The sequence below is a fragment of the Pistacia vera genome, unplaced genomic scaffold, assembly GCF_008641045.1.
Source record: "Pistacia vera cultivar Batoury unplaced genomic scaffold, PisVer_v2 Contig45, whole genome shotgun sequence".
Lineage (NCBI taxonomy): Eukaryota > Viridiplantae > Streptophyta > Magnoliopsida > Sapindales > Anacardiaceae > Pistacia > Pistacia vera.
In genome coordinates, this window is record NW_022196279.1 from 258915 (window position 1) to 331003 (window position 72089).

Sequence of the window (72089 nt, forward strand, 5' to 3'; positions counted from 1 at the left end):
AGAAAAAATTAAATTTTTAGAATAACCTAATTAAATAAATATATTAATACAATTATACTTATTACATATAAATTATACCATATTAAAAACTTTAATATATTAATATTAAAGTTTTCATTAATTATGTGAATAATTGGAATTATGGTTCAATTAAAAGTGTTTTAAATTTTTAATGTTATTAAAATAACTATTTTTGAATAAAATAGTATATTTGATTGAATAAAAATATATTTAGTTATTTACTTTAATTATCAAGTTCTAGGTATATTTATAGTAAATTAGCAATTAATTAATTATATTTGATAAATTGATAAATATTAATAAATTTAATTACTAGTTAAATATCATACTTAATCAATTATAAGTTTATAACATTACATTATAGTTAAATGATTATTTAATTAATTATAATTTTATAACATTACTTAATTGATTTATAGTATAATTAATTATAGTATTACATTAATTGATTACTACTTAATTAATTGACTTATAAGTTATAATATTTAGTATATTACTTAATTAAATAATTAGAAATTTAATTAATTATAGCATTACATTATAGATTTATAGTATAATTACTTAATCAATTATAACATTTTATTATAAACATTAATACAAACTTAATTAAATGATTAAAAATTTAATTAATTATAATATTACATTAAAAATTTATAGTATGATTACTTAATAGTTAATTCACTATAACATTACATTATAGTATGATCATATAATTAATTATAACATTACATAATTAAATGATTACTTAATTGATTATGACATTATATTATAAATATTAGTAATTACTAATTTACTACATAAACATTAGCACAATACTTAATTAAATGATTAGAAATTTAATTAATTACAACATTACATTATAAATTTATAGTACGATTATGTAATTAATTGTAACATTACATTATAATTAAATGATTACTTAATTAATTATAATATTCTATTATAAACAAATTAATTATAATATTATATTAAAGACTTATAGTATGATTACTTAATTCATTGTAACATTTCACTATTTCATTATAGTATGATTAGTTGATTACATAATTAATTATAACATTACATAATTAGATGATTATTTAATTGATTATGACATTATATTATAAACATTAATTATAACATTACATTATAAACAAATGATTACTTAATTAAATGATTAGAAATTTAATTAATTAAATATTACATTATAGTTAAATAATTACTTAATTAAATTATAACATTATTACATTACATTATATTATGATCACTTAATTAATTATAGTATTACATAGTTAAATGATTACTTAATTAGTTATAAATTTATAACATTACATTATAAACATTAGTAATTTACTACATTATTATTTATTACATTACTTAATTAAATGATTAAAAATTTAATTAATTATAATATTACATTAAAGATCTATAATCTTATTACTTAATTCACTATAACATTATATTATAATATGATCACATAATTAATTATAACATTATATAATTAAATAATTACTTAATTGATTATGAGTTATGATATTATATTATAAACATTAGTAATTACTAATTTACTATATAAACATTAGCACAATACTTAATTAAATGATTAGAAATTTAATTAATTATAACATTACCATATAAACATTACATTATAAACATTAATTAAGCATTACATTATAGTTAAATAATTACTCAATTAAATTATAACATTATTATATTACATTATATTATGACCATTTACTTAATTATAGCATTTCATAGTTAAATGATTACATAATTAGTTATGAATTTATAACATTATATTATAAACATTAGTAATTTACTATATTATTACATTACTTAATTAAACGATTAAAAATTTAATTAATTATAACATTTCATTATAAACATTAGTATATTAATTAAATGATTAGAAATTTAATTAATTATAATATTAAATTATAGATTTATAGTATGATTACTTAATTCATTATAACATATTAACATTACATTATACTATTATAGTATGATCATATAATTAATATAACATTACATAATTAAAATATTAAATGATTACTTAATTGATTATGACGATATATTATAAACATTAGTAATTTACTAATTTACACAATACTTAATTAAATAATTAGAATTTTATTAATTATAACATTACATTATAAATTTATAATATGATTACTTAATTAATTATAACATTCTATTATAAACAATATTACAATACTTAATTAAATGATAAACTCCCCCGTTATTTTTATAATGTATTAAACAACACCAAACAACCCCCCCCCCCCCCCCCCCCCTGGGCAAAACAAAAAAAATAAAAAAAAAAAACTTGCCGAGACCACGCCCTTTGCAAAAGGTCAACAAAATCAAATGAAAAAGGGTATTTAGGTCATTTGAGCGTGTTGGTCTAATTGCTCACAGTGTTTTTGGTAATTAATGAACTAATTAAGGGTTTTTAGGTTTTTAGGTAATTATGTAATAAAGTATATATATATTTTTTGTTCTTCTTCTGTCTCCCCTTCTACTTCATCTTCTCCTTCTTCGTCTCTCTCTCTCTCCCCTCTTGCTTTTGTTTTTTCTTCTCTTTCTTCACTTCCCTCTCTTTACCAATTAAAGAAAACACTGCAGCCATGACCGGATTTTAGCAAGGACGAGCATGGATCGCCACGGTGGAAGGTCGCCGACAAACGGTAGCCCGTCACGACTTGACCCAAGCTCAAGCCGTAACTATGCCTCTCTTCTAAGCCGCCACACTCGAGCCCTTGTGATTTTTATTTGAAAAAAATTAGGAGATTCTGAAAAAATATTGTTGACTTTGTTAGATTTTATTTTATTCCATGTGAAATTTAGTGTTGAGTGTTTTGTTGGCTTGTAGTGTTGGGTGTTTGGTGTTGCAGTGGTGAGTGTCTGTGGGCTAAACTGTTGTGTTTTTACCCATTAAAGGAATTAAAAATACAAAAGTTAAATCAAAATTGGATGTGAAAAGAAGTTGTTCATATGGGGTAGAATAGCAGAGGGTAATGTTAACTGCGTGATAATCCTGGTGATCTTATATTGCTTGGCAAGAGTAACAAGATATGTAACTCCCCAGATGATGAAGATCCCATTAATTGATCTCTCAGCTTCCTTAATTATGGATAGTAATAGCGGAGATTCAACAGACAATTTAATGAAATATTATCCCCATGGAAGTAATTAGCAACAAATTTTAGCTCTTACCTTTTTTTTCTCCTCCCTTTAAGACCTTTAATTTTAGCAATAAAATGCATATGGTTCTTCTTGCAGCAGTAACATATGTTGATGTTCACACATGGGTTTCCCCATCTAAGTAAAGTCTTATCTGATGGCTGTCTCTGAAATCAAGTTCAGTCCCCAGTAACTGATAAAAAAGATGAACATATAAAAGAATTAAGGAAAGATTAGATTATAACTGCATATACTACTACAATTCATGAATCACTTTTTGGTTCATATCAGGGGAGGAGAGGTTATCCTCATTTCTAAATTATAGAAAAGGAAAGTTCATTGTTCAAACGAGCTTTTCTCATGCCAATTGTAATAAAATAAAAAAACCTTCATATTTCTACGTAAGTACATGCCAATGGACTGATAGCCAACTATCAACTATTATTACATGTGACATATATTACATAAAATAAAGCTCAGAATACGTATTTTTATTGGCAACAAGTAAAATAAATTCAAACAATTTTCATCAATGGAAACAACTGATATTATTCTCTTTCTTTGTCACTCTTTCGAGATTAAAAGGTTGACATCATTTCTTCTCAACGAGGGTAATGCTTCAAGTAATAATACCATGACATAATTGCAAATTTGCAATAAAAAAAATTATCATTCCTACATTTTATTTTCTTTTAAAAGATAAAATCAAAAGTTCAAAGAAAGACAAGAACAATTCACTTTAAACTTCTTCATTTTAATAAGATATAGCATGGCCTAGTTACAATACAAGTAAGAATTTTTACTAACTTGCTTTTAGTATTTTTAAAAGATAAAATCAAAAGTCTAAAGAAGGAGCTTTAAGTTAAAATTTTAGTCAAATAATTATTACAATTTTATATTATGGAATTATCTGTTAAATAATTGAATAAATGGAGATGAAGTTTTAGCTTTCATTGTAGTTCACATGATAGTAATTTTTATGTTCAGTTAAATCTTATCAGATTATGTTTGTTTATAAATTGATCATATTCAGTCCCTTTGAAATTAAAAGAATAAAAAGTTTGGTTAGAAAGATTAAATTAGAAAGTTGTTAATGAAAGATTAAGTTTAAAGTCTAAATTAAGAAGGGGAATAAAGACAATAAAAGAACAATGCATCCCTATCCAACTAGAAAGAGAGAATTTATATAACATAAAATATGGATATTTTGGTAAGAATCGATTCGAACATGAAACTTTTGACTCTAATATCATGTTTATTTAACATTCGGCTTTATGTTATCAGGTAAGAATTCAATATTATATTCAAATCTAACGCTGATGTGAATGGAAGAGTTAAGATTCTAATTTACAACTCATAGTAAGCTTTAACACATGCTAACCCTCATGATTAGCCGCATTATCAAGAAAAATTCTAACAAATCTTAATGAGACTTTACATGCTTTAACACTTGAGCATAAAGTAACATCATTTATACAAAGGACAAGTTGATCTCCCTCCATTAGACAAAAGAAGAGTTTATTATAAGCCACACATATTGAACCCTGCAGAAAGGGATGTTTGTAGCTATGATCTAATTCCTTTTTTGTTATTCCATTCATCAGGTTTATTTGTTCTGTGTTACAACCAATGCTCTAGAATCCTAGCTATTATATCTCATTATGGCTATCACGAAAAGATGTTTGAATTTGTAAAAAAAAGAATTAAAGAGACCGAAAATTAAAGAGGTTAATCATGTCCGCCATGAAATTACTAGTCACTTTGAAAATTGGTTCATCATCCAAGGTTTTTTTTTTTTTTTTTGGTGTTTCTGTATTTCTATACAACGACCCTCTGAGATCAGGCATGTGGATTGAAAAATACGTACATATTTATAAGAATAATTATTCAAGCAAATTCATTATGGACTTTACACCCCAAATCTAATATGGTTAATGAGCCCAACCCTTTAATTTTTCATGGCTTTTAATTTAGGTTTGGCCTGGTGTCTAACTGAACCTAGATATTGGGGATTGAACAAGCCACTCAGGTTGAAGCCAACCTGATCCACTTTGAAACCTCTACAAAACTCATCTAACAACTTCACTTTTGTGACATAATGACCATCTTTCTTTGTCAATTTAATATTCAAAATGTCACCTTCAAATATTGCTTGTTTTGGAAGATATTTCTGTCAGGTTCTATGGAAAGGCTGCAACCTCTATGTATGATGATTATTAAGGCCACATGCACACTACACTTACAAATTAACGATGAATTGGTGTAACAAATTATTCGATATCAACAAGTAACTTATCATTTTTTTGATGGGATACAAGCTTTATGTCTCAATTTTGTACGTATAACATTATTTGTAGAGTAAAAATATTAATAAACACTAATAAAATCATAACTTGACTTCAGGAAAGAACAATGGAGAAAGTAGGACTAGAATTATGCTAGTAATTTCTCTAAGACAAACAACTAAAGTTGCTGCAGCTTGTTAAAGAATCAAAGTGTGAATTTATGGCCATTTTTTTTCAAGTTTGAATACATTGTCACTTCCGATGTACAACCATTTCACATTGTTGGATGTTAGTTCAATTGCTAAAGACCTGAAAGAAGAAGAAGAGGAGGAAGTTTCAAAAAACAGGTAACATCTGTTATTCTTATGATGTTAACCAAGTAACTAACAGCTGGGAACTTCGGATTTCTGTTTGAACTAAAGCTTTAGAGAGAACCTTAGAAGAGTTAACGTCATTAGTCATCATGTTAGTTACTGTTACAAGTGTTGGAGATTATTCAAACGGTTGCAAGATGAAAACCCAGGTGTTCGAGATGATCAAACAATACACAATGCGATGAGTAGACATAACAGATGACAAAATATCATGTATAGCAGCTCTATATAAACAGAATGTACACCATTTTGCCAATAATACAGTAGTTCATTGCTCTCAAGTTACAGATGTGCTTTTTCTCTCTGATTTTCTAAGCTTTCATGGATGAATTTTTCACCTTGTGGATATACACTAATGCACCAGGAAAAGAGTATGAAAGTGCTACTATAAACTTTTCTGGGAAGTTTTCTTCTAAAAACAGAGGAACAAAAAACGAACCCTGCAGATTCTTTTCAGCTTTGTTTGTGAATAACTTTTACTTCAAACTGTTTCCTACATTTCTTATCTTTACAAGTTAAAACACGAACTGCAGTAAATAATGATATTCAGTCAAATGATAGAATAAATTTTGAAAGGGTTGGCCACTATTGAAGAATTAAAATTATTCAAAGAATGATCCAGTAGCGAAAGACGAACTAATTTCAAATTACTTGAAATGGTCACTACAATCGAATCTATCGTGTTGCATAACTGAAGCCCATTCAATGCTTTTAATCCCACCTAATTCACTTGTTACTGCTTCATTATAGCCCTCTTTCACATTTAAGTTCAAACATCTTTGTCAGATTAGCAACTGCAATAATCTCTTCTTCCTCACCTTCTTTTAGAACTCGGTATGGAGAATTTCAAATAAACGATTCCCTTTCATTGCACACAGAAAATATGCTGCGACTCTTTCTTCATCTTCAGAGTCGATTCAACGCATAGGTTTTTGTCCAATTAAGAGCTCAGCAAGAAAAATCCAAGCTATAAACAACACTTTTATCAGTGAATTGACTTGATCGAAAGAGATCTGGATCTGACATACCCAAAGGTTCCAAGTACTTGCGGGTCAAGTGAGTTTGCTCAATTGTAATAGACGTTGAAGTCCCAGAAGCTCATTTCCCAAGTCATAGTGGAGGAGAAGCAGAGATAAAAATAATAGAATATGGGAATAGAGAAAATATCAAAATAACATCGTTGAATATCCTGGAAATGATACCTGTGTGGTTCCTTGCTTCAAAATGTTACAAAATCCAACTGAGGCAATTTTTCGAACACTTGGTGAGCACAGACCATAACCAAGGATCCCAACATACAAACAATTGACAATATAGAAGAAGAACAATGAAGAAGAAAGTTCACAAACCAAGTATACAAGTTCACCAATCTCAACCCAATTTCAATCCTAATTGTGATCCTTGAGAACAAATTCAACTTGGCAGTCTCATCTGTGAAATTAAAATCAGAGATTAAGCGAGGTATATGGCCGTTAGCCACCAAGGAGGAAACACTAATTCTGCGAGCACCTGATATCGACAACGCTACATTTCTTCATATAAATTTTTATGGTTGGATAATGTTCCTAAAGTCCCTCATATGATTAGATCATTTTCAATTTGTCCGACAGAATATTAATTGTCCCTTAAATTTTTAATTACTATCAATTTAACCTTATATTTTTTTAAAATATATACCCGGAATATAAATAGATTCCTACCCATGTGTTTATTATTTAGTTTGATGCAAGAATGACAATTAAGTAAATAATATTTTCTCAACCGACGTCTGCTACTAAGTCTAGCTTCTGTTCTCCTCAACAGGTGACATGGGAAGTTTTGGTTTAATGCTAATGAAGAAGGTACTTTGCTTGGCTGGGCTGAAAGCTTTTCTTAGCTCTTCTTGATGAGCGAGCTTCCTGGAAAGCTCCACCGGGCATATGGGATTCAGGAATTACAAAAGCTTTTCATTTGAACTTTAACAAACTCCGTTAACCTAATAACTGCTAAGTTAAACGCTAAGTTGTTGAGCTGAGTTAGAGTAAAAGTAATGCTACATGTACAAACAAATGTTACAAAATTTTTGTACAAAATGAATAGAAAAAGGAATCGATAAGTTGACTTTTTATATTAACTTTTCCGTTCATTTTGTGCATATTAGTTTGTATATAAATCTTTGTAAGATTGTTTGTACAACTAGTATTATTGTTTGAGTAATATGACAACCTTATCAACTATTGTATTGGCTATTACATTAGGAATGAAGTGAAGCTTATTATAATTTATTTGATAGTTTGTTGTGCTGCTGTTTCTCTCATTCATTCAGCTATGGCCTCGGCTCAATAATCAGATCATTATATACTTCAAAATTATGACCGCCCTTTCCTTCAAAATACTACATACTTATCGTCGTCTATAACCATCTTAAAAAAACAAACAGTCAAAACTCTAATTCTGATTAGATTAATATTAAGTGGGAAAAACAAACACCCTTTAAATGCCAATTATTTCATAAAAAAATTCAGTATAGACATTGTCAATGAAAGAAGATCTAAGTTGAAATGCAAGGAGTTGCTGTTCAGAGTTCTTAAAGTTAGAGACTTATATTGAAAAACAATTCAATTTTCTCATTCAACATAAAATAGGTTTATGTAACCATCCGATATTCAAGTTAAAAATCAAACCCCAACTCTCTCTATTTTTTTCTTTTTTAATTTCGTTTTTTCTTTGTTGGCTATCGTCAGCTCTCTCCACTTCCTTTTTGTTAGATATTTCATATATGGGTTTTGTTTTGAGGTTGGGTGTAAACCATGAGTCGGCCCAACACTTCAGTATGCAATTAAAGTGCATTTCTCTTTTATTTAGAGGGTTATGTTTTAATTTTAAATAAAAATAAAAATTATAAGTACATAGGTTGGGATAAAATATTTAAATAAAACTCATTTGATATCTTATTAAAAGATATATAAATATTTTTATGTAGGTATCAAATCATTCTAAGGATCATAACTTTTTACCATTTAGAGTGATCTAACAATCTACCTATAATAAAACTTCTTTATAGTAATATTTATATAAAAATAACTTTTTGTAATCATTAAACAATCTAATCCAAACTTGGGATAGTTAATAAGTTATAATTTTTCAAATTCTCATCTTAAGAAAGTTGTCTCCACACAATAATAATTATCTGTATATTATAAAAAATAAAATGGCAATATCAATTATACTAGACAGTACCTTTCTTATTATTGCTCCCCTTCTACTTCATCTCCTCCTTGTGCTGTTAAGTAATTATATTAGCACTTGCAAGAGCAATTGAATCTTCTATATATAAAGTACGAATTGTCAACTTTAAGGAAGCCCACTAGGAGGCTTCTATATTGCTCTTTCAAAATTTGGGCCAGGCCCATTAATCTGATACGATTTATCCGTAATATAATTGTAATGGAAGTATTTTTAGCCCATTCTATTGATTATATTTCCCATTGTTAAATACACATTATACCGGAGAACCTTCTAAGCTTTAATTATAGGTTTATTTTTCTGGATTTCAGACTTAATTTGGTTTTCTATTGTACATTTTTCCTAATTTCGTAATTTCAAATTTGAAACTTTTTTTTCTTCTTTATATTCAAATTTATCATGTTAGAGATTACTTTTTCATGGGTTTAATATTATTTTTATTAAACAAACAATATTTAAAATAAAAAAAAGATTTCAATGATTATAAAAAAAGGGTCAAAGATAAAAATATAAAATAAAAAAACAAATATATTAAAAAGAATAATACTATACTACAAAAATATTATATTCAAAGCCTCGTTACAAAATAACGTATCAAAATATGATTAGCTAAATTAATATAAAAATCATTATTACCATTTAATATACATTTATTAAGTTGATAATTCATATTAATTTATTCATCATATTTTGAATGTAATTTGTGTTTTTATAAGCGTAATTTCTTATGCTTTTGTTAATAATCTTCGAGAAATGTAGCTGCTTCATGGGCCGGCAAGACATGCATAAGCCCAATATCACTATATTTTAACTTTTATGGTGGGCATGGGAATTTTCTTCTACCCGTCTCCGCCCTTGGCCGGACATTTTCAAGGAATCCCGCTCCGTTCAGGCCAGACAAAATGCCCATCCCTGTTTACCTTTTAATATATGGGCGTTCACGCATTCACTTTTAGTATTCAGCCCTGCTATTTGATAATTGCGATCCAGGGAGATGAAGGCGCCTTTCCAAAATTCACCACCTTCTCACTGTTGCAACATCGTAGAATGTGAGATGGATCAGAACGAAAACGTCTTGCCAATGCCCTCTTCTGTAATATAAGAAAAGAGAACAAGTGAAAGTCTCTGTACCAAACATAAAATAATACCCTCCTGTTAGTGTTACCTGCTACCAATTACTTTTCTGGTAATTTGAGGAGAAAGTATATGGGGGCCGAAAACTGTGCCTATACTGTTTTTGGGTACTGCTTTGTGCTTAGTGCTTACTACTATGAGCCACAGTGATTGCACAACTTTTACATTAGGACGACTTTCTTTTTCCGGTGCTTCTTGCTTTTCATGGACTTTCCTCTTTTAGTACTGATTTTCATTTTCTAGACAGTAAATGTAGCAATGCTATCATTAAAAATCAAAAGGCAAATGCTTTTTGTAAATTCATGGACAAGCATATGATTGCATACTTGATCTTCTTTTCTGTCTCCCCTTCTACTTCATCTCCTCCTTCTTCTTTCTCTCTCTTTTTCCCCCTTTTGTTTTTTTCTTCTCTTTCTTCACTTCCCTCTCTCTTTACCAATTAAAGAAAAAACTGCAGCCATGACCGGATTTGAGCAAGGATGAGCATGGGTCGCCGTCGTAGAAGGTCGCCGGCGAACTGCAGCCCGTCACGCCTTGACCCAAGCTCAAGCCTTCAAGTCGTAACTATGCCTCTCTTCTAACTTCTAAGCCTCCACACTCGGGCATTGTGAATTTTATTTGAAAAAATTAAGAGATTTTGAAAAAGATTTGTTGACTTTTTTAGATTTATTTGTTGATTTTATTCCATGTGAAATTTAATTCAGTGTTGGGTGTTTTTTTGCGGGTAGTGTTGAGTGTTTTGTTGGCTGGTAGTTATTAAAGTAGAATCTAAGCATAATTAGTTCAATGCTTGAAAATTACCTAAAAATCTATTATTAGCTCAAATTTATGTGTTAGACAGTATAGAGAATCCAGGCTCAAGCCCAATAAAAAGGAGAAGAACCCAATGAACGAAGAAAGGAAGAAAAGAAACTGTGGAATAAAAGAAAGAGAAGAGAAGCCCAAAGAGAGGAGAGTGCTGAGCTAGGAAAAAGCTCGTGAAACAGTGAACTACAATGATACAATGAAGCTCAACAGAGTGAGTGATTGCAGGGCAGTTCACAACATATACAGTCAGCTGTAGTTCAGCAGTCCAATTCAACTGTCATGGTTATAGGCTCCAGTTCAGGAATCACTTAATTACATAAGCTCATAGTTATGTGCAACTTAAAAGGCTGGAGCTGCTGCGTAGATAAACAGAGCTCATAGTTATTTCTCAGCAGAACGATGTTTTGTACTTTGAAACACACTGTCAAGTGATATGAGATTATATATATAAAAATAAAACTCCACCCTGATGACCTAATTACCAATTTTATACTTTGAAAAAAAGGTTTTGTGATTGCAGTAATCTCTCATAAACCAAACCGTAAATTATATCGTTTAAAGAACACTGGAAGCCTTGCTATAGTCAGAGACAACTCTGGAATACAGTCATGGTTATTGTAATGATAGCAATCTGTAACAAGAAGTTCCTTTACACGTTTCAAATTGTTCAAGTCTTTGCACAAGTAATTTAAGAATATAACATATTGACAAAAAAAATTCACTGAACAGGAGAAAAAGAAAATAGAAAAGGAAAATTAATAGAATGTTTAGAAGAACCTGGGTTGTTTTGAACACATGGATAAAAGAACCTCTTCAAGAGAAGATATTCTCGCGACATGCAAGCTCTAAGTAGTTGCCAAGTAAAAACAGAATACATATTGAAGGAAAGAGCATCTTTGTGGCTTTGGGATTTATCATACGGCACTGAGAGATCCTCGTTAAGCTTCTTACTACGAGGAGATTCCTTGAATTTCTGACAGAACATATCAGCTGCTCCAGACAAGTAACAATGTGATATGCTGTTGAACTTTCTAAACCATTTGATATTTCATCCGTAAATAGGGATTTTGTGGGACCAACAACCATCTCCCCTGCATAATTTAATGAAAAATTGATCTTCTAAGGTTATCATCAAATGTATCTAATCAACTAAATCAGTTATCTCATAAACATTAGGACCAAGTGATGACATGCAGCAGATGCGTTGTACAAAATGCTAAAACTTTCAACCTTTCTACAAAAAATTACCTGCAGTCAATCTCGTTTTTTGACCTCTAGAGATGCCTCTTCTCATCTCATCTCCACCCATTGTGTCAACATAGATATCAAGTCCAAGGACCTGGGAAGCCACAAAGACAGTTAACATATGAACTTAAAGCATTTGCACAGTCATCATATCTGCACAGCCAGATCGGTGCACGACAGGCCAAATCCAGCCTAGGCTATGCAGATATGATTACGGTGGTGGCTGGTTGCCGATGTTTAATGGGTAGGTGGGACTGTTTTTTTTTTTTTTTTAATTTTCAATGTTTTATTGCAGATGGTGTTTAGTTAAATTAACAAACATAGGAGGTTAAAAAAATCTAAATATTTTGAGTTGAATATAACAGGATTGGATTTTGAGAATATTGAAACAAATATGTATTTTGGGTAGGATTGGATAGGATATGATAGGAAATAGTAAAACAAACACAGCCTATACAATTATACAATTGTTTCTATTAATATAATGATCCTTGAGCAACTTTCAAACACACAAAGATGATATGGTTTCTCTAGCTTTAAGAAAAGTAAAAGAGACTAAAAGATAAAGCATGATGATTTGGTTTCTTGGCTGTTGTTGATGGCCAAGATATGGCTAGATCTGGCCGTCAACAACCAGATCTGGCGACCATAGATCTAGCCTTTTTCGGCCAGATCCACGGTGGATTTGGTTGGAAAAGGTCAAATTGGTGTACTGCTAGCCATTTCTAGTCGGTATTATACCATTACGAAAAATTTTGCACATTTTGATGATGGTGGTCGAAATCTAGCAACTGTGGGTGGGTGGGGGTATTTTTTTCAATTATAAACTTTTATTGTTGACGGTGTTTAGCTAAATTAACAAACTTAGGGGGTTAAAAATAATCTAAATATTTTGAGTTGAATAGAATAGTATTGTATTTTGAAGATAATTTTGAATATTGAAACAAATGTGTATTTAGATGGGATTGGATAGGATAATGAAATAGGTTAGGGTAAAAATAGCAAACCAAAGGGACCCTTATTTCTATAGAGGGAGATATTACAGACTACACCTAAAGTTTTTGGATTTATCATTAGATGACAACGTTGGCAATTTTTATCAATGGGTCCTTAAAGTTTGAAAATTGTATCACTAATATCCCTTTACCCTAACTTTGTTTTGTTATCATTAGTGTTAGATGGGTAAAATGATAATTTTAGTCTTATAAGAAAGTGTTGGATTATAAGACAGTGTTTTGTAAACCTAACTTTAATGTAAAATAATTAGGGCAAAATGGTATCTATGATATAGTTTTTATACTTCTGAGGGTCCATTGATAAAGCAAAGGGGTATCAATAATATGTTTCTTAAAATTTGAGGTTCTATTTATAAAAAGTACAAAGATTTTCATCCAATGATAAATTATGAAAGAGTAATGCTACAGTTACCGAAGGATGCGCACCGAATTAGTACACCAAATGACGTGACGAAATCTTGACCATTGATTCATTATAAGTTAACATCAATCAACAGTTAGGATTTTGTCACGTCATTCGGTGCACAGATTCGGTGTGTAATTTTCGATAACTCTATCATTTTTAAAAGTAATCTAGGCATATCAAAGGCTGTATTCATTATAATTCTATATATATCATCAATAAGAAAAATAAATAAATAGGGCTACTATTTATCCCAAAAAAAAAAAAAAAAATTAAACTGACACACATTACTGATATTTTAATATATATTTTAAAACTAATAATCATTAAAAGGGTAAAAGGGTAATTGAGAAAAGAGGAACATGGGGTGGGCATAGTGAAAAGGACATAAAGGTCAAACACGGTAATAGGTATACACTGTGAAAATAGTATGTGTAGTGAAGAGTGTGATTTCTTAATATTGAAGAATTTGCTGTGACGTAGCTGAGGTACCACACTGTCAGGCCCTCTTCGTTTGTTGTTGTTACAGATCAAAATCATAGAAAAAGAAGGTTGCTATGATTTCATATGCTCCATTCCTTCAAATAATACGTTTGATTATGAAATCGTATCAAAGCTTCATTTAAAGATGTTCCAAGAATGCAAATCTGCCTTCATTGTTGACCAAAATTGGGTCATGACATATTACATAAACGACCCCTCTATTTTGAGAACAAAAGAATATCGGACGGCCGCTTCTGCAGTACTGGAATACGGAATATGGGAATGCATTCAAAGTTCACCTACATTTTACAGTGATGGTTCTTGTTACTAATACAAAAAAAGCTCATGGACGAATGTTTATAACATTTATCTTTTGCTAGTATATCTTTGTAATCGAGGTTAATAAAGATGAGTTTTGAGTGTATATATAATAATACTAATCTGTTGGTGCTTTTTTTTATCTTCTTTTAGAGAAATATATGTATATGTATATAACAAGTGTTTTCTTGTTGTCTTTTGTCCACTCGTTTTTATCTTTAAAAGGTCAATGAAATTATTGTGACAGTCCTTTATGCAAGCTTCTGAGCATGAAGTTGACAATTGAAGCTACTTATTAATAACATACATTACATAATGATATTGAGTCAAATAATAAAATAATTTTCATAAAACATTTTAATTTCTGTATACATTTAGTATCTGTACTTGATAATCCTGGTGATCTTATATTGCTTGGCAGGAGTAACAACCCTAGATGATGAAGATCCCGTTAATTGATCTCTTAGCTTCCTTAATTATGGATACTAATAGCAGAGATTCAACAGACAATTTAATGAAATATTATCCCCATGGAAGCAGTAAGCAACAAATTTTAGCTCTTACCTTCTTTTCTCCTTCCTTGAGACCTTTAATTTTAGATTCAACAGACAATTGTGGAACAGCTTATAAGCCCAATTGCACAAATGGTAATTGCCTAAATATAGTAGGTGTTTATCCTGCGATTCGAATACAAGACCCTTAGGTATAACTAACCCTAGTGACTAAAAAACTTATCATCCAGCCACAAGAAGAGATGTTATATGATGTTTTTGTTATAACAGGATTTATATTTTATCTTTTTTATCTTTTATTTTTTTTTTTAAATTGTAAAACAAAATAATAGAAAGAAAACCAAGAATAAATTTCTTAACGATTCCAATGAAAATGACAAGCCTTAAATTTTCAATATAATATTTAGTCAATATAGAACTATTACTTTTCGTATACTAATCAAAGATTCCAACTCTTAGAAGATTGACGGTCAGTTTGTTGTCTTTTGTCCACTCATTTCTATCTTTGAAAAGTCTATGAAATGATTGCGACACAATTCACAAATCTATTTTCATTATGTACAAATCCATTTTTAAAAAGTGACATGTTACCATTCTGTATGTTACAAGTATCCATTATATTGTTAATTTTTTATCTGAATAATATTTTTTATTAGTATTTTAATGACAAGTATATATAATGCAAACAAAATGGATATGTACTACTATTAAAATATTTGACCCAAGGTGAAAATACAAAAATCCTCAATAGATTTTCATAAGATTTGAGTGGATGAATTCAGTGTTTGGGTGGTGTGAAAATGAGGGAAAGTGGAGGAAAATGGAGAAAACCCAATTGTGAGAAAATATTTTTTTATTAATGTTGGACTAATTGTTTACAAAAAACAGGTCGAAGTCCTCTTTTACATACAGTCATACACACCCCACTTATTTTTATAAGCATTCCTACCTTTTTGGGCAAATAGAACTTTTACCCAAACTACTTTGATTTTGGACTCCTTTTTTTTTTTTTGTTAATCTCTTTCCCTCTACCGAGTTTTGGGCCTCCACTCCTTTAATTGGCCCATTTCTATAAAGTAGAAATTAAAAACATAAAGCCCAAATAAAACCAAATTTGGTTCCCACAAAAAGGATCATGGCTTGGTAACGGTGACTACTATCGGTACACTAGGTGCAATTTGTTGGTGTGTGTTGTATTACAAAACAAATAACGTGAAGATGGTAATAAGACAAACACTTCTAAGTGTTAATATGTTGTCTTATGTGATCTTAATGTCTAAATATATAGTTAATACACTACATAAAAAACCACATTACTTAGAATAAAAATTTTAGATTTTACTTAAGAAGTGGTGTAGAAGAATTAGATTATAAGTACAAATTGTGTGGCTTATATATATATATATATATATATATATATATATAGACAAATGAAACACCCTACAGGCCAATTGCCAATCGAGCCCGTAATTGAGGTATCCTGACACAATTGCATAACACCTTACAAGCCCAATTTCAAAAATGGTAGTTGTCTAAATGAGATAAGTGTTTCTCCTATGACTTGAACACAAGATCCCTAGGTATAGCTAACCCTGGTGACTAAAAGGCCTATCATCCGGCTATAAAAAGAGAGGTTATATGAGGCTTTTGTTATAACCTGATTTATCTTTTTTTTTTTTAAAAAAATTATAAAACAAAATAATAGAAAGAAAAAAAAAAAAAACCAAGAATAAATTTCTTAACAATTCCAATGAAAATAACAGGCCTTGAATTTTCAATGCAATATTCAGTCAATGTAGAACTATTACTTTTCGTATATTAATCAAAGATTCCAACTCTTAGAAGATTAATGATCAGTTTGTTGTCTTTTATCTAGACCTGGCAAACGGACGGGTGTACCCTTGGGTCAACGGGTACCCATACCCAAAGGGCGGGTACGGGTAACACATACTTCAACCCGTGAGAATATGACCCGTACCCGGCCCGCCCGTGACTTTTACGGATGGACCGAGTACTATCAGCGGGTACCCGCGGACTCGTAAATTTGAAATTAAAAAAAAAAAATTTAATAAAAAACTTTTCACTCAAACTCTCACTGTCAAGTCTCAAACACTAATCTAAACCAAAACTTATCACTATCAGTGAAAAAAAAAACAAAAACACAGCCGCTCATTCTCTCACACACAGGCCATAGCAGCTCCACGGCAGCTCATTCATGGCAGCTCCACGACAGCTCATTCACACACGACCATTCCTCTCATAGCAGCTCCAGCCATGACCACTCCTCTCACAGCAGCTTCACCTCCACTCCCTCACTTTCTCACTCTCACAGCAGCTCCACGGCAGCTCATTCACGCACGACCATTCCTCTCACAGTAGCTTCAGCCATGACCACTCCTCTCACAGCAGCTCCACCTCCATTCCCTCACTTTCTCACTCTCACAGCAGCTCCATGGCAGCTCATTCACGCACGACCATTCCTCTCACAGTAGCTTCAGCCATGACCACTCCTCTCACAGCAGCTCCACCTCCATTCCCTCACTTTCTCACTCTCACAGCAGCTCCATGGTAGCTCATTCACGGCAGCTCATTCACCCACAACCATTCCTCTCATAGCAGCTCCAGCTCCAGCCACTACCACTCATCTCACAGCAGCTCCACCTCCACTCCCTCACTTTCTCACTCTCACAGTAGCTCCACGGTAGCTCCATGGCAGCTCATTCACGCACAACCATTCATCTCACAGCAGCTCCAGCCACGACCACTCCTCTCACAGCAGCTCCACCTCTACTCCCTCACTTTCTCACTCTCACAGCAGCTCCACGACAGCTCATTCACGGCAGGTGGCAGCTCATTCTCTCATGGCAGGTGGTACTTATTCTCTCACGGAAGCAGTAGATCTCTTGTCTCACGATAGCAGCAGATCTCTTCTCTCAAGGCAACAGCAGCACGGGGACAGGCGGCAGCAAGGCAGGGCAGCAGCAACACGGCAGGTAGGGTGTTTTTTAATAGATTTATTATTAAACTTATAATTTTATAAAGCATGGTGTTTTTTAATAGATTTTTTATTAAACTTATAATTTTATAAAGCATGGAATCAGGGTGGAAGTTGTTATTAAATTTTTTTTAAAAAAAAAAAAAACACTCATGCCAGCCAATTAGGATGTTGAAAATTGACAGCTTAAACGTGACATAAGGGAGGCTTAAAAAGTTTTGTAAATAAATTTTTTATATTTACATATTTTAAAATAGTAATAAGATAATTCCTTTTATTCTTCTTTTGTAATTTAAAGAAATAAGGATGATTCACAATTTCACAGCATATACCACATTATAATTTTTTTTTTTTTTTTGATGAATTGTTATGAATTATGATTGGTTATACTTATTGGAGTTGAGGGGTGTTGATTGTTGAGTTGGAAAAATCCAGTCATTTGGTAGGGCTGGTTTGCTTGTAAAATATATGAGTGTTTTTATTTTTTTTGGACGAATTGTTATGAATTATAATTGGTTAATTAATTTAAATGTAAATACTTTGTTGTGTCCTTTAGATTGGCTTGGTATGAAGGAGTCTACAGATTTAGGAATAGGTCGTAATGTAGCCGTAGGTCAACTTCCTTCTACTGGTAGTACTGTTTGTCCAAAAAGACGTAAAGTTTCAGATGTTTGGGATCAATTTACAACATATACAGACGATAATGGGGAGGTGAGGGTAAAGTGTATGATTTGTGGTAAGTCTTATGCACATGGTAGTTCCAGTCATGGGACTAAGAATATGAGACGTCATATGGAAGGTTGTCCTAAACGTACCATTACTAGTAGTGTAGATCAAATGATGATGGATTGTGATACTAAATTGAGACGTATGAAGATTTCTCAAGAAATTTATCGTGAGAAGATGGCAATAGGAATCATAAAACATAACTACCCATATTCAATAGTGGAGCATGAAGGAATTAGGGATGTCCACATGTATTTGAATCATGAAGTTAAGCATTATACTAGGAACACCGCTAAGGCAGATTGCTTAAAGATATATTACAGGGAGAAGGAAAAGATTAAGCTTGCTTTAGAGAGGGTTTCGGGTAGAATATGCTTGACTTTTGATATTTGGAGTTCTTGTACTACTGATGGGTATATTTCTTTAACGGCTCACTATGTTGATGAGAATTAGGAGTTACAAAGTAGAATTCTGAATTTTTGCCATATTCCTCCTCCACACTCAGGGGCTCTTTTGTCAGACATAGTGTATGATTTCTTAAAAGATTGGGGGATTGAAAAGAAAGTCTTCTCTCTTACATTAGACAATGCAAGTAACAATGATAAAATGGAAGACATTCTAAGGAGTCAACTTTGTGTGCAAAATGTTTTATTATGTGATGGTTCTTTTTTTCATATGCGATATTGTGCACATATCTTGAATCTCATAGTTCAAGAAGGGTTAAAGGTGAGTAGCATGGCTTTGCATAAAATTCATGAAAGTGTGAAATATGTTAAAGGAAGTGAGACTAAAATAATCAAGTTTGGAGAACTTGCTCAAAAAATTGGTGTGATAAGCTCAAAAGGATTGCGAATGGGTGTTCCCACGAGCTGGAATTCCACTTATTTAATGCTTGAAAGTACGTTAATATACCGTCATGTGTTTGTTTTTTTGGCATTGATAGATCCCAATTATAAAAGTTGTCCTTCAGATGAAGAATTGGATAGGGGGTTGAGGATTTGCAAGTTCTTGCAACCATTTTATTAGATCACTACTCTTTTTTCTTGTTCCCAATACCCGACAACAAACTTGTATCTCAGAAATGTGTGGAGAATTCAAGTGCATTTATACGAAGAGATGGAAAATGAGGATGAAGTTCTTAGTACCATGGCAAGTCAAATGAAAGGAAAATTTGACAAATATTGGGATTCTTACACTGTTGTGTTAGCAATTGTAGCAATTCTGAACCCACGTTTCAAGTTTGAGTTTGTTGAGTTTTGTTACAAAAAAATTGATGGCCTAGTAGTTGCAACAAGAAAGTTGGAGTTGGTCAAGCAGGAGTTGTATAGGCTTTTTGCTGCTTATGAAGGTCTAAGTGGCAATGAGGTTCAGGTTCCCAGCGATCCTTGCGTGCAAGCTAGTGATCCTAATATCATTGGAGATGATATTTTTGTAAGTCAATACTCCATAAATATTTTTATATTCTTGTGATTAATAAGGTTTTCTTTATTTTATGTTCTTGTAATTTTATATTTAAATGGTGCAGGAATTCGACTACTACAAGAGTGACTTTAGTGCTACTAAGAAGTCCGAATTGGATACTTATTTGGGAGAGGCAAGGTTTGATCGCATCAAATTTTGCAATTTGGATATCCTGGACCATTGGAAGAAAAATAGTGATCGATACTCAATACTTTCAATGATGGCCCGTGATGTGATGAGTATACCAATAAAGACTGTTGCTTCGGGGTCCAGTTTCAATATTGGTAGCAAAGTGCTCAGTAAATATCGAAGTTCACTTTTATCGAAGAATGCAGAGTCTTTGATATGCACCAGGACATGGATTTCTGGATATGAAGTTAAAAGTAACATTTTAACTTATATTTCACATGTTTTAATATTTTTGTTTGTTAATATATTACGATAGTTAACTTATATTTTGTTAATTGTAGAAGATGAAATTGATGATGTTCAGCTGCTTGTGCCATTAAGTCAAGTGTCGAGAAAGGAGATTGCATAATCAATGGCGGCTTTGTTTGTTTAGTGTGTTTGGTACTTTGGTTAAACAATTATATATGTTTAATTGTTTAGTGTTTACTATGTTATGTATGTTGAATGTTAAACAATTGTATATGTTTAGTGTTTACTAATTAGTAATTACTATGTATGTTTAGTGTTTATTATTTCTATTATCTATATGGTGGAGTTTGATATAAATATGAAAAATATTAATATTGAATTAATAATGTTTGGTGAAATCTAATCAAATTTAATTTAATCATCCATTTATTTAATATAATAAGTTAATAACTAATAAGTTTAATAAATGAATTTTATATCAAATTTTTAAATTAATATAATTTAGTATGCAATTTGAAATTTTGAGTTAAAAAAACAATAAAAAATAAGAAAAATATGGAAAAACAATGAAAAATATGAAAAATATAAAAGGGTGCTGCCATTTTCACGGGTGACCTATACCCGCATGGGCGGGTACGGATCATGAAAATGTCGACCCGTGAGAATTTTCCACCCGTGAACCTGCGAACCGTTCCACCCGCGACCAGTTGCTACCCGGACCATACCCACTCGACTCGCCCGTTTGCCAGGTCTACTTTTGTCCACTCATCTGTATCTTTGAAAAGTCTATGAAATTATGGTGATAGAATTCACAGATCCATTTTAATTACATACAAATCACGATGAATTGAAAATTATTTTGCGTTAGTATCAAATATTGTGCTAATTCTTCTACATAGAAAAATTGCATAGGACAGGAAACTGGCTTAAAGTTGAAAGAGACAAAACCATTTTCGTTACTGTAGTTAGTTAAAGATGAGTCTATCGAATACTAAATGAAGATTCTAGCTCAACTTTCCTAGCTAAATAATTAGAATACTATGCTGGTTTTTAATTCTATCTATTACCAATTATTTTTACAGAGCACATGTATATAACTGAATTACAAATTTAAAGAAATGGAAATCACAATTAATACAAATATAAGATAATCCTTGTGTTCCTCCCTTTGCTTTTTCATGTTATGAAATGTTTTGTGTATTCTGGTGTGCAAGCTGCAGCGGCAAATTCTTACTGCTTGGCTTTAGGGAGGAAAGGATGCTACGGAGTCGGTAGCCACTAAGCCGAGAGGAGATCAAACTCCTCTGGTTCCCTCTGTTTCCAGCTAATATTCAAGTTTTTGGGAATTTTGAACTCAACGGCTACATTAATAAAGGTTGCTGAATTTTGTTAAAAGGTGTTAGCTTTCGTTACCCCAAATGACGTGACGAAATCTTGACCATTGATTCATATAAGTTAACATCAATCAACAGTTAGGATTTTGTCACGTCATTCGGTGCACAGATTCGGTGTGTAATTTTCGATAACTCATTTTTAAAAGTAATCTAGGCATATCAAAGGCTGATTCATTATAATTCTATATATATCATCAATAAGAAAAATAAATAATAGGGCTACTATTACCCAAAAAAAAAAAAAAAAATTAAAATGACACACATACTGATATTAATATAAATTTAAAACTAATAATCATAAAAGGGTAAAGGGTAATTGAGAGAAAAGAACAGGGGTGGGATAGTGAAAGGACATAAAGTCAAACACGGTAATAGTATACACTGTGAAAATAGTATGTGTAGTGAAGAGTGTGATTTCTTAATATTGAAGAATTTGCTGTGAGTAGCTGAGGTACCACACGTCAGGCCCTCTTCGTTGTGTTTGTTACAGATCAAAATCATAGAAAAAGAAGGTTGCTATGATTTCATATGCTCCATTCCTTCAAATAATACGTTTGATTATGAAATCGTATCAAAGCTTCATTTAAAGATGTTCCAAGAATGCAAATCTGCCTTCATTGTTGACCAAAATTGGGTCATGACATATTACATAAACGACCCCTCATTTTGAGAACAAAAGAATATCGGACGGCCGCTTCTGCAGTACTGGAATACGGAATATGGGAATGCATTCAAAGTTCACCTACATTTTACAGTGATGGTCTTGTTACTAATACAAAAAAAAGCTCATGGACGAATGTTTATAACATTTATCTTGCTAGTATATCTTTGTAATCGAGGGTAATAAAGATGAGTTTTGAGTGTATATATAATAATACTAATCGTGTGGTGCTTTTTTTTATCTCTTTTAGAGAAATAATGTATATGTATATAACAAGTGTTTTCTGTTGTCTTTTGTCCACTCGTTTTTATCTTTAAAAGGTCAATGAAATTATTGTGACAGTCCTTTATGCAAGCTTCTGAGCATGAAGTTGACAATGAAGCTACTTATATAACATACATTACATAATGATATTGAGTCAAATAATAAAATAATTTTCATAAAAACATTTTAATTTCTGTATACATTTAGTATCTGTACTTGATAATCCTGGTGATCTTATATTGCTGGCAGGAGTAACAACCCTAGATGATGAAGATCCCGTTAATTGATCTCTAGCTTCCTTAATTATGGATACTAATAGCAGAGATTCAACAGACAATTTAATGAAATATTATCCCCATGGAAGCAGTAAGCAACAAATTTTAGCTCTTACCTTCTTTTCCCTCCTTGAGACTTTAATTTTAGATTCAACAGACAATTGTGGAACAGCTTATAGAACCAATGACAAATGGTAATTGCCTAATATAGTAGGTGTTTATCCTGCGATTCGAATACAAGACCCTTAGGTATAACTAACCCTAGTGACTAAAAAACTTATCATCCAGCCACAAGAAGAGATGTTTATGAGTGTTTGTTATAACAGGATTTATATTTTATCTTTTATCTTTTATTTTTTTTTTAAATTGTAAAACAAAATAATAGAAGAAAAACCAAGAATAAATTTCTTAACGATTCCAATGAAAATGACAAGCCTAAATTTTCAATATAAATTTAGTCAATATAGAACTATTACTTTTCGTAACTAATCAAGATTCCAACTCTTAGAAGATTGACGGTAGTTTGTTGTCTTTTGTCCACTCATTTCTATCTTTGAAAAGTCATGAAATGATTGCGACACAATTCACAAATCTATTTTCATTATGTACAAATCCATTTTTAAAAAGTGAATGTTACCATTCGTATGTACAAGTATCCATATATGTTTAATTTTTTATCTGAATAATATTTTTTTTAGTATTTTAAGACAAGTAATATAATGCAAACAAAATGGATATGTACTACTATAAATATTGACCCAAGGTGAAAATACAAAAATCCTCAATAGTTTTCATAAGATTTGAGTGGAGAATTCAGTGTTTGGGTGGTGTGAAAATGAGGGAAAGTGGAGGAAAATGGAGAAAACCCAATTGTGAGAAAATATTTTTTATTAATGTTGGACTAATTGTTTACAAATAACAGGCCGAAGGCCCTTTTACATGGTCATACACACCCCTCTTATTTTTATAGACATTCCGACCTTTTGGGCAAATAGAACTTTTACCCAAACTACTTTGATTTTGGACTCCTTTTTTTTTTTTGTTAATCTCTTTCCCTCTACCGAGTTTTGGGCCTCCACTCCTTAATTGAGCCCATTTCTATAAATATGAAATTAAAACATAAAGCCCAAATAAAACCAAATTTGGTTCCCACAAAAAGGATCATGGCTTGGAACGGTGACTATACGGTACACTAGGTGCAATTGTTGTGGTGGTGTTGTATTACAAAACAAATAACGTGAAGATGGTAATAAAAAAACATTCTAAGTGTTATATGTTGTCTTATGTGATCTTAATGTCTAAATATATAGTTAATACACTACATAAAAAACTACATTACTTAGAATAAAATTTTAGATTTTACTTAAGAAGTGGTGTAGAAGAATTAGATTATAAGTACAAATTGTGTGGCTTATATATATATATATATATATATATATATATAGACAAATGAAACACCCTACCGGCCAATTGCCAATCGAGCCCGTAATTGAGGTATCCTGACACAATTGCATAACACCTTACAAGCCCAATTTCAAAATGGTAGTGTCTAAATGAGATAAGTGTTTCTCCTATGACTTGAACACAAGATCCCTAGGTATAGCTAACCCTGGTGACTAAAAGGCCTATCATCCGGCTATAAAAAGAGAGGTATATGAGGCTTTTGTTATAACCTGAATCTTTTTTTTTTTTTAAAAAATTATAAAACAAAATAATAGAAAGAAAAAAAAAAAAAAAACAGATATTCTTAACAATTCCAATGAAAATAACAGGCCTTGAATTTTCAATGCATATTCAGTCATGTAGAACTATTACTTTTCGTATAAATCAAAGATTCCAACTCTTAGAAGATTAATGATCAGTTTGTTGTCTTTTATCTAGACCTGGCAAACGGACGGGTGTACCCTTGGGTCAACGGGTACCCATACCCAAAGGGGGGTAGGTAACAAATACTTCAACCCGTGAGATATGCACCGTACCCGGCCCGCCCGTGACTTACGGATGGACCGAGTACTATCAGCGGGTACCGCGGACTCGTAAATTTGAAATAAAAAAAAAAAATTTAATAAAAAACTTTTCACTCCAACTCTCACTGTAAGTCTCAACACTAATCTAAACCAAAACTTATCACTATCAGTGAAAAAAAAAACAAAACACAGCCGCTCATTTCTCAACAACAGGCCTAGCAGCTCCACGGCAGCTCATTCATGGCAGCTCCAGACAGCTCATTCACACACGACCATTCCTCTCATAGCAGCTCCAGCCATGACCACTCCTCTCACAGCAGCTTCACCTACTCCCTCACTTTCTCACTCTCACGCAGCTACGGCAGCTCATTCACGCACGACATTCCTTCACAGTAGCTTCAGCCATGACCAATCCTCCCACAGCAGCTCCACTCCATTCCCTCACTTTCTCACTCTCACAGCAGTCCCTGGTAGCTCATTCACGGCAGCTCCTTCACCCACAACCATTCCTCTCATAGCAGCTCAGCTCCAGCCACCACTCATCTCACAGCAGCTCCACCCCACTCCCTCACTTTCTCACTCTCACAGTAGCTCCACGGTAGCTCCATGGAGCTCATTCACGCACAACCATTCATCTCACAGCAGCTCCAGCCACGACCACTCCTCTCACAGCAGCTCCACCTACTCCCTCACTTTCTCACTCTCACAGCAGCTCCACGACAGCTCATTCACGGCAGGTGGCAGCTCATTCTCTATGGCAGGTGGTACTTTTCTCTCACGGAAGCAGTAGATCTCTTGTCTCACGATAGCAGCAGATCTCTTCTCTCAGGCAACAGCAGCACGGGGACAGGCGGCAGCAAGGCAGGGCAGCAGCACAGGCAGGTAGGGTGTTTTTTAATAGATTATTATTAAACTATAATTTATAAAGCATGGTGTTTTTAATAGATTTTTTATAAACTTATAATTTATAAAGCATGGATCAGGGTGGAAGTTGTTATTAAATTTTTTTTAAAAAAAAAAAAACACTCATGCCAGCCAATTAGGATGTTGAAAATTGAAGCTTAAACGTGACATAAGGAGGCTTAAAAAGTTTTGTAATAAATTTTTTATATTTACATATTTTAAAATAGTAATAAGATAATTCCTTTATTCTTCTTTTGTAATTTAAAGAATAAGGATGATTCCAATTTCACCGCATATACCACATTATAATTTTTTTTTTTTTGATGAATTGTTATGAATTATGATTGGTTATACTTATTGGAGTTGAGGGTGTTGATTGTTGAGTTGGAAAAATCCAGTCATTTGGTAGGGCTGGTTTGCTTGTAAAATATATGAGTGTTTTTATTTTTTTGGACGAATGTTATGAATTATAATGGTTAATTAATTTAATGTAAATACTTTGTTGTGTCCTTTAGATTGGCTTGGTATGAAGAGGTCTACAGATTTAGGAATAGGTCGTAATGTAGCCGTGTCAACTTCTTCTACTGGTAGTACTGTTGTCCAAAAAGACGTAAGTTTCAGATGTTTGGGATCAATTTACAACATATACAGCGATAATGGGGAGGTGAGGGTAAAGTGTATGATTTTGGTAAGTCTTATGCACATGGTAGTTCCAGTCATGGGACTAAGAATATGAGCGTCATATGGAAGGTTGTCTAACGTACCATTACTAGTAGTGTAGATAAATGATGATGGATTGTGATACTAAATTGAGACGTATGAAGATTTCTCAAGAATTTATCGTGAGAAGATGGCAATAGGAATCATAAAACATAACTACCCATATTCAATAGTGGAGCATGAAGGAATTAGGGATGTCCACATGTATTGAATCATGAAGTATAGCATTATACTAGGAACACCGCTAAGGCAGATTGCTTAAAGATATATACAGGGAGAAGGAAAAGATTAAGCTTGCTAGAGAGGGTTTCGGGTAGAATATGCTTGACTTTTGATATTTGGAGTTCTTGTACTACTGATGGGTATATTTCTTTAACGGCTCACTATGTTGATGAGAATTAGGAGTTACAAAGTAGAATTCTGAATTTTTGCCATTTCTCCTCCACACTCAGGGGCTCTTTTGTCAGACATAGTGTATGATTTCTTAAAAGATTGGGGGATTGAAAAGAAAGTCTTCTCTCTTACATTAGACAATGCAAGTAACAAGATAAAATGGAAGACATTCTAAGGAGTCAACTTTGTGTGCAATGTTTATTATGTGATGGTTCTTTTTTTCATATGCGATATTGTGCAATATCTTGAATCTCATAGTTCAAGAAGGGTTAAAGGTGAGTAGCATGGCTTTGCATAAAAAAAGTAGAATCTAAGCATAATTAGTTCAATGCTTGAAAATTACCTAAAAATCTATTATTAGCTCAAATTTATGTGTTAGACAGTATAGAGAATGCAGGCTCAAGCCCAATAAATAGGAGAAGAACCCAATGAACGGAGAAAGGATGAAAAGGAACTGTTGAATAAAAGCAAGAGAAGAGAAGCCCGAAGAGAAAAGAGTGCTGAACTAGGAAAAAGCTCGTGAAACAGTGAACTACAATGATACAATGAAGCTCAACAGAGTGAGCGATTGTAGGGCAGTTCACAACATATACAGTCAGCTGTAGTTCAGCAGTCCAATTCAACTGTCATAGCTATAGGCTCCAGTTCAGGAATAACTTAATTAAATAAGCTCATACTTATGTGCAACTTAAAAGGCTGGAGCTGCTACGTAGATAAACAGAGCTCATAGTTAGTTCTCAGCAGAACGATGTTTAGTACTTTGAAACACACTAGCAAGTGACATGAGATTATATATATAAAAATAAGACTCCACCCTGATCACCTAATCACCAGTTTTATACTTTGAAAAAGGTTTTGTGATTAATAGAATGTTTGGAACACATAGATGAAAGAATTTCTCTTCAAAAGAAGACATTCCCGCGACATGCAAGCTCTAAGTAGTTGCCACTTAGAAAGAGAATACATGTTGAAGAAAAGAGCATCCTTGTGGCTTTGGGATTTATCATACGGCACTGAGAGATCCTCGTTAAGCTTCTTGCCACGAGGAGATTCCTTGAATTTCTGACAGAACATATTAGCTGCTCCAGACAAGTAACAATGTGATATGCTGTTGAACTTTCTAAAACATTTGATATTTCATCCATAAATAGGGATTTTGTGGGACCAACAACCATCTCCCCTGCATAATTTAATGAAAAATTGATCTTCTAAGGTTATCATCAAAGGTATCTAATCAACTAAATCAGTTATTTCATAAACATTAGGACCAAGTGATGACATGCAGCAGATGCGTTGTACAAAATGCTAAGACTTTCAACTTTCTACAAAAAATTACCTGTAGTCAATCTCATTTTTTGACCTCTAGAGATGCCTCTTCTCATCTCATCTCCACCCATTGTGTCAACATAGATATCAAGTCCAAGGACCTGGGAAGCCACAGAGACAATTAACATATGAACTTAAAGCATTTGCATAGTCATCATATCTGCACAACCAGATCGGTGCACGACCGGCCAAATCCAGCCTAGGCTATGCAGATATGATTACGGTGGTGACTGGTTGTCGATGTTTAATGGGTAGGTGGGACTGTTTTTTTTTTTTTTTTAATTTTCAATGTTTTATTGCAGATGGTGTTTAGTTAAATTAACAAACATAGGAGGTTAAAAAAATCTAAATATTTTGAGTTGAATATAACAGGATTGGATTTTGAGAATATTGAAACAAATATGTATTTTGGGTAGGATTGGATAGGATATGATAGGAAATAGTAAAACAAACACAACCTATACAATTATACAATTGTTTCTATTAATATAATGATCCTTGAGCAACTTTCAAACACAGAAAGATGATATGGTTTCTCTAGCTTTAAGAAAAGTAAAAGAGATTAAAAGATAAAGCATGATGATTTGGTTTCTTGGCTGTTGTTGATGGCCAAGATATGGCCAGATCTGGCAGTCAACAACCAGATTTGGCGACCATAGATCTAGCCTTTTCCGGCCAGATCCACGGTGGATCTGGTCGGAAAAGGCCAAATTGGTGTACTGCTAGCCATTTCCAGCCGGTAGTATGCCATTACAAAAAATTTTGCACCTTTTGATGATGGTGGTCGAAATCTAGCAACTGTGGGTAGGTGGGGGTATTTTTGTCAATTATAAACTTTTATTGTTAACGGTGTTTAGCTAAATTAACAAACCTAGGGGGTTAAAAATAATCTAAATATTTTGAGTTGAATAGAATAGTATTGTATTTTGAAGATAATTTTGAATATTGAAACAAATGTGTATTTAGATGGGATTGGATAGGATAATGGAATAGGTTAGGGTAAAAATAGTGAACCAAAGGGACCCTTATTTCTATAGAGGGAGATATTACAGACTACGCCTAAAGTTTTTGGATTTATCATTAGATGACAACTTTGGCAATTTTTATCAATGGGTCCTTAAAGTTTGAAAATTGTATCACTAATATCCTTTACCCTAACTCTGTTATGTTATCATTAGTGTTAGATGGGTAAAATGATAATTTTAGTCTTATAAGAAAGTGTTCGATTATAAGACAGTGTTTTGTAAACCTAACTTCGATGTAAAATAATCAGGGCAAAATGGTATCTATGATATAGTTTTTATACTTCTGAGGGTCCATTGATAAAGCAAAGGGGTATCAATAATATATTTCTTAAAATTTGAGGTTCTATTTATAAAAAGTACAAAGATTGTCATCCAATGATAAATTATGAAAGAGTAATGCTACAGTTATCGAAGGATGCGCATCGAATTAGTGCACCAAATGACGTAACGAAATCTTGACCATTGATTCATTATAAATTAATATCAATCAATGGTTAGGATTTTGTCACGTCATTCGGTGCACAGATTCGGTGTGTAATTTTCGATAACTCTATCATTTTTAAAAGTAATCTAGGCATATTAAAGGCTATATTCATTATAATTCTATATATATCATCAATAAGAAAAATAAATAAATAAGGCTACTATTTATCCCAAAAAAAAAAAATAATAATAATTAAACTGACACACATTACTGATATTTTAATATATATTTTAAAACTAATAATCATTAAAAGGGTAAAAGGGTAATTGAGGAAAGAGGAACATAGGGTGGGCATAGTGAAAAGGACATAAAGGTCAAACATGGTAATAGGTATACACTCTGAAAATAGTATGTGTAGTGAAGAGTGTGATTTCTTAATATTGAAGAATTTGCTGTGACGTAGCTGAGGTACCACACTGTCAGGCCCTCTTCGTTTGTTGTTGTTACAGATCAAAATCATAGAAAAAGAAGGTTGCTATGATTTCATATGCTCCATTCCTTCAAATAATACGTTTGATTATGAAATCGTATCAAAGCTTCATTTAAAGATGTTCCAAGAATGCAAATCTGCCTTCATTGTTGACCAAAATTGGGTCATGACATATTACATAAACGACCCCTCTATTTTGAGAACAAAAGAATATCGGACGGCCGCTTCTACAGTACTGGAATACGGAATATGGGAATGCATTCAAAGTTCACCTACATTTTACAGTGATGGTTCTTGTTACTAATACAAAAAAAGCTCATGGACGAATGTTTACAACATTTATCTTTTACTAGTATATCTTTGTAATCGAGGTTAATAAAGATGAGTTTTGAGTGTATATATAATAATACTAATCTGTTGGTGCTTTTTTTTATCTTCTTTTAGAGAAATAAATGTATATGTATATAACAAGTGTTTTCTTGTTGTCTTTTGTCCACTCGTTTTTATCTTTAAAAGGTCAATGAAATTATTGTGACAGTCCTTTATGCAAGCTTCTGAGCATGAAGTTGACAATTGAAGCTACTTATTAATAACATACATTACATGATGATATTGAGTCAAATAATAAAATAATTTTCATAAAATATTTTAATTTCTATATACATTTAGTATCTGTACTTGATAATCCTGGTGATCTTATATTGCTTGGCTAGAGTAACAACCCCAGATGATGAAGATCCCATTAATTGATCTCTTAGCTTCCTTAATTATGGATACTGATAGCGGAGATTCAACAGAAAATTTAATGAAATATTATCCCCATGGAAGCAGTAAGCAACAAATTTTAGCTCTTACCTTTTTTTCTCCTTCCTTGAGACCTTTAATTTTAGATTCAACAGACAATTGTGGAACAGCTTATAAGCCCAATTGCACAAATGGTAATTGCCTAAATATAGTAAGTGTTTATCCTGCGATTCGAATACAGGACCCTTAGGTATAACTAACCCTAGTGACTAAAAAACTTATCATCCAGCCACAAGAAGAGACGTTATATGATGTTTTTGTTATAACAGGATTTATATTTTATCTTTTTTATCTTTTATTTTTTTTTTAAATTGTAAAACAAAATAATAGAAAGAAAACCAAGAATAAATTTCTTAACGATTCCAATGAAAATGACAAGCCTTAAATTTTCAATATAATATTTAGTCAATGTAGAACTATTACTTTTCATATACTAATCAAAGATTCCAACTCTTAGAAGATTGATGGTCAGTTTGTTGTCTTTTGTCCACTCATTTCTATCTTTGAAAAGTCTATGAAATGATTACGACATAATTCACAAATCTATTTTCATTATGTACAAATCTATTTTTAAAAAGTGACATGTTACCATTCTGTATGTTACAAGTATCCATTATATTGTTAATTTTTTATCTGAATAATATTTTTTATTAGTATTCTAATGACAAGTATATATAATGCAAACAAAATGGATATGTACTACTATTAAAATATTTGACCCAAGGTGAAAATACAAAAATCCTCAATAGATTTTCATAAGATTTGAGTGGAGGAATTCAGTGTTTGGGTGGTGTGAAAATGAGGGAAAGTGGAGGAAAATGGAGAAAACCCAATTGTGAGAAAATATTTTTTTATTAATGTTGGACTAATTGTTTACAAAAAACAGGTCGAAGTCCTCTTTTACATACAGTCATACACACCCCACTTATTTTTATAAGCATTCCTACCTTTTTGGGCAANGAGGTTAACTCCTTTCCTTCTAAGACATTATACCGATAATTACATGCTGGCCTTTGAACATTGTTTCTTCTCCCCTTATATTGTCATAACTATACATAATTTGTTTGGATAAAAAATATTACACTTTAAAGAGACTAGTTTTAGAGTGTACATGCTTTTGTCATGTTCTACTTTGAATGATTTGCTCAGTGAATTTGTTTCCAATATAGTATGTTGTTATATCTTTTTTTCCCTCAATGTAAATCAGATCTTTACGGATTCTGGTCAATATGTGATCCGTTTTGGGAATGCTGATTCTGGGTCCAAGACTGGCCCTGCTAGAGTGGTAAGCACCACACCAGAAATTTGATTCTTCTGTCTTTTAAATCCATTAATACGATATTTTTGCCTTGGGAAGATTCAAGAGTTGGAAGTTGCTCGTCCTTTAACCCTGTTGGACAGAGCTGTAAATGTTGCTTTAGCTATATCTCTGGATAATGATTATTTTTTGAGGCATGGTAGCTGGTAAGCTTGTTGGTTGGATCTTATAATGACTTAGGTATTGTTATAACGCATTCGCTTGACAGCTTTTAAAAAGTTCGAAATTCTCTGTATGAGCTGGGCACTTCAGCTGGGTTTCCCAGCCTACTGTTGTTTGCTTGTTCGATTTTTCCTGATACGATACTGAACTGTAGATTTTCTAGAACACTTGAAGATAATCAGATGCATAAAAAGGAAAACAGATACTAGAATTCTGCAGAATCCTATCCTGGATAATCAGTGCATCAATATTATTCGTTACAAGGCATCTGCTAATTTGAATTTATGGTGATTCGTCTTTGGATTAGTGACTTTCCTCTTGGTTTTGAGAACTTTTCAAACACAATCCAAGTTAATTCTCTAAAAAGGCTGGGCCTGATGCCTGAGACACTTTGGACGAAGACGTCTATAGGGCTGAAATTCCCAACTTCAGGATGTTTATTCGCATGAACTACAGTCCCTTATGCAAGCTGCTGAGCATGCAGTTGACAATTGAAGCTACTTATTAATAACATACATTACATAATGATATTGAGTCAAATAATAAAATAATTTTCATAAAACATTTTAATTTCTGTATACATTTAGTATATGTACTTGATAATCCTGGTGATCTTATATTGCTTGGCAGGAGTAACAAGATATGTAACAACCCCAGATGATGAAGATCCCGTTAATTGATCTCTTAGCTTCCTTAATTATGGATACTAATAGCGGAGATTCAACAGACAATTTAATGAAATATTATCCCCATGGAAGTAGTAAGCAACAAATTTTAGCTTTTACCTTTTTTTCTCCTTCCTTGAGACCTTTAATTTTAGATTCAACAGACAATTGTGGAACACCTTACAAGCCCAATTGCACAAATGGTAATTACCTAAATGTAATAGATGTTTATCATATGATTCGAATACAAGACCTTTAGGTATAACTAACCCTAGTGACTAAAAAACTTATCATCTAGCCACAAGAGGAGACGTTATATGATGTTTTTGTTATAACATGATTTATATTTTATCTTTTTTATCTTTTATTTTTTTTTTTTTAAATTGTAAAACAAAATAATAGAAAGAAAACCAAGAATAAATTTCTTAACAATTCCAATGAAAATAATAGGCCTTGAATTTTCAATACAATATTTAGTCAATGTAGAACTATTACTTTTCGTACACTACTTAAAGATTCAAACTCTTAGAAGATTAATGATCAGTTTGTTGTCTTTTGTCCACTCATTTCTATCTTTGAAAAGTCTATGAAATTATGGTAACATAATTCACAAATCCATTTTTATTACGTACAAATCACGATGAATTAAAAAGTATTTTGTATTAGTATCAAATATTGTGGTAATTCTTCCACATAGAAAAATTGCATAGGACAGGAAACTGGCTTAAAGTTGAAAGGGACAGAACCATTTTCGTTACTCTAGATTAGTTAAACAAGAGTCTATCAAATACTAAATGAAGATTCCAGCTCAACTTCCCTAGCTAGATAATTAGAATACCATGCTGGTTTTTAATTCCATCTGTTGCTAATTATTATACAGAGCACATGTATGTAAGTTGTGTAGTTGATTATCAAATTATTACACTACCATCTGGTAAATCCATGTTTTAATTAGCTCGATGTTTCATCTCTTAGATATGCTGGAAATAAATTGAATAATGTTCTGAACTGAGTAAGTACACAACAAAGAGAATGACCATAAATTCAAGCTTTGCTTTTTCATGTTATGAAATGATTTGTGTAATCTGGTGTGCAAGCTGCAGCAGCAAATTCTTACTGCTTGGCTTTAGGGAGGACAAGATCCAAAAACAAAAGAGAATAGTTATAAGAACCTGAAAAAAGTTGGGATTTCACTTGCTAATCAGGTAATTAATTTGTTAACTATTAATGATATATTTTGATGATTTTTTCAACATGCTTTCTGATATATTTCAATAAAAATCATATTTTGATGGTTCCAGACATACTGGTTCTAATAAAAGAAGAATGCTTATAAAACATTTTGAAGGTTAAATATATGAATTATTCATTGTAAACAATTGACAGGCAAAAATTGCATACAATACACATTGAGAAAGAGGAAAAATATGACATTAACAATCTTAGCATTCAAATAAAGTAAAACCACTATGCATAGGGCAAATTGACACCAGCTTATATGTACTTCTATATAAAGTGACCTTGTCTTAGGAAAACTACATTTGCTCAACTAAAGGCTAATTCTAAACCTTGTAAGACAAACCAAACCCAATATATCAAAAATTAAGCTTCCTGTAAGCATATTAGTAAAGTTACAAAGCTGAACCAAAATAATTTCAACATGAATACTTCAATTAAGTACATTTATTCCAAGTAAATACTGCATTTGTTTACCAGCGTGTTGAAATTAATTTCAGAAGAACTTTCAATTATAACAAGAGTACTTCAATTAAGCAGATTCCTTCTAAGTGGACACCATTCCTACACTAATTTTGAGCTGAAACCTCATAAAACCACCATAAAAAACCAAAATTTCAACAAGCACATTAACAAGGACTTAAACTTGGCAACAGTTCAGATCATAAAATTCCAAAATGCAAAGAAATACAAACACTTACAGCTCAATTCTTTCACTGTTCTTTCTCAACAACTTTAGACTATCATGCTCAATATGCTTAATAAGCTTCTCCATAAACGCACACCTCTCAGCTGGACCGACCTCAACCACCCTCTTCCCCTCACCATCCACAACCTTCCCTTCTCCCTCCTTATTGAGCAAAGGATCCTTGAGCCGGTCAAAAGTCAGCAGTACTCTCTCAATGGCAGCCCATTGCTGAGCAATTTCAATTTCAGAAACGAGCGCCTCATTGTCATCCTTCCCAATGCCTCTTTGACTCGAAGATGTCTTACGCCTCATAGAAGACTTTAAGCTTTTTCCAAACTCTGTTAAGACTAATTCTTGTCTATTCCAACAAACTGTGCCATTTTTGAGGCGTTTCTTCACAGTTGTGAAGCTGTTAAAGGTTGGTGGTTTGGAACTTTCTCCTCCGGCTTCCATCCATTATCAGTTTCCTTGCATAAATGAGAATGCAGAAAGAAAAAAAAAAAAAAAAAGGAATTAGCAAGAGTGTATAATTTGACTTCCAGAATCACAACTCTAAAGAAAAATGAGTTAAAAACAAAATTGTACATCATATGATTGAGAAAAGTATCGCAGGAATGAAACCAATTAGACCCACTAGAATGAATAGTTGTGATCAAGTTAGCAGGTTTAAGATTACATCAACAATGTAGTATGCGGTATTTTTCAATTTTTGCTTCTTAAAAGCAACCCGTAGAAAGATATATCCCATTTAAAGGAAGGTTTATTTCCCAAGTCATAGTGGAGGAGGAGCAGAGATAAAAATAAATAAAATAGTCGGAATAGAGAAATATCACAATCAACATCTTTGAATATCCACGGAAATCTATAGCTCTGTGTGTTCCTTGCTTCAAAATGTAATAAAAATCCAACTGAGGCAATTTATCGAACACTTGGTGCAATTATGTATTCAACCCAACATTACAAACAATTGACAATATAGAAGAAGAAGAATGAAGAAGAGAATTTCACACAACCAGGTATACAAGTTTCACCCAATTTCAATCCTAATTTTGAAGTACCTTCTTGGCAATTAAGTCAAAACTTGCCCTGTCACCTGTTGAAGAAAACTGAAGCTAAACTGTTGTATTTTTACCCATTAAAGGAATCAAAAGTAGAAAAGTTAAATCAAAATTGGATGTGAAGAGAAGATGTTCATATGGGGTAGAATAGTGGAGGGGAATGCTAACTGCGTGATAGATGCCCACGCCCTTGGATCAAGGTTTTTCTTACTTGGATTTAAAGGCTAAGATAGGTGGATAATGTTACACTAATGTAAGAACATAAGAAATATTGTATTGTTAGGGTAATGTTGCCCCAATATTATAAGGCTTATTGGAGAGAAGTAATACTTAATTTACACCTAAAAAGCAGAAAATATTAAAGTCAAATCAAAATTGGATGTGAAGAATGCATGTGTAACTGAGATCTTTGGATATATAATCAGCTTAAAGCAGAAAAAATAAGAGATTCTTCTACAGTGATTTGAGGAGAATGTACGTTGGTTTGCTCACAGTAACCTGAAAATCTTGCAAATGTTTCTTGAACCTTAGGATACCCACCCCGGCAGCCCATTGCTGAGCAATTTCAACATCAGAAACAAGCGCCTCATCGTCATCATTCCCAGTGCCTCTTTGACTCGAACATGTCTTACGCCTCAGAGGAGACTTTCAGCTTCTTCCCAGCTCTGTTAGACTAATTCTCGTCTGTTTCGACAAACTGCGCCATTTGGAGGCGTTTGTTCACAGTTGTGAAGCTGTGAAAGGTTGGTGATTTGGAACTTTATCCTCTGGCTTCTGTCCATTATCAGTTTCCTTGCATAAATGAGAATGCAGAAAGAAAAAAAAAAGAATTAGCAAGAGGGTATAATTTGACATCTAGAATCACAACTCTGAAGGAAAATCAGTTAAAAACAAAATTGTACATCATATGATTGAGAAATGTATCTGAGGAATGAAACCAATTAGACTTACTAGAATGAAACCGATAGACCTACTAGAATGAATATGGATCTAGTGTGCATATTTTTCAGTTTTTGCTTCTTAACAGCAACCTGGGGAAAGATATATCCCATTTAAAGGAAGATTTGTACAAAAAGCTTATTTCCCAAGTCATAGTGGAGGAGAAGAAGCAGAGAAAAGATAAAAATCAACATCTTTGAATATCCATGGAAATTGATACCTGTGTGTGTTCCTTGCTTCAAAATGTAACAAAAATCCAACCGATGCAATTTATCAAACACTTGGTGCACAGAAGCTACCAAAGGATCCCAAGCTTGAAGCAATTATGTCTTCAACCCAACATTACAAACAATTGACAATATAGAAGGAGAACAACGAAGAAGAAAGTTTCACACAACCAAGTATTGGGTGATTTTATTCCACGTGAAATTTAAATGAGTGTTGGGTGATTTTTTGCGGGTAGTGTTGAGTGTTTTGTTGGCTGGTAGTGTTGGGTGTCTAGTGTTGCAGTGGTTCTCAAAACACTTGTTTACAGTAAAGTACCTTCTTGGGAATTAAATCAAAACTTGCCCTGTCACCTGTTGAAGAAAACTGAAGATAAACTGTTGTATTTTTACCCATTAAAGGAATCAAAAGTTAAAATCAAAATTGGATGTGAAGAGAAGATGTTCATATGGAGTAGAATACTGGAGGGTAATGTTAACTGCGTGATAGACGCCCTTGGATCAAGGTTTTTCTTACCTGGATGTGAAGACTGAAGAATGCATGTTTATATTTGTTAGGGTAAAAGCAGCAGATTGAAGAGGAAAATAAGTAGTTGTTTGTTTTCCCATTCTGCCCTATTCTTCCTAGCTATGAATTTACACGAATAATAATTTGATATCTCATCAAATTATAGGTCGTTAATTTGATAAATATGCGTTGGATTTTAAATTTTAAGTAAAGCATTTATTTTCTGGATTAAAATAAAGGAAAACAAATATATTTTAAAATAAATTAATTTCAAAGTAAAAGATTGAAGATCGAGAAACGGAAATTAATTGGAACTAAGGTGTAAATGTATAAGTAAAAGAAGATTAAATTTTGTTGAAATATTAATAAAATTTTAATAGGATTTGTACTTACTAAAACTGAGTCTTACTGTCTTAGGGCAGATTTTTTAATTTGGCTTTTCTCATGCTTGATAAAAATTTATACAATAGTTATATTTTAATTCGTTAAATACACTAAACGTAGTTATCATTAAGATAAATAATATAAATTAAAAAATAATTGTAATTATAATAAAATAAAATGTGCAGACAACACCTCATCTTATTTAAAAAAATGTAATTATAATAAAATCAAATAATGAACTAATGTGGTAAATAAGTTAATGAAATCTCACAACGAGCTTTAATTAAAAGTCATAATAATATGTTAAATTTGTCCAAATTAGGTTATGTATGTATTTTTTTTTTTTTTTTTTTTCATTTAACTATTTATTACATTTTGTTCAAACTACGGTAAACAGACCTTAATGAAAGGTACTATTGATCTGGTTTTAGCCCACGACCAGGAACTTTTTTTCCATTACTATCCTTTCAGCTTCACTGGCTTTACTTTCATCATGTTCTCTCCCTTTATTTTCACGAAACTCAATTAGGCTTCTGATGTATCTTTGTCGTTCATCAGGTTCTCTCTCTGATGTCTAATGGAGTTTCTTCATCAATCATACCTTTGAGAAATAGTTTTCAAATAGTCTTTTGTTAAATTAAGTTTACTCCAATATCTTAGTAAAGGAATTATATTGGCTATGTTATTCTCTGGGTAGTCTAACATAAAATTAAATTAAGAAAAAATAAATAAAAAGATGGAAGGTAAACAAATATAAAGTAGCTTGAAAATGCTCCGTTGAAGCAGGTTTATCTCATTCTCAAATTGAAGATTTGAAAAGAGTAATCATGTTGCTTTATATATGCAATTTTCATTTAGAGAACGTATTTTACTGCAAAAATGTAGAAATAGAAGCACATTTATTCAATCAAAAAATCATAAAGCTTATGTTTGTGATTTGATCATGCACTTTAACTCAAGTATTTCATGCGACACAAAATCATACATATATTTTCTTGGTGTGAAATTCAGTCATTGCAGAGTCCTGGTAATTCTTTTATCCACAGCTACTCTCACAACTAATGCATGCAAAACGAATCCTGGCCATGCATTAACCAAAATTAATTTTTTTTTTCTTTGTTAAGTATTGTTGTGGCTATGCCTCCAAAGTTTTAGTTTTGATTATTAATTTAATTTGTAACTAATTAATATGATTAGTTCTTAACCTCCGGAGATAACCAAAAGAAAAAAACTCTCCTTCGACACTGACCAATATTAATTTTGGAACGTAAAAATGGTACTAATATTTTTTTATATCACCAGTTTTATATTTAATAATAAGAGTATTTATCAATTGTAGGACATTGTTTCTTTAAATTTAAAATACTAATATAATAGAAGTGTTTGAAAAACTATAGAAAAAGTGGTTCTTAAAGTTATTATTAGTACACAAAATTAGTGGAAAATTTAAGTGTATTCATGTTTAAAAAATTATATTATATCGTACATGTGCTCATAGTCGAGCTTAGTCATACTTTAAGGTCTTCAGGGCTAAGACAAAAATCTTAGGCCTTCACATTATAAAAAATTGATTAAATTTTTATATGCAAATTCAATTACTGTATTAGTGCATTTGACTTATTTATTTTTAGGAGAACAATTTAAACAAGGAAATCAAAGATAGAAAGTTGATGTTTAGAATAGAATATGAATATATAATTAGAAAATAAATAAACATTTATTTCAATGGAAACTTTGACAAAATAATTAAATTAAATTAATAATTATGAATGTGATCTTAGAAGCAATTCCTTGCCCTTAACCTCGGCATGGTTTTCTGTCAAGTATACAACTGAAATTACACTTTGAAGTTTGAAATGTGTTTATGTCTTAATAGGCATAGTCAGCACATATAAAGAGAAAGAAATGGAACCAGAAAACTTCTTGTGATCACTAATTTAATTCAAGGAAAATTCATCAAACTAGTTGCTCGTTGCTCATATAAGGCAGAATCTGTGTATATTTGGGCTAAATCTACACAAAGTTCAACTTCTAAAGATGGAGATGTGAGCTCTAATATCCATGTTGCTGGATTGTAGTTATCTCTAAACTTTGGCACCCCAGACATTGCCTATCAGTTAAAATTGTTTAGTCAAAGATTTATGAAAGACTAGCCACAAGAAGCAAGTAGGTGGAAAAGCATATTATCAATACTACTCTTCCTAAATGATAACCCAAATTTTTCATCTCAAGTGATGTATTACCGAATGTGGTTTTAATGCATAAATGAGGAGTTCAGTATTAAATGATATGTCGACGCCACATGAGATGACACATCATTTTGCGATGGGAAATTTGGAATTTCATTTGGGAAGAGTATTACTACTCGACATATAATAGTACAACTATATTGATAGGAAACTAACCTCAAAATACCCTATAAGCCTGCATGAATTCTTTCCCAATGGTCCAATGTAGCAGACACATCCACCCCATTTCAAAAAGATCAACTGCACTGAAAATACACAGGTTATGAATCAATAAAAGCATAGTAACATTACATACTAGAAAAAAAAAGAATTAAGATAAAAGCTGAACAGCAAACATTCGAGCACGGAAAAGAAGTGATTGTAAGTTGTAATGTACTTACCTTTTAAAGAAAGTCAGCTACACCTTTTCTTTGAGGAAACTTGAATCCACAGTCCTCAAAAAATTATACAACTTGATCGCATGGTTCTTGGTACACAACCTTCCCTTCTGCCATCAAAATGATGTCATCAAAGAATTCAAAAGGTTTCTGGAGCCAGTACAAGAAGTGAAATCAATATGGTAGCATCTGTGATATGCACCAGCTGCTGCAGACAAGCTACAATCTGATATGTTGTTGAACTGTCTAAACCATTTGATATTTCATCCATAAATAGGTGGGACCAACTACCATCTCCCCTGCATATGATCTTCTAAGGGTTATCATCAAATGCATCTAATCCTCTAAATCAGTTATTTCATAAACATTACTACCAAGTGATGACATGGAGCAGATGCATTGTACAAAATGCTAAGGCTCCGTTTGGTTCACTTTTTTGCATTTTTTAGAAAAGTTTTTTGAAAAAAGTTAAAAAAAGTTGAATTGGGCAGGTATTACGATATAGGATTTGGAAATTAATAAAAATACCCCCTATGTTTATTTATTTACTAAACACCCCTATAATAAAACTTTAAAAGTTAACAAAAACACGTCCAACCCACTCATTGAATAATCACAGTCAGCCACCATCGCCGGAGGGTGGCCGGAGTCGCAATATCGACACATGATCTGCTGGATCTTGCCGGTCGTGCACCGATATGGCCTTTGCCGGCCAGATCCACGGTGGATCTGGCCATTGACGGCCAGATCTGACCGCATTTGCTCGTCAATGACGGCCAACGTATGGTCGTCGTTGATCTGGCCGTCAACGACTAGATCTTTGGCCTTAGATCTGGCCTTTTCTGGCCAGATCCATCGTGGATTTGGCCGAAAAAGGCTAGATCGGCGCACTACCGACCAGATTTAGCCGATAGTACGCCATTATATCAGATTCCGGCCAACTTCCAGCAGTGGTGGCCGGAATTTGGTATAATGTGGGTTTAGGGGTGTTTTTGCAATTTTGAAAAAAATATTTAAGGGTATTTAACTAAATTAACAAATTTAGGGGGTTTAAAAAAAGTTGAATAATATTAAATAATATTGTGAGTTTTTGCAATTTTACTATTTAACTTTTCTGGGAATACTAATAATAGTATTCCCAAAAACGAAACAAACGGAGCCTAAAACTTTCAACTTTTCTGCAAAAAATTACCTGTAGTCAGTCTCCTTTTTTGACCTCCAGAGATGCCTCCTCTCATCTCACCTCCCACCATTGTGTCAGCACAGATATTGAGTCCAAGGACATGGGAAGCCACAAAAATGTTAAGATATAAATTTTAAAGCATCTGCACAGATACAAATCAACCAAATAAAGTATGGTTACACTTCAATAAAGAGAAATACCTTTAGAACAAGATCTGTTTGAAGGGTACTTTTTTTGTCATTGGCAGAAATTGCCTGTTAAAACAACCATTGTCATGAACATTTCATACTGTACCAGCAGCAAATAGAACAAAATATGAGATTGTAACTAGACAAATACCTTCATGTAAGTATCATCTTGGCTTATATAAGCTGACGTTTTCTAGGGAACAAACTCGTCCAACTAGTAACCATTTTAGGAAACTTCCCCTATCACCTTTGAAGAAAGCAGAAGCAGAACTGTGTACATTAGGACATCAAACTAAGATAGCCATAAACCAGTTCTGTTTTCTCTTCCAAGGTAAGTCGGCTGCATTTGTTAAGATCAAGTACAAGTCCTGAAAACAACAAATCAATATATTAGTTGCCAAAGTTTGAACTTCAGACACCTATGAGCACATATAGTAAAGTTGAGCAATGACAAAATAAGGTTTGTTCAAAAGAATCCATGTAGGACCAAGGTGATAAAGTTCAAAAATCTCTTGAACTACAAACTTCAATTAGTGACTGATGGTACGCAAGAAACATAAAAAAGTAGCAACCAGAACCCCAGAGACTTATACTAAGATGACTAAGAAATCAGAATATTAATTGATTTACATATTTCTTCTTAATCACGCACTTGCAGAATAGTCAAGCATGCCATTGGTCCGTTTTAACATTCTCACAATCATGTGTACCTTGAAGTTATGATTTTCTCACTTCTACCCTTCATATTTTTACCTATTGTACTCTATTAATTTTTAAATGATTTTCACCCATAGCTCCTTATTGCCACTGTTGAGATGTATGACCAGAATGAAGAAACTAGCAGCACAAAATTACTTGTTGGCAATAATCCAAAATTTATAATCATGCCATTGCTCCCCTTCAACATCTTCACCCCTACTACACTCAGTAGTCAATTCACAAACTTGCAGTTCCTTAATAACCAAAAACTCTACTTTGCTAGTCATGGTCATCCTTATCCTGTCATAAATTCATACAGTAGTCAATTCCAATAGTTAATGAAGATCCTTAAACTTTGATGTTACATATCCTAAAGGGTTAAAGGGTTTCACTTTTACTACCACTACACATCAAAGCACCAAAACATGCAAAACCCAAACCAACAAAAAAACTTTAAACAGTTGCACGTGATATACAAATATAAGATCACCATCCAACAAGAATTTCCATTTCTAGCTTTTTGAACCACTGAAGCGTTGACCAAAATGAAAAAAAAAAAAAAAAAAAAAAAGCTTTGAAAGGGAACAAGACTAGAGAAAGACAGGCTTTGAACATACATTGAGTCCCTGCCTGAACGTCTCTCCTCTGCTTGGCTCATAACTGACTAAACCCAACAGAAACAAGACTTTTATAAGTTAACGTATCCATCATTATCTCAATGAGTCTTATATATATGAATAGTCTTAAAACAAAGTCCATCCAAATCATCCAATCATTAAGTGGATAGTCTCACGAGTTTCAATCATATAACCTTAACAATCAAGTTGAGCATTACTGCTACTTAGCCGAACCTAACGCACACATGCTTAAAATTCTACAGTTATCAATTTCAAAACGACCACCAGCTATATTTTCTAATTATTGTTATAATTATTTTTATAGCAAAGTATTAGAACTTATAATATATTCAAAAGCAAATTACTAGAAATACAAAATGTTTATTTCCATATCAATACACTATCAAACTATACTTGTACAAGTTGAAATACAATTTAAACTGTACCAGATTTCTTACCGGATAAATATATTCAGGAGCCATTCAATGCATTTGCACTTCATGATCCTTGTTGAACCTCTGCTGAATAGGATACTATCTTTCGCACAATCCTGCAAGTAAACCAACAACGAAACACAAATATCACATTTTCAAACAGCATTTCAAGCAAATCACGTTTTAAAACTATAGCTTCATATATGATCACACCATGTTCACCTGTCGCCTAGAGCCCAAACAAATATGATGCTGATTTTCATCTTCTAATCTACTTGAAGCGTAATCGACATCATTTGTGTAACACCCCCCCTCCAGCCGGGTACCCTCTAAGTATTCCATTAGGATGGAAAAAGTAGAGAATTCACGCCTGGAAGGTTGTGTATTGTAAAACGTAAATCCTGGTTATTAACATGTACTATATGAAAATCAATAAATAAAAACTTCTCCTCTCATTTATATCACTTTCTTAATTAACCTATCAAGACATGACTATATATGAAAAATATGGTTTAAAGAAAATAACAACATCAATTGTTTTAATAGCGGAAGCAAATATAAAATATCTCCCATTANTTATTCAAGCTACAGTCAACAGACCTTAATAGAAGGTATTATTCATCTTCTAAGGCTAGTCTTAACCCACCACCAGGAGCTTTTTTTCCATTACTACCCTCTCAGCTTCACTAACTTTACTTTCATCATGTTTTCTCCCTTTATTTTCACGAAACTCAATTAGGCTTCTGATGTATCTTTTGATGAATCCCTTTATTTTCACGAAACTCAGTTAGGCTTCTGATGTATCTTTTGTTCTTCATCAGGTTCTCTCTGATGTTTAATGGAGTTTCTTCATCAATCATACCTTTGAGAAATAGTTTTCAAATAGTCTTTTATTAAATTAAGTTTACTCCAATATCTTATTAAAGGAATATTTATCAATTGTAGGACACTGTTTCTTTAAATTTAAATTACTAATATAATAGAAGTGTTTGAAAAACTATAGAAAAAGTGGTTCTTAAAGTTATTATTAGTACACAAAATTAGTGGAAAATTTAAGTGTATTCATGTTTAAAAAATTATATTATATCGTACATGTGCTCATAGTCGAGCTTGCTAATAGTTTAAGGTCTTCAGGACTTAAGACAAAAATCTTAGGCCTTCACATTATAAAAAATTGATTAAACTTTTATATGCAAATTCAATTACTGCATTAGTGCATTTGACTTATTTATTTTTAGGAGAACAATTTAAACGGGGAAATCAAAGATAGAAAGTTGATGTTTAGAATAGAAAGTTGATGTTTAGAATAGAATATGAATATATAATTAGAAAATAAATAAACATTTATTTCAATGGAAACTTTGACAAAATAATTAAATTAAATTAATAATTATGAATGTGATCTTAGAAGCAATTCCTTGCCCTTAAACTCGGCATGGTTTTCTGTCAAGTATACAAGTGAAATTACACTTTGAAGTTTGAAATGTGTTTATGTCTTAATAGGCATAGTCAGCACATATAAAGAGAAAGAAATGGAACCAGAAAACTTCTTGTGATCACTAATTTAATTCAAGGAAAATTCATCAAACTAGTTGCTCGTTGCTCATATAAGGCAGAATCTGTGTATATTTGGGCTAAATCTACACAAAGTTCAACTTCTAAAGATGGAGATGTGAGCTCTAATATCCATGTTGCTGGATTGTAGTTATCTCTAACTTCGGCACCCCAGATATTGCCTATCAGTTAAAATTGTTTAGTCAAAGATTTATGGAAGACTAGCCACAAGAAGCAAGTAGGTGGAAAAGCATATTATCAATACTACTCTTCCTAAATGATAACCCAAGTTTTTCATCCCAAGTGATGTGTTACCGAATGTGATTTTGATGCATAAATGAGGAGTTCAGTGTTAAATGATATGTCAACGCACATGATATGACACATCATTTTGGGATGGGAAATTTGGAATTTCATTTGGGAAGAGTATTACTACTCGACATATTATAGTACAACTATATTGATAGGAAACTAACCTCAAAATACCCTATAAGCCTGCATGAATTCTTTCCCAATGGTCCAGTGTAGCCGACGCATCCACCCCTTTTCAAAAGGATCAACTGCACTGAAAATACACAGGTTATGAATCAATAAAAGCATAGTAACATTACCTACTAGAAAAAAAAAAGAATTAGGATAAAAGCTGAACAGCAAACATTCGAGCATGGAAAAGAAGTGATTGTAAGTTGTAATGTACTTACCTCCTAAAGAAAGTCAGCTACACCTTTTCTTTGAGGACACCTGAATCCACAGTCCTCAAAAAATTATACAACTTGATCGCGTGGTTCTTGGTACACAACCTTCCCTTCTTCCATCATAATGATGTCATCAAAGAGTTTAAAAGGTCTCTAGAGCTGGTAGAAGAAGTGAAATCAATATGGTAGCATCTGTGATATGCACCAGCTGCTGCAGACAAGCAACAACCCGATATGTTGTTGAACTGTCTAAACCATTTGATATTTCATCCATAAATAGGTGGGACCAACAACCATCTCCCCTGCATATGATCTTCTAAGATTATCATCAAATGCATCTAATCCTCTAAATCAGTTATTTCATAAACATTACTACCAAGTGATGACATGGAGCAGATGCATTGTACAAAATGCTAAAACTTTCAACCTTTCTGCAAAAAATTACCTGTAGTCAGTCCCCTTTTTTGACCTCCAGAGATGCCTCTTCTCATCTCACCTCCCACCATTGTGTCAGCACAGATATCGAGTCCAAGGACCTGGGAAGCCGTAAAAATGTTAAAATATAAATTTTAAAGCATTTGCACAGATACAAATCAACCAAATAAAGTATGGTTATACTTCAATAAAGAGAAATACCTTTAGAACAAGATCTGTTTGAAGGGTACTTTTTTTGTCCATTGGCAGAAATTGCCTGTTAAAACAACCATTGTCATGAACATTTCATACTGCACCAGCAGCAAATAGAACAAAATATGAGATTGTAACTAGACAAATACCTTCATGTAAGCATCATCTTGGCTTATAGAAGCTGACGTTTTCTAGGGAACAAACTCGTCCAACCGGTAACCATTTTAGGAAACTTCCCCTGTCACCTTTGAAGAAAACAGAAGCAGAACTGTGTACATTAGGACATCAAACTAAGATAGCCATAAACCAGTTCTGTTTTCTCTTCCAAGGTAAGTCGGCTGCATTTGTTAGGATCAAGTACAAATCCTGAAAACAACAAATCAATATATTAGTTGCCAAAGTTTGAACTTCAGACACCTATGAGCACATATAGTAAAGTTGAGCATTGACAAAATAAGGTTTGTTCAAAAGAATCCATGTAAGACCAAGGTGATAAAGTTCAAAAATCTCTTGAACTACAAACTTCAATTAGTGACTGATGGTACGCAAGAAACATAAAAAAGTAGCAACCAGAACCCCAGAGACTTATACTAAGATGACTAAGAAATCAGAATATTAATTTATTTACATATTTCTTCTGAATCACGCACTTGCAGAATAGTCAAGCATGCCATTGGTCCATTTTTACATTCTCACAATCATGTGTACCCTGAAGTTATGATTTTCTCACTTCTACCCTTCATATTTTTATCTATTGTACTCTATTAATTTTTAAACGATTTTTACCCATAGCTCCTTATTGCCACTGTTGAGACGTATGACCAGAATGAAGAAACTAGTAGCACAAAATTACTTGTTGGCAATAATCCAATATTTATAATCATGCCATTGCTTCCCTTCAACATCTTCACCCCCACTACACTTAGTAATCAATTCACAAACGTGCAGTTCCTTAATAACCAAAAACTCTGCTTTGCTAGTCATGGTCATCCTTATCCTGTCATAAATTCATACAGTAGTCAATTCCAATAGTTAATGAAGGTCCTTAACTCTAATGTTACATATCCTAAAGGGTTAAAGGGTTTCACTTTTACTACCACTACACATCAAAGCACCAAACCATGCAAAACCCAAACCAACAAAAAAACTTTAAACAGTTGTACATGATATAAAAATATGAGATAACCATCCTATAAAAATTTCCATTTCTAGCTTTTTGAACCACTGAGGCGTTGACCAAAATGAAAAAAAAAAAAAAAAAAAAGGCTTTGAAAAGGAACAAGACTAGAGAAAGACAGGCTTTGACCATACATTATGTCCCTACCTGAACGTCTCTCCTCTACTTGGCTCATAACTGACTAAACCCAACAAAAACAAGACTTTTATAAGTTAACGTATCCATCATTATCTCAAAGAGTCTTTTATACATATATATATATGAATGGTCTTAAAAAAAAGTCCATCCAAATCATCCAATCATTAAGTGAATAGTCTCACGAGTTTCAATCATATAACCTTAACAATCAAGTTGAGCATTACTTCTACTTAGCCAAACCTAACGCACACATGCTTAAAATTCTACAGTTATCAATTTCAAAAAAACCACCAGCTACATTTTCTAATTATTGGTATAATTATTTTTATAGCAAAGTATTACAACTTATAATCTATTCAAAAGCAAATTACTAGGAATACAAACAATTTATTTCCATATCAATACACTATCAAACTATACTTGTACAAGTTGAAATACAATTTAAACTGTACCAGATTTCTTGCCGGATAAATATATTCAAGAGCCATTCAATGCATTTGCACTTCATGATCCTTGCTGAACCTCTGCTGAATAGGATACTACCTCTCGCACAATCCTGCAAGTAAACCAGCAATGAAACACAAATATCACATTTTCAAACAACATTTCAAGCAAATCACGTTTTAAAACGATAGCTTCATATATGATCACATCATGTTCACCTGTCGCCTAGAGCCCAAACAAATATGATGCTGATTTTCATCTTCTAATCTACTTGAAGCATAATCGACATCATTTGACACCAATTTCGTCGATTGTTGAGAATAGATTTGGGAACAACTTGGCATCTCATCTATGAAATTAAAAAATTAAAAATTGTAATATTGTAGTTTCTCTATATACACTTGATAGTCTATAATTGATTCACTCAGAGGATTTTAATTAAAGACAAAAGTCACAAAATCAATATTAAAGACCATTGAGGATTGACTAGTATTAAATCAATGAAGGAGAATGAAGAAGTCTACAGAAAAAGTATATTGTTAAGCAAATTCATACTTACATTTTTGTAATTGTTGTGCGACTAAGGGCACTCCATCCAGTTCAAATATTTGTAACCTTGGCATGTTTAAGCCTCCTCCAGATAAGGTCTTCATCTTCGCGCATACTTCAGTTTTGGCTCAGAAATATTAAATCTAAAAGGAGAACGAAAAAGTCCATAGAAAAAATATATTGTTAAGTATATGAATATATACCATTTTGTAATTGTTGTGTGATCAAGGTCAGTTTATCCAGTTCAATGATAAAGGACACGTATTCTCAACAATATCCAAGAGAAACACTTACATGCTAAATTTTGCATACCCTAAAAGGTTTCACTACCACTACATCTCTCCTCTACTTGTCTAATAACTCACTTCATATCCAACAAAAACAACACTATTAACAGTGTATATAAACAGTTTTCCATATCAAAACACTATCAAATTATACTTGCACAAATTGAAATACAATTTTAACTGTTGGCTAATACACTTTTAAGGACTTAGTAAATCTCATCAAATATAATTTATCTAACAAACATTAATTAATGCCTATTGACCACATTTGAATACTTTGAAAACTATAAATTTCACTCGAAAGAAACAATTGGTTTTTGTATATTCAGGAGCAATTCAATGTATTTGCACTTCATAATCCTTGTTGTACCTCTCCTAAATCCATACAAAGCATTACCAACGAAACACAAAAATCATTTTTTCGAACAACATTTCAAGCAAACCACGTTTTAAAACTACAGATAATATAGATCCTCACCTAAAATTCCTGAGATCACATTGTGTACATCTATCGCCTGAAGCCCAGTCAAACACGATGCCGATTTTCAACTTCTGATCTGCCTGAAGCCTATCGACATTATTTGGCACCAATTTCGCCGATCGTTGCGAACAGATTCAGGATCAGGAGCAGCTTGGCAATCTCATCTGTGAAAATAAATCATTAACAAATATAAAAACACATGTTCTATTAGTTTTAATGATTAGTATTTGAGACGACGAAAATGGCCTGGACTGCCGGCGGGACCGTCGACAATTTTGAAGGGTTACGGAGAATGGAAGGGAGAGGACGAACGTGGTCGATACGGCTCATTTAAAATTCACTGTAAACTGAGGCCAAGCAACCGGATATTAGAGCGGACTTGACAGGAATCATATCGCCGTTAGCTGCCAAGGAAGGAGACGCCTAACTCAGTATAACCCCTGCAATCACCATCGCTACATTTTCTTTATATAAATTTACACAATCGGATAATGCTACTAAAGTCCCTCGTATGCTTCTACTATTTCAATTCTTTATCCTAAGTCCCTCAAAGTTTTAATTAATATCATATTTAACCTTGCAATTTCGAAAAAATTTATACCCCGAAATCTATTTAATTAATTGAATTTCCGAAAGCAGCTAGACACACTTCCAAGGGAAAACTTATATATTCTTTGAACTATGCTTAATTAAAGGGATAATATAATTAATGGTGGAACTGGAAACCCACTATGTGAACATCAATAAATATAAAGAGAGAAACCGCTTTGGCTATAGAAAATATAAGTGGCGAGGTACATTTACAGTTTATTCTTCTTACTAATATGAGACACTTACCATATGACTTTGACTTTGTTGTATGTTGATGAACATTACCAGTTTCTTTCTTCTACAAATCTTTCTCAAAACCCCGAACAATCTGTAATAATAAAGAACATCATATTAAGTGTAGAAGCAGAAACTGTAGAAAATGTTGCTTTAAATTTGAGACTCTAAATGGATAATAATTTATCAATTAAACAAGAAGATGGAGAATTTCCTCGACAACCACCTCAATACTTCAAAAGCACATAATCAAGTGTAACTTTTGAGAACAAAAATAGTGTTTGGTGTATACTGATTAATGTTACTAACTCCTATGCCCTTTGTCTTGCTTTCAATATAAATTGTAATATTATAGCTTCTCTATATATACTTGAAAGTCTATAATTGATTCATATAGAAGATTTTAATTAAAGAGAAAATCAATAATAAAGATCATTAAGGATTTACTAGTATTAATTCAATAAAGGAGAACGAAGAAGTCTATGGAAAAAGTATACTGTTAAGTAAATGAATACTTACTATTTTGTAATTGTTGTATGATTATATCAATATCACTCTCTGAAACAATATTTATAATTCAACGTCTTTAACCTTGGCATGCTTAAGCCTCCCCAGAGAAAGTCTTCATCTTGAGCATTTATACACATGTAAGCTTCCAAATTTGGGAATTTCAAGGTAATCCCGAGCGAGAAAGCATGTGAGACTTTCTAATGCTCTAAATGAAACTTCTTCAAATTGGAAAAAACAATTTCAACACTCATTGTTGCATCTTCCTCGTTTTCAACTATTTCTATCACCATGTTACATTCAATTATGCTCATTTTGTCAACTGCACCAAGTTCTACCGTTGAAAGTGTTATTAACTTCATAACCGTTGCAATTTTTAACTGTCAAAACTTTAAGATTCTGAAAGAAGTTGCGATGGCCCAGACTCCTCAATCTATCACACCAATACATCTAGAACTTCAAGATTTTGAAGATTTGGAAAGAATAGTCTTCAAATACATTGACACATAGGAGCTCCTTTCGGATTTTCAAATCTTTGAAAGTTTTTAATGGAAATTTACTGTACATATCCCAGAGTGAAGAGCTCTAGATTGACTCGCCATTCCACCTGTTCTCATTCTCTAATTCCATATCCTCCAAATGAGTTGATCTGCATATCCATCAAAACAAATCAAAAAAGCTAGATTTTATAATCTTAAAACAAAAGTTAATTGTTGGATTAGAAGTCAAGGCTTGATTATACATGAAAAATATACAAAATCAAAAGCTCACAAGAAGTAAGTAAAAGCTCTATTTTTCATTGATCAGTTTTAGACAAATTATACATGGGTGCAAGCTTTACATAAAAGGAAGATACAAGGCAATTTAAAGGAAAACAAAATAAGCCATGACTTGAGCAATCATTGGACAATTGATTGAGAATTAACCACTCATGTGTTGATATCTGAAATTGTTATTCCTGACAATGTTTTTATAGTAAGACACATATTTTGTTAAAAGATTTCTAGTAAAATAAATTTATATGATGATTTGTAGATTAGTTGGATGATCTAATTTTTTTAAACCTAGTACTTTAAATGGTTTAATTGACAAAATTCCATAACAAAACTGTTCAAAACCAAATTACCATTAATTCTTTTTTTTTTTTTTCAATTTTCGTTCCAAAGAAAAATAAAGATGTAATAATAAATATATATATGAAGAAAGTTATTTTCGTTTTCAATAAACAATGAAATAAAAATTCGTACCTTATTGTCAAAGAAGATAGATTTTGGATCGAAATGTAAGTTCACCCTCCTATTATTTTCTAGGAAGTCATATGGTTTGAAGTGAATTTGTCACAATTATCACCACCAGCTCTTGAAATTCGGCCATTCATAAGTATGTCTTCAAGGTAGAAAGTTGTAAGTACTGGTAGATTTTTAAGCTCCAAGATGGTTACATTCAGAAAGACAAAATTGACACCTCATTTGCTCCTTCTTTTTTACAACAATCTCCTCTAAAACCAAACAATTCTTTATACTCAATTGCACCAAGCTTCTAGCTAATTGGTTTATTTCCACACGATCACAATGGTGAACTCTAGAACTTCAAGTTTTGGAAGATTTGGAAAGAAAGCTCTTCGAATAAATTGTTACATAGGTAGAGGTCTTTAAGATTTTCAATTCTTTGAAAGAGCTCAAATGGAAGATTTGCTGAACCACCATCCCGGATGTAAAGATTTTTACATCGACTCCGCCATTTAATCCGTCCATTCCTATTCTGTAATTTCATTTCCTCCAAATTAGAATGATCTGCATATCCATCCAAACAAATCAAATCTAGATTTTTATAATCTTAAACAAAAGTTAATTGTTAGGTCAGAAGTCATAAGCTTTATATACATAAAATATATACAAAATCAAAATCTCACAGAAGATAAGTGAAAGCTTTGTTTTCCATTGATCAATTTAGGCAATATATAACATGAGCGCAAGCTTACATAAAGAGAAGACACAAGGTAATTTAGAAAGAAAACAAAACATATGCCTGACTGGAGCAAATCATTGAGGATTGATTGAGTAATTAACCCATGATTATGTGCTGATATCTGAAATTGTATTTTGACAATGTTTTCAATAGTAAGACAATGTATTTTATTAGATAGATTTCTGGTAAAAAAAATTTATATTGATGATTTGTAGAATTATATTGGTGATCTAATTTTTTAAACCCAGTACTTTAATTGGTTTAATTGACTAAATTCCCGTAACAAATTGTTCAAATCCAATTGACCATTAATTCCTTTTTTTTCTAAATTTTTGTTAGAAAAATATAGTGTTAAGAATTCCATAATTAAAGTTTTGAATAAATGTAAATATAGGAAGAAAGTTAATTTTCCTTTTCAATATACAATGAAATAAGATAATCGTACCTTGTCGTCCAAGAAGATAATTTTGGATCTGAGATATTTAGTTCACCTCCTCACTATTTCCTTGGAAGCTCATATGTTTTGCAGTGAATTGTCACAAATTTTCACACCAACTCTTCAACATTGGCATTCAGAAGTATGTCTTTGGAATAGAAAGTTGAAGTTCTGGTAGATTTACACAGCTTCAATAAGGTTACATTCGAAAAGAAAAAATTGACAACTACATTTGCTCCTTCTTCTGCTAAATCTCCTCTAAATCATACAATTTTCTACATCATTTCTCTCAACTGCACCAAGCTTCTAGTGTTGAAGGTGTTATTAACTATCAACCCATAGTTGTAAACTCTAAAACTTTAAGATTCAGGAAAGAGGTGAGGATGGCACTAGACTCATCAGTTGCTAACAGAATGTACTCTAGAACTTCCAGATTTGGAAATTCGGAAAGAATAACTCTTTGCATTTGTTTTCATATAGTGGGAGCTCTCTCAGATTTTCCAATCTTTGAAGGAGTTCAAATGAAATATTGTTGACACATTATGCCAGCTATTAAGAATTCCATATGAATATACCATTTAATTCTCTTCTATTCTTCTATTCCATTTTCTCCAAATTCGAGTTGATCTGCATCATCAAAACAAAATCAAATTAGCTAAATTTTTAATATCTTAAAACAAAAGTTAATTGTTGGGTCGAAAGTCATAGCTTGATATATACATGAAATATTACAAAATCAAAATCTCACCAGAGGATAAGTGAAAGCTTGTTTTTCATTGATTAGTTTTAGACAAATATATACATGTGCAAGCTCTACATAAAAGGAAGATACAAGGTAATTTATAAAGAAAACAACATACGTTGTGACTTGGCATTGAGTAATTAACCCATGATTCATGTGTTGACATCTGAAATTGTTATTCTTGACAATGTTTTCAATAATAAGATAATATATTTGTTAGATAGATTTCTAATAAAAAACATTTATATGATGATCTAATTTTTTAAACCTAGTAATTAATTGTTTATGACTAAATTCCCATAACAAAACTGTTCAATCCAACTTACCATTAATTCTTTTTTTTTTTTTTTTTTTCTAAATTTTCCTCTTGGGAATATGTTAAAAATTTCATAATTAAAGTTTTGAATAAATGTAATATATATGAAGAAAGTTAATTTTCCTTTCAATAAACAGAATAAGACATAAGAGAGATCTGAAATATTAAGTTCACCCTCCTCACTATTTCTTGGAAGTCACATGTTTGAAGTGAATTTGTCACAATTTATCACCACCAACTCTTGCAAATTCGGCCATTCAGAAGTATGTCTTTCAGGGTAGAAAGCTTAAGTATGGTAGATTTTCAAGCTTCAATAGGTTACATTCGAAAGACAAATTGACACCTGAATTTACTTCCTTCTTTTGCAACAATCTCCTCTAAAACCAAACAATCATTTATGCTCATTTCTCTAACTGCCCCAAGCTTATGCTATTGTAGGTATTATTAAATTCATCAACCAATCGCAAGATCAACTCTCAGAACTTCAAGATTTGGAAGATTGGAAAGATAGCTCTTCAAATAATGTTACATAGGGGAGCTCCTTAAGATTTTCAAATCTTTGAAAGAGTTCAAATGGAATATCTGTTGACACATCATCCCAAATGTAAGAGCTTTAGATTTACTCCGCCATTCAATCCGTCCTCATTCTCTAATTCCATTTCCTCAAATCAGAGTTGATCTGCATATCCATTCAAACAAAATCAAATAGCTAGATTTTATAATCTTAAAACAAAGTTAATTGTTGGGTCAGAAGTCATAACCTTGATATATACATGAAAATATATACAAAATAAAATTCACAAGAGGACAAGTGAAAGCTTTGTTTTTCATTGATCAATTTAGACAAATATATACCGAGTGCAAGCTCTACATAAAAGGAAGTACAAGGTAATTAAAAGGAAACAAAACTATGTCGTGACTTGAGCAAATCTTGGAGGATTGATTGAGTAATTAACCCATGATTCATGTGCTAAATTCTGAAATTGTATTCTTGAATGTTTTCAATAATAAGATAATATATTATGTTAGATAGATTTTTGGTAAAAATAAATTCATATTGATGATTTGTAGATTATATTGGATGATATAATTTCTTAAACCTGGTACTTTAATTGGTTTAATTGACTAAATTCTCATAACAGAACTGTCTAAATTCAAGTGACCATTATTTTTCTAAATTTTTATTCAAGCAAAAATGAGAGGCGTTAGAAACCACATATTTTTAATATATATAAAGAAGGTTTTTGTCATTTCAATAAAGAACTAAACCGAGACTCTTACCTTATCATCCAAGAAGTAGGATTTTGACTCTGAATGTGAAGTTCACCCTCCTCATTGTTTCTTGGAAGTTCAGATATTTAAAGAAATTTGTTCACAATTTCTTAACTTCACATTTTAACTTTGGCCATTCTAAAGTATGTTTTCCATGATAAAAGCTGTAAATTTGGTAGATTTTGAAGCTCCAATAGGGTTACATTTAGAAAGACAAAATTGACAACTGCATTTGCTCCTTCTTCTTTTGCAACAATCTCCTCAAAACTTTACAATCCCATATCTTTAGTTGTTGGAGTTGCATGAGGCTTTTGGCAATGGAAGATGGAAACGCAATTTTATGTTTCCAAACCCCACAAGATTAAGTGTGTCAAATTTTGATAAGAGGAAGAACATGAGTTTTGGAAGTTGGTTGTCCCAAATCTTTCTAGAACAAAATCTTTCAGTTCCAAGGCCATCAAATTGGAGAAAATAAGCTGCAATCAAAAGTTAATTGTTGTTCAATATTTACTCCTATATATGAAAGAATTTAAAAAAAAAAAATCATTGATTCTTATGGATTTATAGTTGACATGCCATTAATAAAAAGTGTCTTTTGTCTCTCTAATAATTTCATCATAAAATCAATTTGATAGAATTACGTAGTATAGAGACCGAAAGAAGTACTTAGCAATGAAATTTAATTGAAATTTTAAATCATTGGAAAAAGAAAAAAAACACAACAAAGAGGGATAAATAAATCAATGCCACAAATTATGTGTTAAAAAATGATTGTATAAAGAAAATAAGAATTAAGATGAGAAGTAAAGACGTTAAGTCAATCAAACCTTTTCATTAAAAAGTGGTGTAATATCGGACTGCAATTCATCAAGGCTATTGTCAACATCTGTGGCTAAGAGTAAGATTTCAACATTCTTGATTCCACGAATTCTTCTAAGGAGAAGGTAGAATTAAATTTAAATTCCAACATCCTCAAAATCTCATCTTCATAATTTCTAAATATCGGTTCCACCAATCTCCTCTTGATATTTTGTACCTTCTAAGCTCTTTGGAAAGAAGCCTTTAGGCAATATCTTGTTATCTTCAATATCTAACTCTAAACTGGTCAATTGAGACAAGCCCATCAACTCTTAGTACTTCAACTTTCCACTGAATAGGGCACCACTTATATACAATTCTTCTAAATGGGATAATTTTGATATCACATTTGGCGCATAAACTTTTAATCTCCAACAAATGTTTAAATAACAATCTAATTGAGTCAATTGACCTATTTTTGTAGGCAACTCCTCATATCGGAATTTTCAAGCTAAGGACTTTTAGTTTCTTTAGCATTCCAATGATACCATCTTCATCTTAATTTTGCTATTATCTAAACACAGTGTTTGAGGGTTTGTCAAGCGACCAAGTGACTGTGGCAACGATTCTTGCATTCTAAATAAATTTAGAACTTTGAGCTTTGTATTTCTTAAATAATTCTCATGGATTTGAAGACCAATCATATCCATAAGAAAAATTCAAGGTTTGGAAAATCTAATTCTTCATGCCAAAGTGAGATAACACTGGCTCCAGGTAAGCAAATTTTTGTGATAATCTAAGCTTGTCTTTATCATTCCATTCGTTCTCAAGTCATTTCTCTCTGTAAAACGTGGGGTCTGTATATGCAATCGTTATGGCAATTGCACGAATAGATCATGCATAGAGAATGTTTGCTTCTTGAACCTTCAAGTAACAAACAAGAATCTTTGAGTTCTCGGACTACTTTTTCTAGTCTATTTCAGCTCCTTCCATTGTCAGGTTATTTCTTTCAAGTACATTCAAATTCACGACATGTTTGAACAAGTCTAAATGGATGTATCATTATTCATTAGGCTAGAAATCAAAAAAGTTTTCCTCAATTTGTCACTCTTAAATACTTGTAACTCACGGCAAGCTCTGGATATTCCTTTTCCAGTAATCCCATGAACTTTGTGGTAAGGTGCTCTCATTCTTGCAAGGCTTCTTCTAATCAAGTGGATGACTCTTGCTCCTTAATGCTTTTGCTATAGTACAAATGACAATGGGCAACCCACCACATTCCTTGCATACATCTCGTGGCGAAGAATTCAATCCACGTGTTTGAATTACACCATGTACAGAAGCTAGGATTATACTATTGCATTTCTAGCTATTTTCTTATTGGACTATTTTATAAATAAAACCACCAACTTTTTTTTTTTAAATATCTAAGTAATATTCCTCAATGTTCATTTTCTTTCTACTCTTTATCTCTAAAATCATATAAATACATATGTTACCAAGAGGTATTAAACAATCTTTATAGAAAAGAAAAAAACCTGAAGAGAAATGAGAAAAGACATTGGGCAAGAATATTAGCAAGCAGGGCGACAGAAAATGTAAAACGAAACTCCAAGTCAATTATTCTCACTATTGTGAATATAGGCTGAAACTAAGCATCTAAGCAGATAACAGTTCCTTTTAGTGACAAACGAAATAGAGAAAAAACTAAAACAAATAATATTAAGAATTTTTTTAAAGCAGGGTTCTTAGCTCATGAATCTACTTTAATTTCTATCTTTTCATCTTAAAGGAAGTTTATGTTTCTTAGAGGAAAACAAATATATTTTCAAAAAGAATTGAAAATTGAAAGATTGAAGATGTTGAAACAGAAAATTAACAAGATGCAAGTGTAACAAATTTTGCTAAAGTATCTATAAAATCGTATTGGTGGGCTATATCAACTTAATTTTTGAATTAAATGATGAACAAATTTTCAACCTTTCATTTGCTTCAATCTACAATTGTGAATGGGTAGTTATAAATAGTTATTTTAATTGCAAATTCATCACCTTTTAAAATGGTGGATTGATTTGTGAATGGCATGTTTGGCTTATTATTTCTGCCCATATTCCCAATCTCATTCTCAAAAAATGTTTGGCACATTATTTCATAAATATTACCCTATTTTTTTAATTACTTTTAGACCCCCATAAGGTTATTAATTTTATAAATACACCCTGAAAAAACTTTTAAAATGAACAAAAACACCCCCCGTGACCCATACTTGCCAGATTCCGACAACCACCGTCGGTGGTAGCCGAATTTGCCACAACGGTGAAGTACCGACGGTAATTATCCATTAGCGACAGTCAAATCTGGCCATCGTTGACCGAAAACAAGCGCATATCTTTGGCCGTGTTTGGCATTTTTCCAGCCATCGCGGCCACAGCAAGCAGGAGATCTGACCTTTTCCGGCCAGATCGTGGTGGATCTGGCCGGGAAAAGGCCATAACGAAGCGTTATGACACAAATCCGCAGGTCTGTATCATAACGCGATTTTCCAGCCACATTCCGAAAGGTGGTGGCCGGGGAATTTGGCACTGTAGGTGATGGGGGTATTTTGTCATTTTATATATTGGGGTGTTTAATAAATTGTAAACCTATGGACTTTTTTAAATTTTTAAATTTTACCTTGTAATACTCCCTCAACTACCCAATATTATTCCCAAAATCCTATCCAAAATAATAAACCAAATGCACCCCAAGGTTTCTATTTATTCACATCAAACCATAACATTTGTAGAAGGGCCAAGACTATAGTGCGAGTAAAAAGAAATTCTGAAATCAATAAAATATAATATATGACGAAAAGTGAAAATTCTATACTTGAATTACCTGCCACTTTGGAGATAGTCTCTAAGTTCTTCTTCTTTTAAAGTATCCATATAGAAATTTTTGGTAGAACCCCATGTATCCAACACATCACTGCTCTTGTTGTGAGCAGTAGTTTACATCCACCACGATGATCTTTGGAAGGATCCCACAGTCTTTAAATCAAGATCTTCCCAGATATTACTAGAATCAAAAGAAGCTTCATATGCTCTTATCCTTCTCAGTATTCTTGCTCATCTTCAATCTGCATATATTATTTGCTTGATCTACTACATGACTCTCCTTATCCAGTTTGAGACCTAATTTTAGGAATTTTTAGTTGAATGGTCTCTATTTTTGGAGTTCTGTTACTTCTATGAAAAACAGTCATCAAAGAGCTGTTCTTCCATGGCGCTTGCCTCCCAACTTCCTGCACAAGAGTGGTCTTCCCAAGACCACCCACACCCAAATAAACACCATCATGTAGATACTCTCATCCTTCAATGCACAAATACCTCTCCACAGTGGATTTCTTGATCCGAAAGCCAAATAACCTCCTTAGATCTAAGCCGATTCTGGTGGGATTAGTAGGATGGGCAACTTCATTGAATTCTTTTTGCTGCAAGAGTGGACCAATATCATCCCGCTTTAATCCGAGTGCTTTCCTACTGAGTTTGTAGCGGGTGATCAAGTTGGGGCACAATCCCTTGAAACATCTTGGGTGTTTTTCTTTTGCTTGAATCAACTTCTCTGCTTCGGTAATGGTCTTCTCAACATCGTCTGCCAGTCCTTAACATTCTGGTTGATCTCTTCCAAGTTTCTTTCAGCAGCAGTAACCTTAACCTGCACTTCGTAACTTCTTTTCGAGATTTTTGAAATTGGTATTGTAGTTGTACAAGTACTTAAATGACGCCAATCGGAGTAGCCAAGCAGTTGACAACATCCAGAACAATACTCACGATTTCAACCATTTTCAACACTTTTCCTTCACTTATTTTTTTTTTTTTTTTTTTTTTAACAGAGTTTAAAACAGGACAACTAGGGTGCAAACTTTCAAATTTAAAAACACACAAAAAAAAAAAAAAAAAAGAAGTTAAGAAAATACGAAATAACAGCAAGACAACAATGATGCAAACTCAAAAAAAAAGAGGAGTGAGACTGAGGACAAAACACTGAAAGAAGATTTTTTTTTTTTTTTTTTTTTTTTTACAGAGTAAACCAGAAATATGAGAACGCGAGAGCAGAGAAAAAAGAAGGGATCTGATTTGTGTCTTGAAAGTATTGAGTGGGGGAGCAAAGATAGGTACGAGAGAGACTGAAAAATAACCCAAGCGTTTGTTGATGCAAAGAGTAAATAAGAGATGGCTTTGGAGGAGATAAAATTATAACAAATATTCCTTAATTCACCAAAGAATTAAGATGAAAACCTTATAAATTTTGGTGGGTAGATGTATTTTTGTTCTTCAATTTTGAGCATAATCCAACAATGCATCCACATATTCAAGAGTAAACAATAAACCGGCGTAAACTATATTATTCACTCTAAACAAACATTATTTCAAAAAACTTATTGTTTAAGGGGATATGATATTGTAGGGGTATGATTGAGTGAGAATTTCCCTAAAAACTCTCCATGATATCAATTCTCAAAGAAAAAGGAGGCCAGCCAGAATTAATTAATTAATCAAAAGCCCAAATAAGGTATCCCTTTGGAATTGGATCTTCAATGAATGGTTTGAATAACCTGCAAAGTCTCTTCTACTGCCTCTCACAACCTTTCTTTACAAATAAGCGCAATAGCTTCATTGCCACTGGTTGTAAAAAGTATGCAAAGATCAACGAAACTGATTGGAGTGATTCAACAACTGGTGGTCGTCTGACTATTTGGCTTGTCATCCTAAAAAAAAAAAGAAGGTTGCTATGATTTCATATGCCCCATCCTTCACATATACGTTGATTATGAAAATCGTATAAAAGCTTCATTAAAGATGTTCCAGGAATGCAAATCTCTCAATGTTACCAAAATTGGGTCATGACATATTACATAAACGATCCCTCTGTTTTAAGGACAAATGAATATGGACGGCACCTCGCAGTATCTGGAATAGGGAACATGGGAATGCATTCAAAAGTCACCTACTTTTGCAGAACAAGGGAATCCCATTCCCTTGTCAAATTCGCCAAGTAAAAAGGGGCCAAGTTCTTGCAAATGGAGAGGCAAAAGCACAGTAGGGCTATAAACAAAAGTGGAGAAGTAAACGCATGTGAATCCTCCGAAATCAAATACCGTTGAAGAAAGTATCAAAAATCCCTAAAAGAAATGCTTAATACTTATCAACAAACAGTGAATGTTTTTCGTATAATCGATTTCACACAAGGTAAATGAAATATACATACGCAGAAATTTGAAGTATAGGTAATTGAATTATGTGATGATAGTAATTAGAACGTCTTTGCTTGAATGAATAAGTTACATATATTTGATTATGCATTAATTCTAATGAAAAAGAAAAAAAAACAACTACGTATATTAACAAGAAATGGTAATTGTTATAAATAAGTGAGATACATAAATGAATAGAAGTCCAAACTAATAATTGTTTTTCTTTTCTTTGCCAAAATCATTGACATGTATAGAGTTTTGCTACATTAATGGTGTATTAATACATTAACATAAAACTTGTTTAAAATTGTAGCATGAAACTTGCAAGTTAAAAAAGTTAAACGGGTAAACTGCACTTGTACAGTGCTCATAGTATAGCTAAAGCCGTTTGAAAGAGTACTCAATGTGAAATTAGGAAATCATACTATCATCTAAAAACAGAGCCATGGGAGTGACCTTTCTTATTGTTAGCAGAACATTAAACGAAAAAAAGACTTTATCAACTCAGGCAGGCAGCTTCAGGTTCTCGCGGTTCTTCCAGCTGCGTTAAAAAGCAAGCAAAACTATGTTAGCAAGACTCAAAATACAGAAGCAATTGATCACTTCTTAATGAAGCCAATAACCAATCACTTCCTATTCAATCTAATTTTTTTCTTTCCGAATATGATTGCTTCTATTAGTACAAGCAAAGCCTGGAATATAGATGAAAAAAGGAACATGGAAATGTACACTTTTAAAATGTAGTAGAAAAAGTCAGCATAGAGGGCAGTCTGAATCAGGCCTGAAACCCAAGCTGTTTCAGCATTTTGGCAAACATGCTAGTTAGTAATGATCTCCCACAAGCAGAAGCACAAGTGACGAGATAAACAGCAGAGAAAAACTTACGTATCCATCTGATTTTGTTCTCCGTGAAGAAACGATAAAACCAGTTGAGGATATATAAGCTCGGTAAGCACTATATAGGAAATAAAACAAAAAAATATGTATCACCAGTCACACCAGTAATCTAATCAAAGGAAACCAGAGGGAGCAGACGAAATTGATGGATTCAGTAAAAAGTAGAACAAAATTCTTCAAATGTAAAAACTAATTTACCCAGAAAAAAGAGGGAAAAGATGCCAATGATAAACATCATAGGCTAAAAAAGTCTTGAAGATTGCCATGCAGACATTCATGTATACTGTGTAAATAAGTAAGATGAGCTTCGTACGAAACAAATGGTACAATTTAATTCCATAACAACTTTGATGAATCAAGTTGTTTAAAATGAAATACAGAATGTGGAGAGTTGCAAAAATATACACGACTGGATATAACCCAAACACAATATCATCTTTGAGAAAAGGCCTAATTTAGCACCAGCACTAACACTAATTCTAAACACAGTGACAACAAACGTTGCTGCAACCAATACATAAAATGAAAAATTAATTAACGATAGAACCATCATCATTTCAATTCATGAGGAACTAATTCCTTAACCTCGGTCTCAGCCTTCTACTCTAAAACATTCTGCCAGTAAATACTCACTATAAACTTGAAATCTATGAACTTCTTTTTCCAACCTTAATTTCTCTTTTAATATATAGAAACCCAATTTTACTCTTACGTATTACATGAATTATTGCTGCAGAAAAAAGGAGCATCAAGAGTAAACTGTTTATGCCAGTACCCTGCCATGGACCATTCACTTTCTTGTGGTATGAATGGTTACGACCAATCTAGGTCACGCCATCTTGGGATCCCTTCCCGCAACGCTGATATGAATATAATTTTTTGTCAACATAACATGTTTGAGAACAACAGAAAGCACTTTAGTATCACAACTGTAATAACAACCAGAACCACTTCTCATACACAAGAAAGTGCAAAAGGAATAAGGAATATATTGACCAACTTTACTACATTGTACAATAGTAATAGATTTTTCCATATTACATTTTATTAGAAGTGGTTTCAAATAATTCAGGCAGTAAAAACATTTTGGGTTATTCCAGCCCAGCGCAACTCATTTTCACAGACCATATCAATCTTTTGGATACAGAGACAAGCTAAGGTTCTTGGAAATCTTTTGTTTTGGATTTTTTAGGAAAATCTGGGAATTAGTAATAGAAGATTTTGGTGTCAGTCACAAAAGAATTTCAAGACACTTATTTCCAGCGCTTAAAATTGGAATACATTGTAGATTTGGATGGCGTTGACACTTATAGAGTAGCCTGTGAAGGCATTTGATTGATTGATTAGTTCTGGAACTGCGGCCAAGTTGAAACAGTTTCTGTTAAGGATTTGTTATACTCAAAACAGCTACATCACAGAAACAATCATCTACATACAGTTTTGAGGACTGCAACAGTTATTGGAGCAAATGGCACAATATGATCGATAGGATGAAAGAAATAAGCTGTTTGGGAACATAAAATGGCTTACCACAGAAGGAAGACATAGTTTCCAGTTAAGTTGTCAATATTGCTTGACCTTTGCAGCAACACCAGTTGCGGCAAGATTGCCACAGCTTCAAGATAGATTGAGAAACTCCACAAAATCTGTCCAAACAGGGTGAGTCTTCCATCAGAATCAAATCCTTTTTCCAGGTAAAAAGGTAATTTACTATGAAACCGTAGTTGAATCTTACTTTCAAGCAAAGGAATAGATTCATGCAAAAACCCAATTTAAAGGGTTCTATAGCTTCAAATAAATAATGACAAGAATAGACTAAAAGACAAATTTTACCAGAAATGGAAAATTAATAATTATTTACTATTAAGACTCTTTTCTAAGCAAACTGAACAACTAGAACAGTAGCAAAACCTGACTGTCCTACTAAAAGTTATTAAGCAACAAAAAACTTGCCTAGAATAGCAAAAATGCGATTTCAGTTTAAACAGTAGAAATTAAATGAAACATAACGAACTTCACATCAAATCTAAGATTTTTATCTTCCATCGAAATGAATCCAATGATATCATAATGCTCATATTTAGTCAAGTGACGACACTTGCAACAAAAGTACATCAATTACTGTATTGTGATGACTCTACACTATTTTACAAATTCCAGATTATATAGAGGACCAAAAGTAACAGAACATTACTACACGGGATACCACCCACATGAATCAGTGGGATTCATGATATATAGTAGTTGTATTCTGATAGATAAAGAAATCATACAGTGCTGAGGCAGTTATGCAAATTCTAGATATTGTATCATGAAGAATACACCAAGAGCAGCAAAAGAAACCAGTTGTAACCATGCTGGATAAACAACTATGGCACCTCACATGTAGTAATTATTTGACAGCTTATCATGCCAACCAATCATATGAAGACAAAAATTGCTTAAGTATCAGCGAAAAAGATAAATCAAACGTTAGCCAAATTGTGAAGTCTGCATATAGTTTAGTGCATCTTCATTTGTAACAATTCTAATATCTAGGATGAGAGAAAGCTAATACACAAAAACTCTAATCCATGATTAGATAAAACTCAATTACTAAAGCTCATTCAGAAACGAGATAATAAGCTCCTTCGTTGTAAAGGAGATAATAAGTGCCTTCTAACTATAGGAGATGACAAGCTCCTTGTTGTATTAATAGAAGACTAAGAAAAAGCTCCTATACTATAGCTCTCTGTACTTTACCTGTTCAAAAAGAACAATAAATTTTTTCTATTTTCTATTCTATAAATCAAACAATGGTATTCGAGCTATAAAAGCAACATGGAGATATATAATATTTTAAAAAATTTAAATCAGCTAAAGGACAGAACAGGTGAAAATCATCATCAATTTTTTACTTGAAAGATCCATTGCTTTAGAGGGACAACCACTTTCACATTAAGTCTTTTATGGTGACTATTATATTAGTATTCTATATGTTTGTAGTAATATCCATATGTAGCAAATATGCAAGTTAGTCACTGAAATTGAATTCCCAAAGGGGACCAAAAACATTCTAGTCACTTAAAAATGAAATATCCAGTATAAAATTTAATGTGGCATAAAATGTGAAAGGTCAAGCATATGTGATAATGTGAATCAGACTAGTGAATTAAAACAGCATCGACTACAGAAAAATACAAATGCTTTACCATGGTCTAACCATGGGTCAATTTCAACATTAAGTTGTAGCATTTGTCAATTAGAATGTTTCACTTTTTCATAGTTTAAATAGGTCATTTTCTTTAGCCAAAAATACATGAATGAGAAACAAATGAAGAAGAAAGACAATAAAATTTCGTACCTCAATAGTATTATATCATGGGGAATCAACAAAGCCAAAACCAAACATGGGAGAATCAGGAAAAATGTCTAAAGGTGTCTTATCCTTGTTATATGTTTGCTTCACAACTTTATGGTACCGCATATACCAAACAATAGCGATTGAAGTTCCAAGAAAGACTAGCTTCATTACAGAGTTGTAGAATGAGACGTACCTCGTGACAGATCAAGGTAACGAGTGACAAAAATTATCAACATAGAGTTCTGAGTTTTAAGTGAAATTCCTAGAGCAAATAAAAGATATGTTAAGCACACAAGTAAGGAACCTCAGAGAAAAAAATATAGCCAAGATATTTTCAAAATCTATGAATTTATTAAAAAAAAAAAAAAAAAAAAAAAAAAAAAAAAAAACGTGCATCATTTCATGAAGATTACAAGAAAAATAATAGGAGATCTAATTTTATGGATCTGGATCTTACGCAAAAAATGAAAGAATATACAAATTTTCAAGAAGCATCAAAGAAAACAATAACAAAATCTAGACATCCAGAAACCTATCCCCTCTTAAGTCTAAAAAATAAATAATTATAAGTCAATCAAAATTCTAGCTTTCTGATATAAAAGCAACTCAAAATTTAATGGGGAGCTCAGTAAATAATGCACACATTAATTTTCCACTGCATACATATCTCCTAAAACTATAAAAGATGGCAACATTGATAAACATTGAATTTAGAGAACATGTTAAGCTAAAACCTATAGTTCCAGTCCGAAGCTAACAAAGTCCTCAAGCACTAATGCTTGAACAATTTCCAAGAAAATAAAAAAGACAAAAAGTGGAACATGGATTATTGAGGTGACAAGATTTTAGTTGCAGGTTGAACATTACAATTATCCAGAACCTATGAATAACGAAATTACTTCAATAAAATAAGCAAAAATACAAATAATATAATAACAGAACCAAAATAAGAATAGCTTTGAAAATGAGAACCGATTTATGGTTGAAATGCTACAATGCACAAGACCAGCAACCTTCAATCAAGCGTTAATTCTACAAACAACAAAAGCTTATGAACAGGTCTATAGAGTTTGGAAACTAAAGTTTATAGTTAATTCTTCTAACTACATAGAGTGAACAAACAAGCTCTTAAATCAGGTAGGCTGAAGAACTCAAAATGTAAACTAAAAGCCTCTAAACTCTAGTATAGAAACAAAAATTTAGCAGAAATTACATATAAGGACAATTAAAAATTAGAATAAAAAATTACTGATGAAGAAAAGTTCCAACATAAAAATACACACTCTCCTGTCAATACATATTCTTATCAACAATGAAAAAAGTTGAGAAATGAAGCTAAAAAACGCTCTCCAGAATGGTATTTAACATCTTTAAAATGGTGAAACTAAAAAAAAAAAACTCATGGAAATCAACCAAACACCCACATTCAACTCTTCAACAAACCAATAAATTCATTAAACGCCAAGCAAAAACAGCAAATGGCGATCTAAAAATGGGGTCAAATAGTCAACCGAGAACAGCGCAAAAAAAGGAATCAAAACCCAAACCAAACAAACAAAGGCAGAAAGCAAAAAAAACTGCACAGGATCATTGTACGAATTTTGAGGAGAAGGACCACTGCTGAGGAGGTGGGTTCATGTCGCCAGCCAATCTAAACGGATTCATGATTGATTTGGGGTGCTTTGCTCACTCTTTTGTTTGATTTTATTTGGTTTTGTTTTGGATTCTTCGTTTTGCTTTTCTCTTGTTTTGGTTTCGATTTGAGAACAAAGTGCTTCATTGGGGGTCATGCTTTTTGAACGGGGTTTAAGGTTGACAAAAAACGGTTATTTACGCGCCTTTGAGGTGCGTGGCCGTTGACTCCACTCGGACTTGTGTTCAAAGACTTGACTTTAAAAGTAGAACAAATATTTTTAAGAGTTACATGACAAAATGTCCTCAAGTTGGATTTTGTTTGAAGACATGACTTAAAAGTAGGCTAGAATAATAATAATATATTTTATATATTTTTCACAGTAAATGACACAATTTCTCTCCAGTTTTCGAAAATTATTATAAATCATTGTTGCTTTAAGTCTTAAGTAACAAAATAAATGGTTTGAGGGTAATTACGCAAATACATTTTGAGTTACAATAGAATTCTTAGCAGCAGAACAACGGTTATTAATAACAAGTTATCTTGATATTTAGAGTTGGGGAAGAATAACAAAGGAATTAAAAAACAAAAATATCTTTAGGTTGCTAATTTACTAAACACCCCAATATATAAAAATTGTATGAAATAACAAAACACTCTCCACCCATAATTGTTAGATTTCGACTACACCGCCAAAATTGACGTGTACGACTCACGACCGGTCGAATTTGATGTGTATGTACCGATATAGCCTATTCTGGCCAAACACCCAAGGATCTAGCAAAAAAATGCTAGATCTATGACCAGATCTGGCCGTCAGTGACAGCCAAAGATATAGTCAAAAGTCAATATCTGGTCATCGTTGACGACCAGCTCGGCCAAAGATCTGGCCGAAAAATGATATCGGTACACTGCCGACCAGATCTAGAAGTAGTGTGTCATTATACCAGATTTCGGCCACCTTTCGACGTGGTGGCTGGAATGGAATTGACAAAGTGGGTGAGGTGGGGGTGTTTTTGTAATTTTTAAACTTTTTTTGAGGGTGTTAGTTAAATTAATAAACTTAAGAGATTTAAAATAGTTGAAAAAAATATAGTAGTATTTTGGGATAATGAAACAAAAGTTTTTTTTTTAGTAGGATTGGAATAGGATATGATTGGAAACAAACGGACTCTAAAATACCTCAAGAGAATTTTGTTATTTAATCAAACCTTTAGTTTAATCTATTTTTACGAATAAGAAATTGTCGTAGCGTTCCCAATATTTCAAAACAATAAAAATAGATCTTATTTAAGTGACAAAAATCGCGAGTATAAAACTTTATGAAGACTTTGCCATCCTTACGAATATATTGAGGAAAACAATAACAATAATGCGTCATTTTATCTAGTATGTTTAGCATGTATTATAATCACTTAGCTAAAGTTAGACCATTAATCTTTGTATGGTCTAATAATTAAAGTAATAGTCAAGGATCGAGAGATATATTCAAACCTCTTATTTATTTAGTTTAATGACGGTACAAATTACCCATCCATCCTTTATAGTATGATTAATTTTGAAGAAAGTGTTAAAAATAATATTGTTATAATATAATCAACTATTATATAGTAACCGCAAATAATAATCTTTTTAATATAAACAATAAAATTAACTATCAATAAAATACAAAGACAATACATAAAATTAACAATACCAACAACTGATCGCGTGTGGAAATCCTTCAGAATGAAAGGATGAGATCTGGAGAATACACATCTCAGGAAGAATGTCAAGGCTGTTGTAAACACAGTTTCCTTAAAACATATTTGCCTCCTTCAATCGGGTGCACAAGGATTTGAGGAGCATTGTTTCAGGATACACGAAGATGATAGCAAGAGAAGCACCACTCTTCTATTCTAACGAACTGAATAAAATTTAACTCCACAAAAGAAACCTTAAAAACTATAAAGAAAATAAGAGATTGAAAGAGCTCTCAATTTTTTTTGGGTGTTGAAATGAGAGGAATGACACATTTTAAACTACTAAGGTGAGACAAAACTTTGAATTCCACAATTATTTTCCACCTTTTCCACTTTCCAATTCTTAAAACTTCCTCATTAATCCGTAACCTTTCTCCTTTCAATTCTCAAATACACCAGCACTTTCATTCATTTATTTCATTCATTTAATAAAATATTCCAACAACCCCCCACATGAATGAAATTTGACAAGATCTAGACACAAGACTCAGTGATGGAGTTTAAGCGATTGGACTTGCATAGGATAGGTTGGTGTTACCTTTTGAACCTTCCCTTATGAAAGTATGTTTACTTTACTGACTGATTAGTGGACATGATGTCCTTAAACTAATTGTTTTATGTAAATGAGACTAGTTCACACAAGAATCCTCCCTGATATTATCAGTTCCACTTTATGTCGTTTGGCCATGAACATCCCTTAGTTCTACGAGAAGTTCTTAAGAATTGAGCCCATACAATTCCCTTTAGAAGTGGCCTACTTCTTTTTCTCACATAGGTGATTTCTTAAGAGTAACCCACATTACTCTACTTCGAAACCAGACGCAAGAAATCACTAAAAGTTTTCGCTTAACCTTATTCCTACGGCATCACTATTTCATTTAATCATAGGAACGAACTGAGAGTACCTCTCATAGTGAGCTATCTAAGTTTTATAATAAGTTGTCTGTCTGAACCTAAATCTTGGGATCTCCAGTCAATAGGTTGAGTTTCATTATATCGACTTTTATGGGCTTTAGTCTCATTCCTCTCGATGATTTTTCAACTACTCTCTATTTACCCTTGGTTAGCAGATTACTAAATTATCTTTGATTTACATAATCAATAGAGATTCCTGTTGAGAGTAGTGTCTAATGATTATGTCGACAAAGTATATGTCTAGATACCATTATACTATTGTTATGTGCCCTCAATTACAGATTGATTATCACAATGAATGCAGATGCTAGCACAGGCTTTGGCACTTTGGAATATCCTCTAAGAATTGGCGTAACCATCAACCTCTTCACCATACTTATCTAGAAATAAATTCAGATTCCCTGGTAGATCTGGCTATAACAGTTTGTTTAGAGGATTTCCATGATACAATTGCACCTCCTAGTGTGAACACATACCACTAGTAGATTTGAGTCTTTATATTAAATACCCAGTTTGCATCACGTATCCTTCTGCACATCTGCATATCTAGATAGTGCAGGCCCATAACTATGAGTATAACGTAAATACCTAAGTATTTTAATTGCTTCCAATGACAGCTTTAGGATTACTCGTGTATCTACTCAATTTACTAATTGTGTAAGCTATGTCTGGTCTAGTACAACTCATTAAATACAAGATTACTATAATTTTGAGTACTTTACTTGAGAATACTCTCTCCTTTATTCTTCGTAGATGTTAGGGGCTAGTATCTAAGGTGTATAGCCAAGCTATAATCATCTTTGTTAATTGTTCCAGAATTTTATCCACAAACGCGATTGTTAATTAAATAAGCCCTTCTGAAGTTTTTGAAATCTTAATCCCAATATTACATCAGCCAAACCCATATCTTTCATGTCAAATCTTGAATTCAACATATCTTAGTAGATTTGATATCTCATATTACTACAACAATGAACATGTCATCAACGTAAAGACATCAAATGACATAACCATCATTCGTTTTCTTTGACGTAGACGCATTGTCACATTCATTGATTTTGAAGCCACTAGCCATGATAGCACTATCAAATTACATGCCATTGTTTTGGGCTTGCTTTTAATCCATAAAAGACTTGAAAAGTTTACAAACTTTCTTTTTTTAATTGCCCTGGGCAGAAAAACCCTGGGTTGTTCATATAAATTTCTTCTTTCAATCTCCGTTAAGAAAGTTATTTTTACCTCCATTTGATGAACTTATAGATTTTGCAAAGATGCAATCGCAAGTATCTCCTGATAGAATTTATTCTCGCATAGGAGATACGTATCAAAGTAATCTAAGCCTTCTTTTTGCTTGTATCCCCTAATTACAAGTCTGGTCTTGAGT

General features: G+C 32.5%; 2 long non-coding RNA genes and 1 pseudogene across 3 annotated transcripts; all 3 read right to left on the bottom strand.

Annotated features, from left to right (window-relative positions):
- Positions 1-45550: 45550 nt before the first annotated feature.
- LOC116144661 lies at positions 45551-47062 on the bottom strand. 2 transcript variants are annotated; one of them, XR_004130289.1, is made up of 5 exons: positions 47006-47062; positions 46815-46905; positions 46376-46671; positions 46151-46234; positions 45551-45856 (listed from the first exon to the last, which is right to left on the bottom strand). It is a non-coding gene; the product is annotated as an uncharacterized LOC116144661 (long non-coding RNA). The 2 variants fall into 2 exon arrangements; XR_004130290.1 differs by having other exon boundaries at positions 46151-46239.
- A 1714-nt stretch (positions 47063-48776) lies between these two features.
- On the bottom strand, positions 48777-50245 carry LOC116144662. Its single transcript, XR_004130291.1, has 4 exons — positions 50070-50245; positions 49315-49447; positions 48974-49104; positions 48777-48867 (listed from the first exon to the last, which is right to left on the bottom strand). It is a non-coding gene; the product is annotated as an uncharacterized LOC116144662 (long non-coding RNA).
- A 12255-nt stretch (positions 50246-62500) lies between these two features.
- LOC116144658 lies at positions 62501-68077 on the bottom strand (annotated as a pseudogene).
- Between the last annotated feature and the right edge of the window lie 4012 nt (positions 68078-72089).